The following is a 72,089-nucleotide window of genomic DNA, read 5'->3' on the forward strand; positions in this document are numbered from 1 at the left end:
GTGATGGCCTCCGAGCACGTCCCCTATAGAGTCAGATCAAAGGCCACGTCATAATACCCAAGGGTCGTCCCGTCATGCTCAAGGGAAAGTCTTCATCTAATCATAAATGGCATCCGATGTATAAAGACGAAGTGTTCTTGCAGTCATTGTCAGAAAATTCATGACAAAATAACTCTCTAATGCAAACTAAAAATCATAAATCTATGATGATGGTGATGATATTTAGTTCGTCAGCCATATCATCAGATGATCAAAAGAAGAAAAAATATATGAAAATCAAAGATTCAGGAGACCATGGTGTGAGAAGCACTCCTGGAGGGAGCATGTGGCAGCCTTCCTCTCCATAGTTCACCGATGAATCTCCCTCGCCAACGCTCCACTCGGCCGATTCCCTCGGGTAAGTGAGACGGAAACATCCCTGAATGGCCGTCAAATCAGGTTTGGTCTGGGGAGAAACATTGGTGAGGCCGTAAATGGTCCAGATCGGCGGTCCTCGAGCGGTCACCCGACGTGGCAGGAGACCGACCCAAGACCCCTTTGTGCCACGCTCTTAAAACCCCGGTCTATAGGAGGTCCTCCTGACGTGGCCCACACGTTTATACTGTGTATAGTCTTTGTTCGGTTCTCTTAGCATGGCTCGGGGTCCGCTGCCCACACTGTCTTTCCTCACCCTCCTATCTTGCTCTCTCTCTCTCTCTCTCTCTCTCTCTCTCTCTCTCTCTCTCTCTCTCTCTCTCTCTCTCTCTCTCTCTCTCTCTCTCTCTCTCTCTCTCTCTCTCTCTCTCTCTCTCTCTCTCTCTCTCTCTCTCTCTCTCTCTCTCTCTCTCTGAAGTACTAACTGAAGAGAATGCCCTTGGAGCTTGAAGGTGTGAATAGTAACAATATGAAAATATATTAAAGAGTGTCTATCAGAAAGCAAATGAAAATAGGAAACGAAGGCTGTGTTTTATTGCTAGGAATATCGACTGCGAAACATCGGAAACAATTCTGGGCCATTTTTAACGCTCTGGTAACACCACACCTCGAATATGCAATTCTGGTCCCCGAGCGACAAGACGTATGAGAAAATGGTGGAGCAAGCACAAAGATGGGCGACAAAACTGTATTCCATTTCTGAGAAAATTTTCCGAGACTAAGAGGATTATATATTTTTTTTTTTTTATCTAAAGAGGCGTAAACTTCACGATGACCTAACTGAAGTTTCCAAAATTTTGAATAAATTCGAAAGCATAATTCATGAAATGTGAGAAAGCACAGTCACTAAGTAAAGTGAAATAAAGCCTGAAAGATGCAATACTTACAGTAAAAAGTTTCTTTACAAATCGATACTTCTGAATTATGAAATAACTTACCGTCATACACTGTAAATGCAAAAACCAGTTAAACTTATCATCAGTTCAAGTAACATTTGAATGAACACACAAATTAGACACATGTACTTTCATTACCTTTTCTCATTTCAGATTCTGATGTTGTATATATTGTAGTACAACAATGGGTGGAATAGCGTGGCAAGATTTTATGGTAGGATATTCCATTTCGTTTTATTCTGCTAAGTTCATGCAGGCTTACTTAACAAATGCATGGCATTTCTTCATTTTCTTCTTTTTTCCTCCTGGCTGTTGTTGTCGAGGGATATTGGAAAGCTGGGAGAGAACCTTCCTTCTGTTCTCTCTTTACCTTATGCGCTTTGAACAGAAATAGGAATAGGTAAAGTTCAAGACACGTGATCTAGACGTGGGCCGAGGGCCCCTCGTTTGTCTCTCCTTCCCAGGTACACCCACGCTCTCTCTCTCTCTCTCTCTCTCTCTCTCTCTCTCTCTCTCTCTCTCTCTCTCTCTCTCTCTCTCTCTCTCTCTCTCTCTCTCTCTGACCATTATCCTCATCATACAGCACTGTGAGTACCATACTAACCTGTCTTGCTGTTACATCCTCATTCATAACATGTACCTTCAGTTCGTAGGAGAGAAAGCGAAGTGGATTAAGTCATTGGAGATTACCCCAGAGGCTCTTTCACTGTCAACACAGATGCAGTCACTCTCATCCAAACTATATTTGGTAAGGGATAGCTAGGGGGATACTGTCGTCGTAAACATTCGAAGGGATGGAGCCAAGATGGTAGGTAGTGTGAAGTGCCATTCCCTACCAGATAAATAAAACTAAGGCAAATTTACGGCTGGCATATTGGAGATTCTTAGTAAAGGAGAGGGAATCAAGACCCGAGATCCTTTTGAAGCAGTTAACAGCGAAGTAATTCCGACGCACAGACCGTCGAGGAGATAACCTGCGCAGGTCACGAGAGGAATTACTTCGAGTTCTCCCGTTTAGTTTCAGAGTACGCCACGCAATACGTGATAGTATCTCTAGCGATTCTCCCGGGAAACAAGTCAAGCTCGCTCAAATGGGATTTGAGCTTTACCCAGTAGGATCCCGTCCCACATTCTTGGGATCCTGTGCCCGGTCAATAGGATCATAGACTCGGGATCTATACAAAGCGCTGACCGTGGCGGTTGCTACATTTTTTCTTTTTCTCTCCGTCGTCCTTTGAGCTTCTCTTTCAACCTCCCTCAGCGAGCTGGTATTTGTTTAGGATACGACCTGTGGGCGTCCATTCTTCTCGTGATTTCACTATCACCTCTGTGCTTCCGCATTAAACTCATGCCTCAATAGGATATTGGGAAATCCCTATATCCTGCCTTAGGATCTTCAGCCAGTAAATCCCCCTGGAGAAATCCGTCGCAGCAACACCAGTATCTTTCCCTCTAACTCCCCCAGCTACAGCCCCTTCTATTCCCACCTTTCTCTCGCTCTGGCTCAGGGCTCTGAGACCCTACCGGCCACTCAAGGTACCCAAGCGTGAACCACTGAAGAGATAAAATAAGATAAGAATGTTCCATTTCAAACTACCCATGGGGTAAAATTCGTCCTTTCAAAACCCACGAAGCTCGCGGTAGCTAGTTTGTGTCCATTATGACTTCCCCAGCGAGACTGCTCTCTCTCTCTCTCTCTCTCTCTCTCTCTCTCTCTCTCTCTCTCTCTCTCTCTCTCTCTCTCTCTCTCTCTCTCTCTCTCTCTCTCTCTCTCTCACACACACACACACACACACACACATTACGGTACTACCCGCCTGGGTATCGGGAGGGGTAGTGGGAGCTGTAGGGGTGAGGCCAGCACTTCAGTAGCCGTCAAGTATCATCCCAGTGGCCCAGGTAGATGTCTTTCCAACAGGATAGCTGCTGCAGCCATAGTCAATCTTGCCCTTGAGGTTGACGTAAATATGTATGAAGTTCCATCCACTCATGTGCCCGTCACTGATGTCTCTCTACAGTTTCCTTTCTGATTACTGCAGTTGGAAACGACCACGAGATATGAGACCTAGAATTGTATATACAAACAGCTACTTACACACACACACACACTTACACAAACTCACAAACACACACACACACACACACACACACACACACACACACGTTTATAAAGTTGCATTAATAGTAGACAAGGTTGAAGAGATGAGGCCCCACGAGTTAAAATTTTCCCTTCCCATACAGAATAGATACATAACAAAAAACAGGGAAATGAACAAACACACACGGGCACACAACACGGCTCCGCGATTCTCAAAAGAAGTGAAAAAAAAGGAAAGAATATTTCAAACCTTGTGAGGAAGGTACAGGACCCCCTCGGGCCTGCCTCCGTCAGGTGGGGTCCGTGGTGAGACAATAATGGCCTCATGAATTCTGATCCAGTTCTGCCAACGACTGGAAATGCGGAAGTGAAGACGACTTTCACCTGTACCTGGGGATTATAAGGCCACGTTTTAGTAAGGCTATTTAGGCTAACTCGAGTGTGTGTGTGTGTGTGTGTGTGTGTGTGTGTGTGTGTGTGTGTGTGTGTGATAAAAGAATGTAAATAGCAATCACTGCAGCCGAGACACACACACACACACACACACTACACATGCATACACACTTTGACGCACTTTTCAATATTGTACCCAAACATATGTAGTTACCGAAACATAAAGATGTATTACACAAACACCTTAGCTTACAAGCCTGACCCGGGACCCCATTTCACAGGCACTCCTGCAGCGCTCAGGAAACCAACCACGTCCCCCTGGAAAGACCAAAGGTCAAGAAGGACAGTGATGTTGTGCGGTTGTCTTTGTAAGGTGAATGCAGGGCAGATGAGGGGCAGGTGTTCACTGGCTTCATTGCGAAAGCTGACTTTGAGCCTGATGGAGGTCTTGTGATGTACTGAGTCGGTGTTTGCAATGCTATGGAGACGGTTGTAGTCCAGAACGCAAAGGAAAAGTAATTCTTACATGTCTGGGGAGTGTGATTTCAGATGGGTGTTACCTGGCGGTGGTAACATTCAGGTGTCAATTACGAAAGAAAAAAACAATAAGAATAGACAAGAATCCACAAGCGATGGGCAGTGTGCAGGTAAGTAACCACGTTATGATGGATAAGTATTCTAGCCTGTCACATGCGACTTAGGGACAAGGCTTTTCAACACTACACAGTCACGTCTCTGGGGAATGCTGAACCCCTTTAGATAACCTCTTCAGGACTGCAGTAGCTTTGGTGCTGTTGCACAAGACACATCCTATGAATATTCTCGTCCTATATTGCCTGAAAAGGTCCGCACTATAACCTGAAAATACCTGTACTGGGTTACGTCTTAAAAAATAAAAACTGATGATCGCATGCCATGAATAATGATTTGAATGTTATATTAAGTACTTCATCTAAATGCATGGACGTGAACGCGCGTCCAGGATTGAAATAGGACATTCTGAATATCCCTCAACCTCGTTTAACTAGAAGTTACTGCTGGAAAACACTCCAGCGTTTGAGGTACGTCCGTACTAGTGAACGTAAGGACGTCACCTGAGTAGAAGCCATCGTAAAATACAGCCATATACAGGTGGTGCTGTACGAGGCAGATTGAGGTGGTCGGGAGAGTGAGGTGGGGGCGAGCTGGGATATAAATGCATGCGTGAGGAATTTAATATTCATGTGAGTAACTTAGGGACTGAATGGCTTTCACTACACTTCAGGGCATGGCTGTCCTTGCTCCACTCTCTCTCTCTCTCTCTCTCTCTCTCTCTCTCTCTCTCTCTCTCTCTCTCTCTCTCTCTCTCTCTCTCTCTCTCTCTCTCTCTCTCTCTCTCTCTCACCGGAGATTTTAGCTGGAATACTGCCCTATTTTAACTTTCTTGAAAAACCACAACATTGAAATAAGTATATCTGATGCATGACATCAGATATAAGGCGTGAGCTTCAATTTATTGAATGGGAGTTTTCATACTTGGAAAATGATGTACAAAAACCTTACATTATTCACCACGTGGCATTATTATGCACCTTTTGAAAATTTACAATATAACCACTACAAGACATTATCATATTCCTCGTAATTTACATGATTTACTGTTCGTGTCCCATGTATAGATACTTGTTTACAGTAAGTGTAAGTGCTCGTTAATATACTCTCCAGCCAGCGTCAACTTTCACTCCAATTCCTGTATACACTTGCCTAGACCAATGAGAGTCGGGTTCTTGCATCAGCGTCGGGCCTCTCTATTTCACAGACTCATCTGTGGACAATACCCCAAGGGATGGACAAGAGTCCCAGGTTCGTGGACTTGAACTGCCCACTGCTCGGTTTGGGGATTCGAACACGGGTATGCCTGATTCATGGCTGGCGGACGCTGTTAACCATTGCGCCTGAGAGGCTTACAAACAGAATGCCAAATGAGGACAGATTTTCTCTCCCTGCATTTGCAACTGGTCATGTAAAGTCTAAGGGACGATATTCGAATCACTCACACGACTCTGTAATTCGTGGCGCGATAAATCTTTGGGGGAATAAATCGTTATCGGAAACCTAGAAATTATGCAACGGCCCCAGCCACTGAAAGGTGGACCTGCCTAACACGTGCCCGAACACACACACACACACACACACACACACACACACGCGCGCGCGCACTTGACAGATATTCAGTGCATATACACACAAAAATACTCCTAGACACGCATATATATATATATATATATATATATATATATATATATCTTTTTTCTTTCTTTTAAACTATTCGCCATTTCCCGCGTTAGCGAGGTAGCATTAAGAACAGAGGACTGGGCCTTTGAGGGAATACCCTCACCTGGCCCAATTCTCTGTTCCTTCTTTTGGAAAATTAAAAAAAAAAACGAGAGGGGAGGATTTCCAGCCCCCCGCTCCCTCCCCTTTTAGTCGCCTTCTACGACACGCAGGGAATACGTGGGAAGTATTCTTAATCCCCTATCCCCAGGGATTATATATATATATATATATATATATATATATATATATATATATATATATATATATATATATATATATATATATATATATATATATATATATATATGAGAGAGAGAGAGAGAGAGAGAGAGAGAGAGAGAGAGAGAGAGAGAGAGAGAGAGAGAGAGAGAGAGAGAGAGAAAACTGCAGGAGTCATCAAATCAGATTTCACTTGGTAAGTTTCCTTTCAATAAGCAGGTCGAGCAAATGAAAGAAGGTCAGCCTGTGTGCGGCGAGGGGAGGTGCCCTACTCGGAGACCCTGAACTGGGACGTGAATACCTGGCCTCCAGCTGAAGGATGCTCCACTAGCCCTTGAGTACACCTCTTTTTTTTTTTATGAGTTGCTCTTGAACCCAAAACCTTGTTATGAGACACTTGAGGAGAAACTTGAACCGCGACTAATGATCTCTCTCTCTCTCTCTCTCTCTCTCTCTCTCTCTCTCTCTCTCTCTCTCTCACTGTTCATCTATCTATTTATTCCTCTCCTGAACAACAGTGTTCTGGAATTTCTCCTGGTAAAGTTTGGCGAAAGAATTACCACTTTTCCCCCCAAGAGACACAGAACAAACATATCATATCTACTGGTAAGCAAAGAAGATGGAAAACGAGAAAAATCAGTAACGGTTGACATGTCGTTTTAATGAATGTCTCCCAGATCCAGTTACCAGCGATGCAAAGCACGACGCGGGGCGAATGGGATGCCACCAGATAAAGCAGTGAACCCACAGTGATACTGACATCATTGTGATAAACCGGTTACGTCGGAAGGGCTCGAAAGAAAGGCCTTTGAAGGACGCCTCCCAGACGGACGGATCTGCTGATGCCTGTGTTGTGCGGCTCCTTCGATGTGACGCTTCTCCTTCATGAAGCCGTTGCCCTTGTTCCTGATGCCTAGTTTGCATATCTATTCTCAGTTAAATAACCACATTGTATGTATGTATGTATATATATATATATATATATATATATATATATATATATATATATATATATATATATATATATATATATATATATATATATATATACATATATATATATATATATATATATATATATATATATATATATATATATATATATATATATATAAAGGGAGGGAAATGAAACAACAGGTGACATTTATTTCTCATTTGGGTCGACATCAGCCAGAGTCTGTCAGTATTCACGTCGTTTCATTTGTGCGAGAAGGGAAACCCAGTCTCGTTGTAACGGCACCACCGCCCTGGCAGGGAGCAAATACTTCGCCCCTTGTGTGGTGGCCGACACGAACTGACGAAGGTGACCGCCAGATAGACACAGTAACTTAATCTTGGCCATACAAATTCTATTCACACGGAGAACATAGTTGGAATCTCGGTAGGCATTTCACGTGAGAACAGTGCGTCCCTTCGGCTTTATATTTGATACCGGTATATAATGTTCGTTTTCATCTTGAAACTTTATTTTGTAATGGAATGAACAATTTAATCATTCAGGGGGAAATGGAGGGGGGAAGAAGCGGAATTTCATGTAATCTAGAATGCTTAAGGATGAATTAATCTTCGATTCTCCAAGGAAAAGAGGCCATGTGTGCCCCTGAATTCAGTCTTCTCGTATAACCCAACGTGGGAACGAGACAGGAAGGAACCAGAGGTTTGCCTAAAATGCCGTCCCCTTCACCAGTCAATACAGCACAATTCCTACCCTCCACAACCAGAGAAACAGGGAACAGTTCTGGCTTTGGGAGCTGGGAGAGGACGCCCCACTTCACATTCCTCGCCTGTCCTGTTCGCTATTATTCTAACAGGCACACACGCTCCCCAGCTGCAGCGGCCAACAGACCTTCTTATAACGGTAATTCATATCCAACGGCCATTTCCGTTTAAGTTTACACGACGTATAAGATAAATATAATCCATCATGAAATGCACCGTTCCATCTATTTCACAGGAATTCATGAAATCATATCAGTGAAGTGTCTCTTTTTCTTCTAGATTTGTTTATGGGTCTTGTAAATTGCAAACCTATTCTGTCAATGAATTTACGTATAGTTTGTTATCACTAAGCTGTATAATATTGAATTCACGATGGTATCAATCTTAACATATTATGGTTTTTCTTTAAATAAAATCATTGATACGCTTACCTATGTAGGTCCTGAACAATGCTCTCAATGTAGAAAAAGAAATGCATTCTTCAGAGAATATTTTATCTTCAAATTATATATATATATATATATATATATATATATATATATATATATATATATATATATATATATATAATGAATAAAGTTGTTCCCATAGATCAAGTTCAAGTCTCTTAACAGCAATGATTCCCAAGAGAGAGAGAAAGAGAGAGACGATCCTTTTCCCCTTAAAGGCAAACTGCAGAACATTTACTTATAATTTGCTTACAAATGCACGTACCTCAGCTTGCAAGTTGAGTATTTGGGGAGTATATTCCCAATGTTCAGGTTGGGAACCAGGCATCATGCGAGCCAGTCGAGCAGGACGTATAGTCCAATCAGGCAAGCCCTCCTCGGTAACAGGCAAGAGATCATTCCACCTAAAAGTCATTCTGAAAACATGACCTCTGTAAAAGAAAAAGAAAAAAGTATTGAATACGCCGCGATGAAGGTAGCGTTTGGACACTAACTCCCGTGTTCATTGGTCATCTGGTCGTGCTCAGAGGGCTAATCCATCAAGGCTTTTTATGGCATAGTGTTTTACCTCTTCATTCCCTACATTGTCTGATAAAATCCCCACTTCAATGTTCCAATACCTTCTGTGAAGTTCTCCCGAACTGATTATAGATAACAACTCTTGTTCTGATCACTTGGACATAATCTTGTAGTTAACTATGATACGACAAAGGGTGAGAAAACCAACAATATTCCTCAGAATGAGTGTACAATACATGCTCACGAACTAGGCTCCAAATACGTAAATGATTACTTTTCATTAAGGTACGTGTGGAGAGAAAAAGAGTACGTAATGATTTCTCTGTGTTTGTTTACAATTAATGTGTAAGATACAATCAACCTGTTTACATAGCGCATACAACGCTACAGGATTACGAATAGGCGGTAGACGCGGTCGGCTTTCTGAGCGCTGCCAGTTTCACAAAGATATTCCAAAGTCATGTCAGGTTGCTAGCTCCGGATACTTCAATAGCTACTGATGTTAGCTAAAAGGGAAAAAGAAGTACTATTCCTTTTCAGACTAGTGTGGGTGCTACTACTGCTCTTTAGACTAACTCTGAGGTGTTAATACTACTTTTCAGACTAGGTCCCGTGTGTTACTACTACTTTTCAGACTAGTCCCGTGTGTTACTACTACTTTTCAGACTAGTCCCGTGTGTTACAACTACTTTCCAGGCTAGTCCCGGATGTTAGTTATAAAATGACTGCACTATTTCATTTCATTTTACTTTTCTGCTTCTTTTGACCTCGTTGGAAGATGAAAAAGAAAATAATTCTCTTTTTAAGAGATGTTTATTCGTCAACACGTCCCAAGACTGCCTTCCCCACTCACTCAGTATGCACCGGGTGTCTTATCTCTCTCTCTCTCTCTCTCTCTCTCTCTCTCTCTCTCTCTCTCTCTCTCTCTCTCTCTCTCTCTCTCTCTCTCTCTCTCTCTCTCTTTCAGACGGTAGGCAGCGCGATAATAAACAGCGACTGCATGCACTCTACCGTGCTCCATGATGCGACGCAGCCAGCGCGCTTTCATTAAGATTATCATTTCTGTTTTAAACGCTTGTTGGCGTTAGGCTACAATATTCTTCACTTAGCTTTGTTGAAGATATTACGTAGTGAAGTAGATGGATGATTATATAGATTAAGAATCATATATATCGAATTCCTTGTAATTGCAGTCTTTAGTTCACTAAAATAGAAAATTGATACGGGTTATTTTGGGGAATTTATCTAAATATTTTTACCTTCTTAATCGCTGCTGGAGAAGTGGAGGCGGGGATAAATATATATGTATATATAAAAACAAAAATACAAAACTATTTCCTTTTTTCATCCTTATCTAAAATTCCTATTGAATCTATGAATATGTAGATTGATGAGTAACTTTTGTACTCATAAATTAGCACACATCTAAATATATATCTAAATATATATATATATATATATATATATATATATATATATATATATATATATATATATATATATATATATATATATATATATATATATATATATTATCCAAAAAATATATTTGAATTATAAACCGACAGTTTCGAGTGCAGTAAGATGAACCGACCACTCATACTGAAGCAAAATAATATACTGTGCTGAAACTGGCGATACAAATGCTACAAATTTGATGGAGTTTTTAATCAAATCAAAGCTTTAAAATCTCTCAGATCAGGAAAACGACTTGAAAATAAGTATTGAAATGTTTCGTCGAATACACACACACACACACACACACACACACATACACACACATTCGGACCTCCGCAGTGTAGTGGTATAGCGTAACGTTACTGACCGTCACTCATGCATGAGCCGCCTGGGATCAAACCCGCATAGGGTCGAATTCTAGTTGCGGCAGTCGGTCTACAGTCAACCCAGCTGTTTATTCTCCCTCAAGGGTACCAGGAACAGGCTAGGGTGTGTGTGTGTGTGCGTGTGTGTATATATACATAGGTGTGAAGACTTTGTTGCACATATACAAGGTTAAGAGACGAGGCAACACGAGTGTAAAACTCCCTCCTCGTAAATCACAAATAGTAATCATAAACAAAAGTAACACACACATACAAGGATGTAAATGTGGGGAGACTTTTCCATCTGAGATTGGACGCACGCGTCTGTCTGTCTGTTTACCCGTCTGTCTGTCTTATTTTTTCCTTGTCTATCCATCTCTTGAGTTTGAATTTAAATGCCCACTTACATTAGTGTGTGAAATTGTTATCGTACATGACAAGTCCACCTCTTTTCTTCTTTTGTTTCGTATATCATGATAATCATAACCCACTGGCACAACGCAAGCACACTTGTGTCACGAGAACACACAAACACACCGTGATGCCTAAGAAGCCAAAAAGCTGCATAAAGGACAAACGTCAATATGAAACCACGAAACTCTTCAAGTGCAGAAGTTTCATATCATCATAATGATTCGTTAAATATCTTCGTCCTATCATCACACCAGTAGTTTTAGGTTGTCAGTGTAGCGAACTCATGTTAGTTATCAGACCTTATGACCTCCGGTATTAAGGCAGAGAATGGTTTTTGATTACTACTTGTTTTTGTTTTGCATATTTCCCATCCATCCACTCTCCATCAAGACCTTCATTCATTCTTAATCATCCTCTTCTTTTTTTCACTTGGGTTTCGAATCTGGCATCAATTCTTTCTATCTGGTTTACTTGTGATCTAATATCAAGTGATCCTAGAAACTGCTCGATTAAGTAAATATTACTAACCTTATGTTCATTATTTATCCAAACGAAAATGTAAGTTAATCCTAACATTCTACATGCTTTTTGGGAGACTACCTCCCCTTTCTACCTGAGGAGGCTATGGATATTGAAACTGAACTGAACTGATACCAAGAGCTGCGTCACTCTGATGATTGACAAGTCATATACAGAGACTGCGGCCGGGTAATTAATGATGTCGCACCTATGATGAATATTCATGCGTGATGAATATCATTCATCTCCCGAGTCACCAATGTGTAAAAAGGTAGAAATGTACTCCTCATCTGGGAGAGTCAAGGCAGTAGTAGTAACTGATACACCGTACCATCTAACGCATACCGGGTCAAGATTAACGTCTCCTAAGTTCCAATCAATTAGGACCGTCAGGGATGATGGATGGATGATACTAATCACGTTAAGGAAAGGCCGCTATCTGTGTGGATGATCGACATGGGGGAGCGGGCTCCCGTCCGCCGGCCTCTCATTATCCCGGTAAGGTCTGGAAATTTCTGGGAAAAATGACGACTGTCTGCTTTAAAAGTGATGTCTGATCCAGCCACCAGCTCCATACAGGTTCAAGTGGCAAGATTCTGCTAACTTAAAGCAAATGCTAAAAATCTATATCATATATATATATATATATTGGAAAGGTTCATAATTTTGCGCGTGATCAAGATATTCCTATGAGTCCACGGGGAAAATGAAACACGATAAGTTCGCAAGTGCACTTTCGTGTAATGATCACATCATCAGGGGAGACACAAGAGAGAAATACAACAGTCAGTGATATACATCGACGATATATATATATATATATATATATATATATATATATATATATATATATATATATATATATATATATATATATATATATATATATATATATATATATCATCGTGTGACCGTGTAACTGGATACTTGTGGGTATTTCCACGACTGTTCTTATCAAATCTCTAAAAATCCTTTAAAAAATCATATTGCAGAGAAAAACTACACTGTTTCTCCAAACTCTTTTAATGAGGAACGAATCACTGGTGAAAAATAAAGATAGATCACCGCACGGTCATTCTATTGTTTTTATATTTCATTATCCTCATGCGCATTGTTTTCGAAACATTTGCATTCATGAATACTTCAATGTTATGTGATGTTGCTTTTGTTAGCTGTTCCACTGCCATCCCGGTGACATATTATTATTATCAGACACGCTCTCAAGTGTGTTGTACCAATATACCCGGGCATGCGATTATCATGTTCGAGTGTACATTTCATAAGCCTATATGATTTATTTAACTGAGCGAACATTTCAAATAGCCAGATATACAATTCATCGATTGAAAGGAACAATTTATGTGCCTAAGTATACGATCCTTTTGTCTAGTTGTATAATTCCTATGTCTTACTGCATAATTCTTATAACTAAGTGTTAATCTTAACTTTAATTGTGTTATTATGTCCACATGTGTGATTACAAAGACCAATGGTATAATCCATATTTCTGACGTTTCATTTGTTATTCATAGCAATGATTCATATGTCCATTTGTACGACTCTTTTGTCCATCTGTATGATTCTTTCTAACCATACGATTATTATGCCCAACTGCATAATACTTATGTGCAGGTAATACAGTATCTATGTCCACGGGAAGCAGCCAAGAACGAACACAGAATAGTAAACCAATAAACCAGTTATTTTCCCTTTATCCTAACCCTGGTTTGTCACCCACAACCTCTCTCTCAAAAAAAAAAGATCGCATCGGAACTGCTTCCACCATCGAACAAAGACGCACCATCTTGTATAAATACCCCCCCCCCCCCCAACCCAACAATCCCAGTTCGAGCCCTCCCCTCCGAGAGCGACTGAATCGCGTGTACTGGTAACGAGATCCGCGAGGCTGACGTCGAAGTCGACTGGAGAGTCGTAAGGGATGCCACCTGACTGGCTTCTCTCCCATGACATGGGAAAGACATGACAGCGGGTAAAATCCCACGTCATATCTCCCTCCAGTCTGGTCTGGTGAAGCTGCGGTCAGAGTGACACACTGGACGAAATCTATACATTTACCCCTCAAATATTATAAATTTCATTATGTACACAACTGAAGGACGAACGTTTTCTAAATTTCTTTTTATGCTAAATCACTAACAGAATAACTCTAGTGAAAGTACAGTTTGCCAATAAGTGAAACGTTTTTTTTTTCACCCAGCTGAAACCTTTTTAATAACATAAAGAAACAATTTCGGGCATACTACTTTATGCAAATCAGTAGATAAATCTATGCGCTTCCAGAGCAGATGGCTTAGGGGGAGATTGTCTCGGCGGCTTGTTTTCACTCGGACTAAACACACGGCCGCAGTGTTGGCTGACGAAATATGATTAAGTGGCCCCGTATATCGTATTCCATTGTCAATATACCACGTCAGGGAATGTTCCTTGGTCAGTCTGACAGTCCACAGACAGTTACTATCGAGTCACAAAGAGTGACATATATATATATATATATATATATATATATATATATATATATATATATATATATATATATATATATATATATCATCCCTGGGGATAGGGGAGAAAGAATACATCCCATGTATTCCCTGCGTGTCATACAAGACGACTAAAAGGAGAGGGAGCTGGGGGGGTTGGATATCCTCCCCTCCAGTTTTTTACTTTTCCAAACGAAGGAACAGAGAAGGGGGCCAGGTGAGGATTTACCCGCTTAGGCTCAGTTCTCAGTTCTTAACGCTACCTCGATAACGCGGGAAATGACGATATATATATATATATATATATATATATATATATATATATATATATATATATATATATATATATATATATATGCTTCCATCTAGAAACATAAGAGCAGGACTCTTCCCCGGGAATTTAATCAACAGATGCGCTTTACTATGGAGTAAAAATAAGCTAGATAGAGGCGAGTTATAGCCATAGGTTCCAATCTCACCCTGGTGCAGGCAGTACAGAGGCCGGCAATACTGTGTCGCAAAAGAGAATATTATTGTTGGCTGTGTGTGTGTGTGTGTGTGTGTGTGTGTGTGTGTGTGTGTGTGTGTGTGTGTGAGCGCGCGGGTTAAGAATGTATCCCTTTGTAATGGATGATGTGTATGTTTGGGTACTTTTCTGTGAGTGTGTGTGTGTGTGTGTGTGTGTGTGTGTGTGCGCGCGCGCGCACGTAAGAATATATTCCTTTGTAGTGGATGAGGTGAATGTTTGGGTGAATGTGTTCGTATGCGGCTTTGTGTGTGTTTGTGTGAGCGTTGACCATTATTTCTATCCTCTTGCAGCGTCTATAAAATACGTATCCCATAGATATTTTCCAGTGCGGCATTGTTATCATCTTTTATCAGTTTTGAAATTTCACTTCGGGAAAAAAAAGAGCTAAACCCTACCACTCATATAAGTGTGTTCTATTTCATTTTTTGAATATGTTCGTTAAACTATGTTATGATTCTCAGTAAGGAACTTCCCCTACCTAATCTATTAGAAAATATACACATGATTCACTCACACCCCCTTTATTCATCTACAGCTTTATGTTGTGCTCTCTGGATTTCGAGTGTATACCGGTATCAATCTTGCACTGTAATTTCGCATCATTAAATGCTTGTAAAGTAAAATAATTTCAGTAGTTAGAAAAAAAAAAAAATCCTTTACACGTGAAACTAATCCAGCTATTCGAAGGGATCCGGGTTATCATTCCAGAGATGACATCCAGCCTAAGGTTCAGCATTGTACCGTGAGACCCAATACGCGATCCCGCGAGGCTTTACTTGTTACCCTCTTCCAATACTTCTCAAGAAGTTCTCCACTAATCTTCCCCGCAGCTCCCATGACACTGTCGCAGTGACCCAACTCCAAATCTATCATTAGAGCAAATTTTATCTGCTTGAGTATACACAGAAATATGTTATCCGCGATAGTGTGAATGAAGGACACATAACAAAGGGCAGATTGGGGCAAGCAGAGAGAGCGCAAAGTAGGTTCAATAGCACGGGGTTACTTACTTACCTTGACCTAAGCTCAAGGGTCGGATCAAAGGCCAAACGATCATACCCAAGAGTTAAACCGTCATGCTCAGGGGATTCTAATGTTTCACTATAAACTGCCTCTAACTGGGAACACATCCTAAGTTTCCAATATGGAAAATTATATTACATTGTACTATGTATTACAAATTACATGCCGTATAGATAACAAAAACTTACAAGGTAATGGAATATTGAAAGATAAAGTCAAAAACAAATAAGTAAATACATATTTTCCATAACAAGCGTGATGAATGACCGACCACAACATAGGGTTATATGGTGTTCGGATCTACATCATCGTTTGAGACTTGAACAGGAATTCCAATTTCAATCTTCCTCAACATTGCTGTACTGGAGAAACCCTAAACTGTTCTCGTTTAATTAATATTGGCTACACTTGTATGGCAGCTGACGTGAACCTTGTGTTCAGCTTTGATGGTACATCAAGGGTACGGTCAATGTTGACGTAGATACATTGTTTGACATAGCCTAGCATCGGCTCTCGACCATCACACGCTTGACATCTGCCTCGACATTGGCTATCACCGATTATCATTAATGTATTACAGCCTACCATGTACGTAAAGGATCACAGAATCATTGATATACGGTAAAGGAGCATTACCTAACAACGTGGGTTTGGCAGATGTACAGTGAGAGGATTCCTTAGTTCCACCTTGGTCAGTGTATATATATATATATATATATATATATATATATATATATATATATATATATATATATATATATATATATCATCCCTGGGGATAGGGGAGAAAGAATACATCCCATGTATTCCCTGCGTGTCATACAAGACGACTAAAAGGAGAGGGAGCTGGGGGGGGTTGGATATCCTCCCCTCCAGTTTTTTACTTTTCCAAACGAAGGAACAGAGAAGGGGGCCAGGTGAGGATTTACCCGCTTAGGCTCAGTTCTCAGTTCTTAACGCTACCTCGATAACGCGGGAAATGACGATATATATATATATATATATATATATATATATATATATATATATATATATATATATATATATATATATATATATGCTTCCATCTAGAAACATAAGAGCAGGACTCTTCCCCGGGAATTTAATCAACAGATGCCCTTTACTATGGAGTAAAAATAAGCTAGATAGAGGCGAGTTATAGCCATAGGTTCCAATCTCACCCTGGTGCAGGCAGTACAGAGGCCGGCAATACTGTGTCGCAAAAGAGAATATTATTGTTGGCTGTGTGTGTGTGTGTGTGTGTGTGTGTGTGTGTGTGTGTGTGTGTGTGTGTGAGCGCGCGGGTTAAGAATGTATCCCTTTGTAATGGATGATGTGTATGTTTGGGTACTTTTCTGTGAGTGTGTGTGTGTGTGTGTGTGTGTGTGTGTGTGTGTGTGTGTGTGTGCGCGCGCGCGCGCGCACGTAAGACTATATTCCTTTGTAGTGGATGAGGTGAATGTTTGGGTGAATGTGTTCGTATGCGGCTTTGTGTGTGTTTGTGTGAGCGTTGACCATTATTTCTATCCTCTTGCAGCGTCTATAAAATACGTATCCCATAGATATTTTCCAGTGCGGCATTGTTATCATCTTTTATCAGTTTTGAAATTTCACTTCGGGAAAAAAAAGAGCTAAACCCTACCACTCATATAAGTGTGTTCTATTTCATTTCCTGAATATGTTCGTTAAACTATGTTATGATTCTCAGTAAGGAACTTCCCCTACCTAATCTATTAGAAAATATACACATGATTCACTCACATCCCCTTTATTCATCTACAGCTTTATGTTGTGCTCTCTGGATTTCGAGTGTATACCGGTATCAATCTTGCACTGTAATTTCGCATCATTAAATGCTTGTAAAGTAAAATAATTTCAGTAGTTAGAAAAAAAAAAAAATCCTTTACACGTGACACTAATCCAGCTATTCGAAGGGATCCGGGTTATCATTCTCAGAGATGACATCCAGCCTAAGGTTCAGCATTGTACCGTGAGACCCAATACGCGATCCCGCGAGGCTTTACTTGTTACCCTCTTCCAATACTTCTCAAGAAGTTCTCCACTAATCTTCCCCGCAGCTCCCATGACACTGTCGCAGTGACCCAACTCCAAATCTATCATTAGAGCAAATTTTATCTGCTTGAGTATACACAGAAATATGTTATCCGCGATAGTGTGAATGAAGGACACATAACAAAGGGCAGATTGGGGCAAGCAGAGAGAGCGCAAAGTAGGTTCAATAGCACGGGGTTACTTACTTACCTTGACCTAAGCTCAAGGGTCGGATCAAAGGCCAAACGATCATACCCAAGAGTTAAACCGTTATGCTCAGGGGATTCTAATGTTTCACTATAAACTGCCTCTAACTGGGAACACATCCTAAGTTTCCAATATGTAAAATTATATTACATTGTACTATGTATTACAAATTACATGCCGTATAGATAACAGAAAAACTTACAAGGTAATGGAATATTGAAAGATATTCAAGTCAAAAACAAATAAGTAAATACATATTTTCCATAACAAGCGTGATGAATGACCGACCACAACATAGGGTTATATGGTGTTCGGATCTACATCATCGTTTGAGACTTGAACAGGAATTCCAATTTCAATCTTCCTCAACATTGCTGTACTGGAGAAACCCTAAACTGTTCTCGTTTAATTAATATTGGCTACACTTGTATGGCAGCTGACGTGAACCTTGTGTTCAGCTTTGATGGTACATCAAGGGTACGGTCAATGTTGACGTAGATACATTGTTTGACATAGCCTAGCATCGGCTCTCGACCATCACACGCTTGACATCTGCCTCGACATTGGCTATCACCGATTATCATTAATGTATTACAGCCTACCATGTACGTAAAGGATCACAGAATCATTGATATACGGTAAAGGAGCATTACCTAACAACGTGGGTTTGGCAGATGTACAGTGAGAGGATTCCTTAGTTCCACCTTGGTCAGTGTATATATATATATATATATATATATATATAATCCCATGTATGCCACATCGCCTTTAAATATTAGCGATGTAGACAACAGTTTAGTCAACGTCAACAGTTTACTTGGCATTACATTATCATTTGTTTCCATTTGCAGATTGCAGGAATTCAGCCAAGAAATACCAGGAACAAATAGTCCTGAATTTCAAAGGCAGGACAAATAAAGCGTCGGAACCGCTGTATAACCGTTTTCACTGTCAGGTCCCAGGCACGCGGGGTCGGATTATGTCACTTCCCCCTTTCATTTTTCCGGATGAGAAAAAAACAATAACATTAAGTAGTTCATGTGAATGCTTTTTCTTTGACCCATTTTCTCTATAAGGAGTCTACATTTCCCTGCTAATGGAAATAGCGTAATATTAGGCTTCAGTAGGCTTTAGAAAGGATCTTGGTAACACCAGAACTCTTTCACGGAAAAATGATCCTGGAACAACAATGAAAAAAGTAAAAATAGATTCGTTCTTGTAATACAAGATGTTTTAGTAACTTGTAGTCACGCAGTTTAACTGACCGTTCATTCTTTTACATAATGATACAGGTGCGCTTCTTATACGTAATTCATGCTCTTGAGTGTGACGGAACGACCTTAAGACCCAATGATACGAGCCTTCGATGTGACGACGTGACTTTAACACAAGGGTCTTACTGTTGTGCTCGCAATTACGTTATGGTCAAGAGGTTATAAGAAATTAGTTATGAATACAGGAACTATAACGATCCACAAAAGTAGTCACTTAAGCAGTTCAAAGTAGAAGTTGATACCTGGCTATACGACACAATCAGTCTGCGAGTTGTTGACTTATTACAGTCTTAGATTTGTGTTGGCAGCTGACATGTTCAAGCAGGAGCAGTCAGTCTCTCGATTACGATGCCGTCTAGTGATCACCCGTTCGTTATACGCTCAAATGATATTTTCCAAATGAATCGTGCTAATACCCGTTATATACGACTTCATTCGAAGACCATGTTAAGATCACATGGAAACGGAGAGGAATACAAAAACAAAAAATAATTTCATCCGGGAGCGATGTAAAAATTTCTCTCTCCCATTTTAGGCACAGCATATCAAAGGAAGGTCTATCACAGCTCAAAACGTATTTCAGAGCATTAAAAGGAAACACCTTACCTTAGCAGGAATATAAATGCGCTGCGCTAACTTGAACTAGTTAATTTGTTGAAATTCGAGTTTGATCTAGATGGGTGGCATCAATCTGGATCATTAACCAATGGCTGAAGGAGAAACTCCTGACGTCATCAAGCTGCCAAGAGGCGCCGAACGATCGAGAAAAATGACAGGTTAGAACCACCTCAGCTCGTTAAGATGGCCACAGGTCGGTGGATGAACAAGAGAGGTATCATGGATGGTTAAAGTCAAAGACATAAACGGCGTTAAACTATATGTTGCTAGCAGCTATTGGGTAGCGCAGACATTACGTCATCCTGAGAAGCAGAGTATGAGGACGTAAACGTAAGCAGCAATACCTGATGGGGAAGTGACACAATTATGGTCATTACTGACAATGGCCATCTTTCCATGGACCCACTCAGAGCAGTTAGCCCGATCAACAGGAATCTAGTTACAGAATCAAAAACAAACAAGTAAGATGCTGGGTAAAGCCTCGACTCGCACTTTGCTTGCGCATTCCTATCATCGTTCATGTATATGTTAGTAAATATGCATTAACACAAGAGGCATTGTTCAACGGTTCACTAGTCCTTAAATACTTACCCGGGGCCATGAGATGCAGCAGAATGTGGGTAAAAATTAGCGCACTGGTGATTCAAGACTTACTCGGCAGACACGTCACCAGTTTATGAATCTTCCCGCCAACGCCTAACCGGTACATCTTCAGCCAATTTAAAAACAAAATGATCTTTGAGTGACAACAAAGATAGATTTTTCTTTTTATAAGTACCTGAAATTTAATCTTATATTAAATTCTATATGAACATATATAGATAGATGATTAGTGCGATTAACTTAATAGAAACATTACAATTGAAAAGATCTACTGCTTTACCAGGCGCCATATTTACTACGACCTGGCAGGCAGGCTGGATTGCAGTCACTGTTTATCTTTTTTTAAGTGTTCAGGCAGGAACCCTCGCTACTTACTGCCATACCTATAAGTTTTACTGGTAAGTAGACTCTCGTTTTAATAGGTCAGTTAGAGTTATGGTAGAGGGATACCAGCTGAGAATCTTGAAATGACATGCATATCACATATTTAACGATTTTTTCTGGCATTTGGAAACCGGTTACTATTGATTTCCCATTTATGTGTATTGTTAAGAGCCCTATCGCCACACCATGGCAAACGATTACGATTACCACAACTTATGATAATAACTAATTATAGAAATATAACTAATTCAGCCAGTTCAAACCATCAAGTTACCACCTGACATGTTATCTCATCTTTACTGCTTCTGCCACAAATGTTAATAGCATTGATGTTGATATTAATTCTCCAACTCTAATTAGAGCCACTACAACCGTGTGTGCATGTTTCTGTCCCCGATATTATTGCTACAATTTCCATCACTATTTCTACTACTACTACTGTGGTAAATTCTACCGTCACAACTACCACTACCATAACTTTTGACACTGCTACTAGAACTACGGCAACTTCTACAGTTCCTATCAACCACATTTGCAGTTATCCCTATTTCTACCAGTATTGCTGTTACCACCAAGACTGACCACCATTACCACTACTTTCGCCAGTACCACAAAGTCTCCTTATACAACAGTCATTGCTACTGCTACCATTGCTACAACAATAAGTACCCCGAATCATTACATCTACCTCTGAGACATTTCTTCCCCTACCATAGCAACCATTACCACAACTGCTGCTACCACCACTGCTCTTACGGCAATTTCTGCCTCTGTATTTGCTACTAATAGTGTCAAAACTTTGTTGCTACTAATATAACCAGTTATTTTTGCAAGCAGTACCATTAACGCCATCTGTTATACAAGCTTTGTCTTATTGTTGATAGGCTTACTGTTCAGTCATTCCTCTTACTGCTTGCATTATTATTCTGCTACTGATATTACTGCCATAACTACTACTATTAATACTATTACTGCTGCAGTTATTGCTATTTCTACTAGTACTTGTACTACTACTACAACTAAGACTGCTACTAATGATGATAATGTAGTTATCTACTACCATTACCTCCACTAATACAACCGTGACCACTAATACTATTACTGCTAGTATTACTGTTACTACTATTATTACTACTACTACTACTCCTGCTACTACAGTACAACCACCGCCAATAACATTTTAAGTACTACTACTTCAGCTGATACACTAAATGCACCTGGTGTGGATAGGGAGCTTTTGATTTCGGTGATTTATGTATGACAGCTAGAGAATGGATGTGAACTCTGAATGAATGAATAATGATAAAAAAAAAAAAGTCCCTTCCAAGGAAGGGGTGGGGAGGGGGGGAAAGAGCAAGAGTTGTTAGAAAAAGTGAATTTTAGGAGGAAAAGAGCCAGGGCTCAACCCAGCTTGCATCGGGTTAAGAGGATAGCTAGGACAGATGATGAGTGGAGGGCGTTTTTTTTTTTTTTTTTTTTTTTTTTTTCTAAGGGTATAGGAGGAGGCGGATCGTATCTCTGGCAGACAGACACTGATTTTGCCAAGATGTTTCCTACACGGACTTAGCAGTAATATCTATAGTAGTTTTTAGTTTTTAATATATGGGCACTGGATGTTGTCCAGGTTGAACATTGAACATGTTTTTCTGGGTGATCTATTCCCAGGAGATTATTGAAGTAATCAATCCAGTGAGTATGATGTATTTCAAATCGCTCTACTTGTTTTTCAAACAGTTTCCTCCGATAGATGTTTAGTGGATGCAGTGGCGCTCGTGGAGTTCCGTGTTCCTGATGAACTCGTGCCATTTGGTGTTAAAAACCCATCGTAGAGCTTTATTCTGAATTATTTGGAGCGCACGGATGTTGAATTTGGCTCCGAGTTCAAGAGCTGAAGGGGCGTAGGTGATGAGTGGTCGAATTAATGCTTTATAGAGGTGCATTTTGGTTTTGAATTGCGCCTCTCTAAATCTGTAGAATTTCGCGAGCTCTACTCTCGCAGTAGCCGCTCTAGATTGAATATGATGGTTCATTCGAAGGTGTACATAATTTAGGCCCAGTACAGTGTTGGTATTTGAGATGGGTATGGGTAAATGACGGTGTATACGGGAGTGTAGGTAGACATTACTTATGTTGTATCTCTGACGTACGTTAAAGTAGGATTTGTTGGATTTTGCAGGATTTGACTTAATCCTCCATTTCAATTCCCAAAGCGAAACATGGTCAATTTCCTCTTGGGTTCTACTGTTTAAGTGTGTGAGGGTTATGGCTCTCATCAGTTGAGTAACGTCATCTGCATATTGGAGAGTGATGGAGTCCGGGTGTATAGGATTGGGAAGATCATTGAGTAGAGTGTGTAAAGAGTGGGGGCCAGCATGGAGCCTTGAGTTACACCGGCATTGAAAAGGAAGTAGTTTGAATAAGAGTTTCTGTATTTAATTCAGGTTTTCCTGTTGCTAAGATAATTAGATAGAAGTTTAATGGTAGGTCGTGGGAGTTGAAATTGGGTGCTTGGTTTGTACCTCAAGCCATTGTGCGAAACGGTGTCAAAGGCTTTCTCACATCTTTTATGATGAGGGCCGTCATTTTGTATGTCCACGTGTTGTTTTTTATGTAGTAGGTGATTATGTTGAGTTCATCTTGTGTGGAGTGATGTTGACGAAAGCCAAACTGTTTGTGTGAGAGTAGGTTGTTGTTTGTTAGGTGTTGTCTAAGTCTGTTATTTAAGATTCTTTAGAATGTCTTTCCAATGGACTCAAGTAGGCTGATAGGTCTGTAATTCATTTGGTCTCTGCTTGATTTGTTGGGCTTAGTTATCATGGTGGTTGTTGCAGTTTTGAAAGCCGTGGGGAAATCGCCTGAGGCTAGTGCCGCGTTGAAGAGGGAGGTCATGGCTCTAATAGTGTTGTCAAGGAGGTGGGTAAGTAGTTGGTAACCAATGCCTGAGTTATTTAGGGCTGCTTTGGGCGATTTCAGAAGGAGGAATTTGACCTCGCTCGATCTTATGGGAATTATAAGAAGGTGGTCGCGTGAAAGCGATTGTAGGTGTATGATCTGTTCTGTGTAAAATATGTCCATTCGTGCGCATATGAAGGTGAATGCGTCATTCCGGTAAGCCAGGTACCAGCTCTGCGTATTGTAATGACATAGATAAAAAAGAAGTGAACATTGAAACATTACTTGCTGAAAAAATTCCAGCACTTATAAAAAAAAAAAAAATCGAGGCAATAGGGAAAATACTTAAAGTAGCGGCGCCACGACAATTGAAAATTCAAAACGGGCAGGGAAACATTTGCTTTGTTGTACTGTGATGTTTTGTTAACTGAAATTTGCTAAATTCGTATGAACGGGAAATGTTTCGCTTGAACTAAACAGGGCCACTTGAGTAGCGTCCCCAATTCTTCTGGGGTAGAAAAACAGGCAAATCAATAAATCATGGCAAGCACCATCGGAGAATCCAAATAACGGTTATGTCACATATTATGAAACCGGTTAGAAAGCTTGCTTATCCTAAGCATAGCCAACAGTTAAGATACCTACACAGCTGACTAAAGTTAGCCAGTTCATAACTTAAGGATGAGGTGGGAAGCTGCAAAATGAATACAAGACAAATGAGGAGCTGATGGCTTTCGCTTCCAAGGATCAGGTTGCCCTCGTATTTATATGTAGTTGTCGTACTTGATACCAGAGGGACACTAGGGTACTGGGCACACGATTCAAACCACATTATTGATCGGATAAAATCATTTGCTGATGCCATCGCTCGAAATTGGATGATTGGTTCTAATCACCGCGTACCACTGACAAAACCCAAATGTACCACCAGTGGTAACTTGTATACTACAGGTTGGGTACCCTGCTCTAGACGCAAGAACCTACAGATAAATAGTTTGTCACACTTTCGCAAGGCAATTAAACTTGTACCCTGAAAAAACAAAACGACGAAACAGTTGTCAACTTAAAGGAAAGACGGTAGACAGGAATCGCTTGTAATGAAATTCCCTCGGAATCACCCCCATATATTCTTCCAGCTAGCAACACCTACCTAAGCAGTACCCCGAAATATCCTCCCAGCTGGCAGTAAGTGACCAGATAGTAGCCACAAATATTCCTCAGCCAGCAGCAACTACCCAGAACAGCAAACCAAACTCAAGACAACAGACCTGACCTAGAACACGTCACATCCTGACTTCCGACTCCAGTCGACCAGCCAACACCAATTTTCCTCTGCCTGATCTGATCTCACTGACAGATAATTCAGAAATTTCCTTCGCCTGTGTTCCTTACCGGAGTCTAGAAACTTCGATTTCGAGAGAATAATGCCAGTTAAAATCGCAGTCCTTGATGATAACACATACTCACCACAGATGATAATATCGTATGAATGTCTGTTAAGTAGATCAATGTTAAAGACCAGTTTATTAAATTAGATTAATTTTATTTTAAAAACTCGGCCCCGGATCATCCTGTAAAGCTGTATTGGTGTCCTGTTGTAAGGGTCATCGGTGCTGACTGATGCATTCACGGCTAGCCCGGGGTCAAAGCACATACGTTCGAATCCTGGCCGCGGGAGTTGGTCCTCAGTCATCTTAGCTGTTCCATGTCCCTTAGGGGTTGGTCTATAAACTGGGAACCTGGCTTAGGCTGGAATATACCAGGGTCGACGTGCTGTCAATGGATTGAACCTGGGCATGTGAAGCGTCTGGGGTAAACCATGGAAAGTTTTGTGGGGCCTAGAAGTAGAAAGGGAGCTGTGGTTTCGGTGCATTACACATGACAGCTAGAGACTGAGTGTGAACGAATGTAACATTGTCTTTTTCTAGCGGTACCTCGTGCGCGCGGTGGGGGAGGGGGGTGCCATTTCATGTGAGGCAGGGTGGCGACGGGATGGATGAAGGCAGCAATTCTGAAAATATACATGTGCATATATGTATATGTCTGTGTATGTATATGTATGTATACGTTGAAATGTATAGGTATGTATATGTGCGGGCGTGTATGTATACATAAATGTGCATGTGGGTGGGTTGGGCCATTCTTTCGTCTGTTTCCTTGCGCTACCTCGCTAACGCGGGATACAGCGACAAAGTATGATTACATATGTATATATATATATATATATATATATATATATATATATATATATATAATATACGCACACACGAACAAAGTGCATATGAACGCGCACCTTCATAGAACATATATATATATATATATATATATATATATATATATATATATATATATATATATATATATATATATATATATATATATATATATATATATATGTATATATATATATGTATATATGTATATATATATATGTATATATATATATATATATATATATATATATATATATATATATATATATATATATATATATATATATATATATATATATAATGTGTGCGTGATTACTCAGTAATTGTGTAATTAGTTCTTAGTTGTAGTCAATAATCTCGTGATTAAATTACCTCAAAAATAGGTTGGCCCATCACCCGCAATAACCATTTACGCAATAACCATTACCGAGTGAGACTGCTCCGTAGATGACTTGACACAGCACATTAATGGTCCAGTATTAAGAGATTAACAGAAAGACATAACAGTGAAAGATAATGGAATGACATAAGGGTACCATCATGCTACTCTGGCGATGTCGTGCAGCTTACCATAAGCGTCCTATCCTCTGCTTTTAATGTTAAGATCTTATCATTATGTTCCTGATACATCTTTATAGTTATTGGGATGATTTCCCATGTACCAGAGCACACACTCGTCTGATCAAATGCTGATCATTATTGTGAGTAAATTGTACACACACGCGCACACACACACAAACCCTCCCCATGAACTACAAATAGGTAATTACACACCCATATACTGTGTATTCTCAGCTGAATGGCTGCCTAAATTCAATAAACCGTTATTTATTTACGGGCCTCCGTGGTTTATCCGACTCTAACGGGTGGTGGTAGCATGACTGCCGCGAGTCGCCCAGGGGGATCTCCATCCCTGGGTCAGGCCCGCATGGGTTCAAACCCGCGGTCATGTATCTCCTTCGTAATTCATTCACTACACATATTCGCGGAAAGATACACACCAGTTCCTTACCAGACGCGTTAATGCCTTAAACTGTTACGCTTACGATAAGAATATTTGCATTTTTTTTTTTTTTTTTTCAGTCCGCAAGAAATTCGCTTCACGATGTAGTTCGTTCGTTCCCTATTGACTGTAAAGTGTTGCCTGCTATAACCTGACTAGTCCACCAGGACCTTTCTCCTGCTTGATTTACAGTGATAGGAATCCAATATTTACTGCAGCTGAATTCATTCCGGTTCACGATAGCACATCGCCATCCTGATAACGAATGAAATCGCCCCTGTACTCCCCTTTATCCCATCAACGCCCTTTAAATTAGCAGAACCTTGATAGCAGTCTGTGTGTATATATATATATATATATATATATATATATATATGTTATACCTGTTGGCCATCTCCGGCTTTAGAGAGGTAGCGCCAGGAACAGACGAAGAAATGAAGACATGACACCATTCCCTCACGTTCCACTCAAGCTGTTATGTGTTATGCGCTGAATTCGACTCCTCCCTTCTTTTTTTTTTTTAATTTAGTTAAAAAGAAATAAAACTTAAAAGTTAAAAGTATAGTCTTAAGATACAGTTTAGTTTGTCCATTTCTTCTGAAAAAAAAAAAGGTTTGAACTAGTAAAGGGACTTTCATTCCCTCGCAGGATTAGCTGTGCCGAGGCACCGAGACAGAAAGCAGGCTTTTATCAAATATGTGGTTGACTCGATAAGTCGGGAGTCGAGGTCAATGAGAAAATGAAGATCATTCATCCGTCAAGATCCCAGGGGCCTTTGAACCATTCAGAACTGAAATTGCATTGTGGTTCATTTCTGAACCTAGTAATCGGAATTACCATCTTGGTTTTGTGAACTTATCCTCTGTGAGGTATTGTCCAAAGTGGAGGCACATGCTTAGCTCCACCCCGGCTGCCTGCCTGCCTTTCTTCCAGGCATATGATGTTACACCATTAAAGCGCCTGACGCGGGATTTTTAAGAACATAATCTCCACAAGGTCATTAAAAATTGGAGTGCTTAGTGCTTACTCCATCATTTTTAGATACAGAGTTATTTAGATATTGAAAATCCTCTATGGCTGGCGTTTTGCTACGAGCCATCCGCAGCATGCACGGATACTGCCGGAGTCACAAATCGTAACCAGAGCCACGTAAAGTACATAACGCAAGTCCATATTAGCGTGACACATCCGTACTTGTATTACATCCATGAGCGCGTGAAATGAAGTACGGACCAGACTCACGCACGGTGCAGGAGACCGGTGCTTCCTGGCATTACTACATCCGTAAGTACGTACGTAGGAGTCGTATCCAGAACCACATAAGGCCGGCCCATACTGACGTTACGACCGTCAGCACGGACGCTGAAACCATTTCCCTACTGACATCCAGAGTCTCTGTGATATAATCTGTGAAGGGTCAGACATGCCAGTACGTGGTACCACACTCACAAAACTCATAATAAAGCTCCGTGATAATGGCGTCAGTCGTAAAACCGTTTTCAGTGTAACGTATTCAGTTTTACTGTAGATTGTATTTTTGCATTTGTGTTCGTTCGCGGTAATGCGAAATGATTTTCATTTTGCATTAATGTTGTATACAAAGTCTTTGTTCTGTGGTCAACAGATGTGTACTGAGTATTTTTCAAAATATTTGGATCCAATATTAATATTTATTTTTCCATTAGCTTGTATATTTCACAATATCAAATTTTTTTTTTTCTGTATGTTTTTGATATTTTTGTTTATTATCTGGTGTTCACATGTTTTTACCCCTCCAAAACCATTCTAAAACTCATATTTTCTTTATTTTTTATTGACAATACACATTAAACTAGCGAGAGTTTCATCTCTCGCTCGCTTATGACGCAACCATCGGGCTTAGAGGTAGGCATTCATTTTTGTCTGAATGTGACCAAGAGCAAGACGTTAGTTTTAGAAAAGTCCTGGGTAATCACCTTGTGAAGAACTACGATATTGTGGATCAGTTCAGATATTTAGGAGTAAAGGTCTTTGCCAAGAGAAATACACAAACGTATGAGTCAGCTGATCCGCCGAGAGATCAAATGGGTGTATCTGTGGTCCCGACCGGTGGACGAGGCCAACTTCCTGAGTGTTGTAGTAGCCTCATAAGGGTAGAACGGACATTATATATATATATATATATATATATATATATATATATATATATATATATATATATATATATATATATATATATATTTTTTTTTTTTTTTTTTTTTTTTTTATACTTTGTCGCTGTCTCCCGCGTTTGCGAGGTAGCGCAAGGAAACAGACGAAAGAAATGGCCCAACCCCCCCCCCATACACATGTACATACACACGTCCACACACGCAAATATACATACCTACACAGCTTTCCATGGTTTACCCCAGACGCTTCACATGCCTTGATTCAATCCACTGACAGCACGTCAACCCCTGTATACCACATGACTCCAATTCACTCTATTCCTTGCCCTCCTTTCACCCTCCTGCATGTTCAGGCCCCGATCACACAAAATCTTTTTCACTCCATCTTTCCACCTCCAATTTGGTCTCCCTCTTCTCCTCGTTCCCTCCACCTCCGACACATATATCCTCTTGGTCAATCTTTCCTCACTCATTCTCTCCATGTGCCCAAACCATTTCAAAACACCCTCTTCTGCTCTCTCAACCACGCTCTTTTTATTTCCACACATCTCTCTTACCCTTACGTTACTTACTCGATCAAACCACCTCACACCACACATTGTCCTCAAACATCTCATTTCCAGCACATCCATCCTCCTGCGCACATCTCTATCCATAGCCCACGCCTCGCAACCATACAACATTGTTGGAACCACTATTCCCTCAAACATACCCATTTTTGCTTTCCGAGATAATGTTCTCGACTTCCACACATTTTTCAAGGCTCCCAAAATTTTCGCCCCCTCCCCCACCCTATGATCCACTTCCGCTTCCATGGTTCCATCCGCTGACAGATCCACTCCCAGATATCTAAAACACTTCACTTCCTCCAGTTTTTCTCCATTCAATACATATATTAAACCAGATTAGCTACAGAGGAATAGAGCATTGTTGATTATGCACTCATTCATACGTACATACATACATACAAATATACACTGCCTAGGTCATTCGAACTTTTATTTCTGCCACTGTTATTTAGTTTTTTGGGTTCTGATAATGAAGACACATTCACCAAAAACGTTCGAATGAAGATATTAGCACATTCCTAATGGCCTTATTCGTCATCATCCAGGGGTGGCAAATCTCCCTCCACGGAGTTCTGCGGATTTATGCACGCTCGAATATAACCTTGCGGAAATGGCTGTGAAAATCCTGACTTAGTTTTGTCGGACGGTGAAATGGAACCGTTGAGATTTAGGTCACAGGCAGGCGATGAGGACTAGGTTTCCGGAGTTTAGTTTGAATAGGAACACATTTCTCCCTGCTCTCTCTCTCTCTCTCTCTCTCTCTCTCTCTCTCTCTCTATATATATATATATATATATATATATATATATATATATATATATATATATATATATATATATATATATATATATCTGTCTATATGTCTATTCATCACCCATAGTAAGAGAACCTTTTAGCTGTTATCACACTAAATGTTACTCAGCCTTAATGGGGATATCTGGATGCCTCGCTGTGTCCAGTCATTAGCACCTTACCTCCACCTTTGGTTGTAAATTACTTGCCGTCATTCCAGCTTATATGTAAATCATTTACCGTTGTCCCCACTTGTGTCTTTGACATACCGTCGTCTCCACCTGTGGGTGTAAGTCGTTTACCGTTGTCCTTACCTTTGGGTGTAAATCATTTACCCTCCCACCTGTAGATGTGAATCATTTACATTCACCCTCAATTTTGGGTGTAAATCATTTAGCATTGCCTTCATCAGTGTGTGTAAAGCATTTACTGACTTCACTAGCGTGCGTAACTTATTGATCCCCCTCCCTTCCAGTGAGTGTAAATCATTTACCGTCGTCCTTTACCACGAGGTAAATCATTCTCTCACAATGGAAGTCTTTCAGAATGGGAGTCCCCCAAAGTGTGGTCCTTGAACACATTAAGATACGAGACTGAGAGAGAGTTTGTTTTGCTATGTGATAGAAATGCAGTTTCATATTTTTTTTTTAGTTAAGCCAGAGCTAGCTTTCCAAGATCACTCACCGTTACAGAGCTCGACCCACCATGACTCCTGAGATTATACAAACTTGCCATTTACGTATACGTTGAGTATGCGATAAAGTGTAATTATAAACAGTATGGAAAGCAGCAAGGAACTGGATCTCCCTAAGGAATGTAAACTATCAGCTGGTATTGTAACAAGTAATTGCTCTAAAGTCAGCATGTAATAAGCAAGAATCATGAAGGTCGAAGAATTGGTTACACTCTAAATCAAGCGTGGAATAATAGCACAGGATGTGGTATGGGAGATTGTCTCATGAGACTATGAATAGTTTTTTGTTTTTTTACCTTCATAAAAATTTCATTGATTACATGCGAATGTGAACCGAGAATGCGTATACAACAATAACGAGGCATTAGTAGAGAATGTGATATAAATCTGACACGGCCACGAAGCGCACGTAATCAGTATGAAAGGAAAGACCAAATGAAAGAATAATATCAGTATGTATATTCTAAGCATTAACTTCATCATTCTCTGAGGTAAATGCTAATAAAAACGGTCTTGTAAGGAAAGATAAAGAACGACTTAAGAGCAATATCCAACTATCGAGGGCGGAAATTTTCCCGAGACGCTCTCTTACATCATATTTACCTTGGTCGTACCTTCAGCTCAGTAACGCAATTCCCAGGCTGACTGCAAGGGTACAGAAAGGGAGTAATGCGAGCGGAAGATGGTGCATCTGCCTTTAAGTGCACTACAACATCGTCCCGCAAATCATTTTAGCATGCCTTTACGCCTCAGCGGGTGCTCTATACCGCTAGACTACACCATCTCAAGTTTTTGGTACGTAAATTTCTTATTTCTTTTCTTAAGAGTACTCTTTACTTATGGTCTAAGGGAAGGTATATTTGAAAGACTTCTAAGGCTTTAGTCTGAGGGACTTGGTCGATCAGTGGGTACTGTCTTCATCAAGGGTCGCACAGTTTTGTTCAAGGTCCGTGCCTTCTTACTCAAGGCGTGAGTTAACCATACGTAGTGTATGCCGCAACCATAGTAGATCAGGAGCCAAGTGTGTTCACCACATCAGAAAGGTTTTCGTTTGGAAGGCCACGTTAGAATGAACTCTCTAAGCTCATGTCTTAGAAAGAATTGAAAGATATACTCGAAAAACGCTGCTGCATTGGTCCTGTCCTATCCCTGAAGGTGTTAACATCTATAAGACTTTGTTTAAAGTGCTCGCCCCGGCCCCTGCAGGGAGCAAATGAACTTTAAAACTGGGTTTCCACACCTCCGCTTGGGGAACGCATTTTGGATAAAGGCTAGTAGAGTGGGAACTCTGCTTGAATGGGAACCGTTTTAAAAGAAAAAGCTGCTAGCTAGCCGTCTTGATTTTTTTCTAATCGTGCTGAAATTAGTAGTTATCCTTAGACACTAATCTAATAAAATGGAAAACGTCATCATACACCAGGAGTACGTTAGTAGTAAGACGCTAAGGAGGAAAGAGTAAGGCCTTGTGCAGCAGGATGTCCAGCAGGGGGCGGCGAATCCGTATTGCACCCAGACATCCAGCAAGCAGCCTAGCCATCCAGCCGGATGACCAGAAGGCAGTTGTGTACCCATCGGGCAACAAACAAAATCAGAAAAGAAAGCGCACTTGCCCTGAGTGGTTCTTTAACCACGGCTGGATGGCCCTCTATGGCAACGTGAGGCGTGGATGGCCCTCTACGGCAACGTGAGGCGTGGATGGCCCTCTATGGCAACCGAGGCGTGGAGTAAAGACAAGACCTGCCTTCCAGTTTCAAAAAGCACATCGGCAAATAGGGTCGCGGATTACCCACCTTAGGGCAAAACGTTGTACCAGAGTTAGTCATCGTTCATCGTCAAGCTCAAATAAAGGCAAACCCATAAAGAAATATCCATAAATATCGGCCAAGACTGGCGCCCATCCCTTGTATCTAACGAACCAAATAACAGCCTTCCGCTCTGCAGCTGTGAGTTCGATTAGTTACAAGCTCTTCTAAGCAAACGAGGCGCATTGTCGATCACTGAAGCCGAAACATTGCCAAACAATGGTGGTTGGTGGATGGAGAATAGTGGGTAACCTCCAGCCCAGGGCCGGGGGCAGATTAATGGTGGCTGACCTGGGGCTTAGGGTGGGTAGTGGCCGTAAGGGTGTTGGTGGTCGCTGGGGATGGAGTTGTGGTTGTTGCGTTTGGAGGTGGTTCTTGGGGTGGGTGGTAATGGTTGGGGTTGACGGTACACGATTGTTGGGTTGGGTGGTAGCTTTGGAGGAGGATAGTGGGCAGTTATTGGGTTGGGTGGTGGAGCTGCTAGGTTGTAGATGGTGAAAATAGCTGGATAGGAAGGTACTGGTAGATCTAGTGTTTGTAGTGGTGAGAAGTCATCACTGCGGTGGTGATGATAAACTTAACATACGAGGCAGTTGTTTGGCTCAAAATACCTAAATAAAACTTCATCGTTGTTCCGAAATCCACTAAAAGAGAACATCGTCTTCTAAATAGTCCAGTGGACAAGTTCTGAGGCATTTCCTTGAGACAGTGCATCACGGCATCAACCCCTCTGTCTAGCCAGTGGGACCGGAGCGTCGTGTGATAACCTCCAGACCCATAAAATCATACCATCAGGTTCACACCAATGCTCCTAGAATAACCGAAGTCATAAAATCTGCTCAGGACTAACTTCAGGGCCCCAATAACGTTCTTTGGTAACCACCAGAAGAGAGCAATTTCAGAGTGACGTTCATAACTATAATCCCCAGTAGAACAACCAAGAGAGCTCTCACCACGCCGCGAAAATGCTAGCAGAGCCGTAAACCCCACTAGAACAGCAATGAAAGCCACAACCTTCTTGGAGAACAACTGGCACAGTCACAACATCCATATGGAACAGCCATAAGAGCCACAAAAAGTGATTTCAGAACAGTTTACCGTAAAACACCGCCTAAACACAACTAACAGACATTAACACCATGTGACAACACCACAACACCGTCCAAAAATACTTGGCGTGGTTGTTGTGTCGTCAGGCTCAAACATCGCCCTACAATACAGAATAGGCCGGAACCCTCTGTCGCATTCCAAGTGAGTCAGGAGAGACTATATAGCACCTCTCTTATGTCCCAGAGGCCCTTACCGGTCGAGGGGACGTTACAAGACCCTTCTGTTGATCCTTCCCCCAATCCCTTGACAGTCGTAGTACGAGGCGTTCCCTAGTTATTACCATAGCTGTTGCTGTTCTGGTGTAGGGGGGAGCTGTCGTCCACTCGCTGGCAAGTCACGTACTCTGTGTCCGTCAGTGATTGTGTGTTAGTCTGTCTTGTCTATCTGGGGGTTGTCAGCGACTCATTCTATCTTGTTTTTGGGGAGGCTGTCTTTGTTATTCCCTCTCGTCGTCTAACATCTCAATCGTTTTAAAGGGTGACCTTATTTCATCATAACATTTTATAAGTTTCATCAAAGTTACAGGTCCAACTGCTGCTTGCCGAGTTATCTGCTTGCTTATATACATCATGCTTTCGATACTTATGGATTTCAAGGTGTCTTTGTCGTAAGTAATGCACACTCATCAGATGACAGATCCTGTAGTTTTCACTATAGCAGTTAGTATGGGCTAACAAGTTACCGTATCTCATAGTAGGTATAGATGGAAAAAAAAAACTATCTGCATGCGCCAGAAAATTCATTAACTATCATACATAAAACCAGAAAAATAGGACCGATCCATTGTTGACTTTACTATTAGTTTCAAATCATGTTTTCCTTTGTCCTCTCGATGTTTTTAGGTAAAAGAGCATTTAACCATAAGAGTCGAGGATTTACAGCATTTACATCGAGGAATACAGCATTGTTAGCTTCTGAATAGCAAAGTAACCATAAAGGAACAAGATTTTTGATACAAGTTGATATATAACATCAAAGGCTCAGCTTAATGATAAAAGCCCTCACTCAGGCCAGGTTTTAAAAAAACTACAGGGGACAATATCAAGAAGGAAAAAATCTAGAGAAAAAAAAAAAGTAAGGGAAAAAGTGTGCGAAGACAAGAGGTGAAAAGAAAGGAGGATAAGTGTATGGAAGAAAGATACATTAAGTCTCGCCCGGTAACTTTAGTTTTAATGAGACAGGCAGCAAGGCCAACAATCCTGACAGAGATGTCTCCTCCAGAATTCTGGTGTTCATTCTTTGAATTCACAAAGTTTGTGTTGCCGGAATTCTCAAGGGAAGAAGGACGTCCGCCAGAGATGTTCTGTGGAAAGTGAAAAATTAGAGATAGAGAGAGAGAGAGAGAGAGAGAGAGAGAGAGAGAGAGGAGACATATGATGCACATTACAAATCAAGCAGTCAAGAATAACATCTCACCGGAGGTGGTCTTTTAGCAAAACCGAACGAGACGGGACACTCTCCAAAAATGTTGTCGAAGTGTTAGAAAGAAAAGAAGAGGAGAGAGAGAGAGAGAGAGAGAGAGAGAGAGAGAGAGAGAGAGAAGGGGGTGGGGGGTGGAGAGAGAGAGAGAGGATTTATTACGTTGCTCGCGACAAAATAAATGTGAGCCGACGTGTGTGGGAGTGGCCTACACACTTCACTAGCCCCCATGGCCTCACCACTCTCAAGAGTTGAGGAGACCCGGTGAAACATCCACTCCCGCCTCGTCCTCACACCCTCACCCAGCGCGGTCCGCCGCCTCATCCAGCGACTTCATAACACACGCAAGGATATGGCATTAGCCTCACTCTTCTTATGATGAAGTGTTTATGTTTTATAACTGTACCAGTATTTTGGATTAACTATTATATATATATATATATATATATATATATATATATATATATATATATATATATATATATATATATATATATATATATATATGGTGTGTATATTCTTTCTTTTTTTAAGAAAAAGGTATCGACAGTGTTTCAAGAGAAACATACAAGATGCGGACATGAAAATACGGTATTTTGGTCCTGCAAGAGAGAGAACAGTGGGCAAGGAACTGTAGTTTATTACAAATTGGCTGGACCTGCAGGAGTGTTGCTGCAGAGGCTGGCCAGGCTACCTCCAAGGCTGCTCTCTTTCTTTGTAGGAGGAAAGGAGTGAATGAGCACTGGGAAAGTCTTGGACAAAGAAGAAAGTGGGATGGATCATTAGAAAGAAAAGGAAAGTACAGTATGTTCAAAATGAAATGTGCGAAATGCAGGAACACGCGTACAAGATGCAAAATATATCGCAGGCAGATGTGAAGCGAGTTTTTTTTAGAAAGTATGACAGTATGCTGCTCAGTGTCGGTTATGTTCTAGACTGTGAGGAAGCACTGTGGAACAAGTGGATTAGTAAGGGTAGAGAGAGAATCATTCGTGAGTTTCTGTTTGTTGTTTACTTCTAGGGTGTTACGGGGAGAAAGTTTTACGCTGATGCTGGCCCCGTCTCTTAAAGTATACCATGTCCTCTACTGTTATATGTGTACACATAGGTAGTTATGTAGGTATAAACAGAATTCGACTCGTCTGTTGATAACAGCTGTTGCTATTGTTTGTTGTTGATCTGCCTGCGATTCCTCTCCATTTGTCTGCGTTGCTCTCCCTACGGGATTACTTTGCTAGAATTTATCTAGATTATTTCTAGAACTGTATTTTTTCATTCATGTGAAAAGAAATAAATGTACATTCCTTCAACATTTGTAGGCTTTTCAGCCAGACTAAACGGTGTTAATTCGTTTTTTCTCGAAAAGCGAAAGAATGCCAGATTGTAAACACGTAAGAAAAATATTCATCACGCCTCTGTGATCTCTCTTGTTTTTTCGGGGTTTTGCGAGTTTATGAGTATATTATGGATAAAGTTAGATAATGAAGTAGTGTACTACTTCGTAATGAGGTACTGGAGGAACATTTTCATAACGCGGGGGTAACTTAATGGGATCCATTTCCATGGAAAGAATATCAATGACTTTGTCCGAGTTGAACGTTTTATGTACATATACATATAAAGGAATATACGAAGGCTTGTGAAACAGGAAGACAAGATGATAGTGAGATAGACAGGCTGACAAACAGATAGAAAAGGCAGAGGAACTGCTTCACACACACAAACACACACACAAGGATGAATATATATATATATATATATATATATATATATATATATATATATATATATATATATATATATATATATGTGTGTGTGTGTGTGTGTAAGTTGATAAACTAACACGTGCATGAAGCCTCACGAGGGCGTACCTGCCAGAGGGGCGAACAGGTGCTCGCTCCGTCGAGACCGATCCTTCACCCCATGAAATTTCCCCCCCACTTCCCGGGCTACGCGCTCGTGTACCTTTTTCCTCGTTAAGCTCTGCTGTAAACAGGTTGTGTACCCCATGCATCCCCCAATCCCACCTCTTTATCCTCAAGGCCGACAGGAACAGCTTGGGATTATTTTTTTTTCTAATGCTTGAATAATTTGATTCTTATACAAAAGGTGTTCTTATATCCTGCAAAGGACCATGCTTATAGATTATTTGGACACTATGAGTTTTCCCATGTTAGAAATTCTTGTCTTATTATAAAGTTTATACTTTAAAAATGTATTAATCATTTCGATAATTGGTAGATATAAAAAGACATGGTTGAATTTACATATATTTCAATCTCCCTCTGCAGTGAATGTTTTCATTAAATTTTGTAACAGTATCTAGAAGGTTTAGTTCCTTTTTTGGTTCAGGTGTTTACGCAAACGACTATCGACATTTTGAAATGTGTTAAGGCAATATTTATAAAATGTAGCCTACATTGTCGTGGCGAAGGGATGAAAAGGCTCGGGAATAGTGAATTTGTTTACAAAATCGTTGGATAAGATGGGCTTTAACTACCAAGTATAACTGTTGCCTCACGCGGGTTCGGTGTCATCCAGTAACATCGTTGCCTGGGTGGGAGTTGTCAAGTATGGCGCAATTTTCAGTTTTACAGCTTATCTTTTATTAATCACTTAGCAAGTTTCAGAGGATGTTGCGCTATGTTTTCGCTACAGGTAAAGAATATACCGAATGAAACTTTTGTCCTCTGTATATGACGAATTGATTAGTGAATTGTATTGCACGTTAAAGTTGGTATATTAAACTTCCCACAATAATAGACACATGACATTTCCCTTCGCATCAACGCTAACGCATAAATGTAATGAATTGTAATGTGTTAAATTTGTATCGTTTGTAATGCTCTTTGCTTCCAGACCATGTTGATGATAACGCAGTCAAACAAATTATTAATCTTCATATTTAAACTCCCTTGCTGTTTATTGTCCGAGTTCTAACGATAAACTGTATATATATATATATATATATATATATATATATATATATATATATATATATGCGAGCTGTACAAGATTCCACCTACAAGTAGTAATATCGCGAGCGATATCATCGTCAGCCGACGGAAAAAGATTAATGTCGTCAAGGATCTTTTCGCCCCGGAAGAGGCCACTTTATCCTGCTCACACGCCCGTAGAGCGCTTTCGAAACTGCAAAAGCCTCATAAAAAGCGTAATATATATATATATATATATATATATATATATATATATATATATATATATATATATATATATATATATATATGTGTGTGTGTGTGTGTGTGTACTCTCTGAGAAACACCCCTAGGAAAAGGAAGCACCAGAATCCTGAGTGCTTTCGTGCATTAACACTTCAGAAAAAACTAGTTATATAGAGAGAAAATATATACAATAGAAGTTATGTGTACAGAGCCGAAAGTAGGGTCTGAGAAGCCTCGCCTTAACATTCTCAAGGTTTCCCTCCAAAATCTTGCTCGTCCTCTTTCAGCCCGACGCGTCACTCCGCCCGCCAGATCACTGTCGTCACTGATTGGCTGAAAACATAATCAGCTTTACGCAAAGAAAATGTTTGGATAAAAAATTGGCGGGAACGAAATCTATTGGGTTTGGGCCGTCGGTGCTTACAATAGGTTTATGACGTTAGCTTTTCCCAAGGCCACATGTGACCAGTTTCTCCACTACAGTACGTAATTTTCCAAAATTTTGTATTGTTCAGAATATCTGAAAGAGATGCTAGGAAATCGATTATGCCATTATTTGTTTTGTTTGTTATCTTGAGTTATGTCGTGTAATTTGCCTTTATTGTGGTCGAAGATATTTGTTTAAGGTGCTGAGGTTTTAAAAATGACTTACAAATACTAATGATAATATTAGATATAGTAATTAATTATTATTATCATTATTATTATTATTATTATTATTATTATCATCATCATTGTTATTATTAATAATAATAATAATGATAATAATAATGATTATTATTATTATTATTATTATTATTATTATTATTACTATCGATTTCTAGAGGTTGTTAATCGTAACCGTTAAAAGGGGTAAAACCAGCAAGACGACACTGCTAGCGAACTAGAGTGGGCGTGATGCCTCAAGGTAACTACATTGATTTTGACACGACCCATTCATATGTACCTGTAAAAAAGGAGGGAATGTAGGCACTTAAGTCTGGTTAAAGACTTACTCCACATTGAAGCCAAGGGTACCCTTCCAACACATTCAAACCAAACACTCATTAAGCTTGATAAGGTCAATAAACACATCATCAAAATTTGGTTATGCACTTATGATCCTTTTACACTAAACAAACACTTAATTAGCAGACCATCACGATTGATACGCCCAGCACACACTTAAACAATACACTTGAATTAAGTGGTACACTCTCTCAACACTCTAATCACGCAATATACCGTAACCAGGCAACACAGAATCGCTATGCCCGAACCATGTAACATTTCACACGATTAGCACTGCTAACCGTGGCGCATGTAATGACCCGCCCATGCTCAGTCCAGAATAAGTTCGAATCCAAGTGGTTGCAGACGGTCCGCAGTCAACCCAGATGTTCATCTTTCCTATGGGGTTTGGTTGATGATTTGGGTACATGGCGCACGGTATATATATGGTGTGTGTGTAGTTCAAATCCGATCCGTGGTGTATATGCATTTGGTATTCCATCTCCGTGTGATTGAGGTGACCGTTGTCCAACTCAAAGTTCGAATCCAACCCGTAATTATATATATATATATATATATATATATATATATATATATATATATATATATATATATATATATATGTATGTATATATGTAATGTATATGTACATAGAGATGTGTGTCTCTGTTATGATGGTGCATCAATAGTTATGAAAATGATTGTCAAACTTGCATGCAAAACTTCAACGCACCATTATATACAACATTAGATAACGGGGAAAACTTTGTACATTAATTTCTCTCCTGAGTAACTTCGTGTTTAGGCGAAGAGGAAGTTTATTGCTCGCTCTGGCTGAGTTAAAAATTATTCCTCCACTTAGCGTTTGTGGCAGACAGGCAGACGGACTGCGAGACGCTCCAGTTGTTACCATTTTCTTTAACTAGATATTGCTGTTGTCTGTCACTTCTTATTTTTGTTTTATTTAGAACCCTTATTGTTCTTTGTTTTATATAATTCTACAGTTTCTCGTTTCTTCCTTGAACGAGCCAGTGATTCATCATTTAATCATTTCCATAAGTCAGATATGGTTTTGTTTACCCATAACCGTTACGAGTTTCCTTCTGAAAATATATTTCTGGGACCAGGAACAATTTACTTTGGCTAACAATGCACAACTGATATCCCTGTACGGTAATCAGTATCAAGAATACCCTGTCTTCAAGTAATATGATTTTAACTTCAACACGCACGAAGAAATTTTCAATTATACTTTATCATCTACGAGTGGTGTACAGTATGGAGAGTATTATCCGCTGATGTCAAAGATTTTGAGTATACATTTGTCACAAGTTTCATTGCAATGCATGACACCTTTTCCTGTCATGAGTATATGTTTAATGTCTGCTCTGGATTATTTTCGCTTCCAGAAATACAAAGGTAATCTTGCGAAGTTTCTTTTCATTACACATCTAAGGTAAGGCTGTATTTTTACGAAATGATTTTTGTTCTGTGAAACTCGGTAAGAATATTCTGCGTTTAACGTTTTATGTTTATGTTAGTATAAATTAGTTAGGATAGATTAAGTTAAGCTACGTCTGTTAGGTTACGGAAAAATGTCCTGATCGCTCTAATCGCATAGAACAATATCTGCTGCCTACCTTTTAATGGCACATTCATATACCTTGATATTTAATCGTATGAGGATACACATAAATGGAATCATTACAAAGTCAGCGATGGTATGTCACATGCTAATGTACCATAAAGAGTTAACAATAATGGATAATGATTCATTCATTCGTATTTTGTAGCTACGTCTCTTCGTTGTGTACCAAATGACTTATATTTCTTGTGTCTCCCCTGATGTGATGCGATTATCATACAAAAGTGCACTTGGGAATTTATCGTGTTTCATTTTCCCCGTGGACTCGTAGGAATATACTTGATCACGCGCAAAATTGTGATCCTTTCCAATATATATATATATATATATATATATATATATATATATATATATATATATATATATATATATAAGAATAACCAGAATGCAAGATACATCAAAGTAAAAGGAAGTACAGTCACACATCCTGACGCCAGCAGCTGAATTATACTCTTGCTAAGTCAATATACGGGAAGAAGCCAGACCCATTTGCACCACTAACCCTGAAGTGGTGTTCAGGAACGGGCGGGTAGTGGCCCTCCTCATGGACTTCCCTTGCGGCTGATGTAAGGCTGACATTAGGAAATAAACACACACGGTAATGGTCTTATGACGACCCTCTTCTAGAGCCCACCCGGCGCACCACATCCTCCTTTCTGCCACTGATTAACGAGCGTACGGACAACTTACGAGTTGTAACTCAGAATTATATAATTATACGACAAAGGTCACCAATTTACTAGGATTCCGGGTTTGCTCTTGTTCGTTTAAACGAGGGCTTTACGAGGGCTCTGGCTGAACTAAATGTTTACAAGATCAAAGATATGGGTCGTACTTTACGAATTTGTAGCCTCATAGGTTTTTTCCTTCTCAGGAGAATTTTTGTCCTTTTTTTTCCCCCTGAACCTTCTCCTCCATTTTACTTTATTATTTTATCTTTTATATTTTTATTATGTGGATTTATGTGAAGAGAAGTTTTCTGGTTACACTTTTGAATGTTGGAATATTGGAGTCATGAGAAATTTGGATCTATAAGAAGTTAAGAGATGGATTGAAAATATATATGTGTGGGTCCTCTTTGGACAGCTTTTAAATTTAAGCCCGCGTTCGCTTCTAGATAAAGAATCTTGCGATATATAGAGAACTTTTAGATGTCTGGAGATACGAGTTAGGTTCAGTATATAACATAGGAATATATGTCATTGTGAATGTATTGAAGGGTGACTCTTAACTGCATATCCGCTTATCTTCGGAGAGTTGCTTTGTAGTTTTACTTGGTAATCCACTTGGTCTCTTTAAGTAATTGGTGATACGACTCCATACTCTCTCTCTCTCTCTCTCTCTCTCTCTCTCTCTCTCTCTCTCTCTCTCTCTCTCTCTCTCTCTCTCTCTCTCTCTCATATTAATCCACTAACTTCCAAGTTATGCAGTTTTTTCTTTCATCTCTGTGATACGCACAACATCAAAGGCAGAGTCCGTCCTTTCGCCCTGTGCCCGCACCTTGGCTCAGGACTCGTCCGTGTCCAGTATAAATCATGAGATTCTCATTATTTTCACCAATTGAACAGTTTTCCCCTCCTCATCCCCCCCCCCCCCTTAGGACGCTGAAACTTGATCTGTTTAAAACACCGGACCGTTTTCTCACCGTCCAAGTTTCTGTCCCCCTCATCAAAGTCTCTCTTATTCCTCCAGGTGAAAGTCCGGTAAATCTTTCCATTAGAGGATCATGGAAATGAGACTTCTTTAATCAACCACTTCTTTCGAGAACTCAAACTCATCTGTTAGTAGCGCGCCAGACCTTCCTCCCTCAAGTTTTGATTGGAGTGGAACTGGTACTGAGGTAAGAAGTTATCTGTTCAAACTCGTTTATTGACATTTTAGTCTTCATTACGACCTTACAAGCGTGTGTGTGTGTGTGTCTTATTCTGAGTTTGATGTGTTTTCTGTTATTCTATAAACTTTCGTAAAGACATTTTTATTTTACAAAGGTTTTATGAATATGTGGATCGCGTAAGTATTTTGTTTGGTTCCTTTTCGATCTTAAACAGATAATTGACAATGTGAGAAATTGATTTGCACTATGCTAATAATGTATCTAAGTAGATACTTGACCTCATTTGACCTTGTAATCATCATAAAACCCCACGAGTCCTATCCCGGGGTTCATGGGGATTCAAGGCTGCGCTACAGTCTGTAGCAGGGAAAGAAACGATTCCTGTGAAGTGAAAAGTTCTTCGAAAGAGATTGAACTCCGATGAAGTAGCTTCGCTCGAAGGGGACATCCGATAAAACTGACTCGCTCGAAGGGTGACATCACGCATGGGGGTAGCCAGAAGCAGGTTGAGTCCGGCAACGTCTTATTCCACATTTGAATCTGTTGATGATCTCGAACCTTCCACATGTACCTTGAGTCTTATACGTTACTTTGTTAACATCCATTTGTAATAATTCATGACATGGCTTGTCCCTCGACCTTTTCAGTTTACAATGATTCACTGACCAAGGCATGTAAAGAGGACTGCAGTAAGCAGGATTTAGACGTTCTTCCGTGTGTTTCCTAACGAGTTACCATATGGACAGTAAAACTAACACAGAGGGAGGAAAAGTAATTTGTCTCCGTCCCCACGCGGCAAATGAAAAAGATATATATATATATATATATATATATATATATATATATATATATATATATATATATATATATATATATATATATATATATATCACATCAGGTCTTCTCGTGGCTGCCCATATGTTTCCCGCCACTCCACAAAACTCATTTTTCCCTCCCATTCGCCAACTTTCCCATTTCCCTCATTCCCCACCAGCCTGAACCTCCGCTCCACCCGAGTAATCCCCATCTGGCAACCTGGGAATCTCCCTCCACTATTTTCCTAATCCCTATTCCCACCGATCCCTAGCCTTATCATCAGCGGCAGAAGTTGCCGTCGGGGAGATATTTCTCCTCAGCACGGCAAGAGGGAGTTTACTACGTGCGCTCGGCTCCCAAGTGGAGAAGAAGAAGAAGATCGCCAACGCCTCCTTCACTGAGCACGTTATTATCAGCGCACACAAGGCTTTACGGTGCCTGGATGGCAGTGCTTTGTGTCGTGTTGTGGCCGCTGCTGCTTTTGTGTGTGTGTGTGGAGCTCCTCACGCTCAGCCTCATCTTCCTTCCTCCTCCACTTTCTTCAGCTGGTTCCATCTTATCCTAGCTTTATCCTGATTCCTCCAGTCTTGAGATGGTTTTCCATTTTGCCTGAGTTTGTTATTTTTACAGTTTTACGTGAGCAAAGAGTTTGATATATATATATATATATATATATATATATATATATATATATATATATATATATATATATATATATATATATATATATATATTTTTTTTTTTTTTTTTTTTTTTTTTTTTTTTTTTATATACTTTGTCGCTGTCTCCCGCGTTTGCGAGGTAGCGCAAGGAAACAGACGAAAGAAATGGCCCAACCCCCCCCCCCCCCCCCATACACATGTACATACACACGTCCGCACACGCAAATATACATACCTACACAGCTTTCCATGGTTTACCCCAGACGCTTCACATGCCTTGATTCAATCCACTGACAGCACGTCAAACCCTGTATACCACATCGCTCCAATTCACTCTATTCCTTGCCCTCCTTTCACCCTCCTGCATGTTCAGGCCCCGATCACACAAAATCTTTTTCACTCCATCTTTCCACCTCCAATTTGGTCTCCCTCTTCTCCTCGTTCCCTCCACCTCCGACACATATATCCTCTTGGTCAATCTTTCCTCACTCATTCTCTCCATGTGCCCAAACCATTTCAAAACACCCTCTTCTGCTCTCTCAACCACGCTCTTTTTATTTCCACACATCTCTCTTACCCTTACGTTACTTACTCGATCAAACCACCTCACACCACACATTGTCCTCAAACATCTCATTTCCAGCACATCCATCCTCCTGCGCACAACTCTATCCATAGCCCACGCCTCGCAACCATACAACATTGTTGGAACCACTATTCCTTCAAACATACCCATTTTTGCTTTCCGAGATAATGTTCTCGACTTCCACACATTTTTCAAGGCTATATTTTTCAAGTATATATATATACTTTTTATATTTTGTATATGTTCGCCTTTCCCGTCAAGTGAGATAGCTTCAGGAATGGACGTCTGAGTCTTTAATGAAAGAAAAATAGTTTTTGTTTATTTTTTTCTCTTCCTACTTTCAGGAGGGACGTTTCCAATCTTCGGCCCGCCCCTTCCCTTCTCCCAATCTTCTTATAGTTCTAGGATTGTATTTGAGAAACCTAATCAAACCAGTAAAACGGATGAAGGAGTGGATGCTTGAGAGCACTCAGTCCATCTTACTTTCTGAATGATAAACGTCATCACTGCACAGATCTTCCTAACTGCCAGTATTTACGGATGCAGCAACCCCCAGAAACTACAGTGTAGTAGAGAGAGCACCTCTTGGCATTGCCACTTGTAGGGTAACCATACTGCTGCTTGAAGAAGACTCCACATCCTTAATGTTAAGAAGTCATTAGATTCCCAAGCAGTATGACTAAGGGCCAAGAGTGAGGTTTTGGGTATTACAGGACTTGCTTAACTGATGCAGTGGCTGTGTTGCTGTGAAAGAACTAAAGTGGTGATGAGCAATTTGGTGACTATGTGGCGTGGGTTTACTGAACACGGGAACAAACAGATTGTGGTAAAGAACATACAGAGAAGATTACAAGGAATGAAAATGCTTGCGGGTGGTCAGAGTTAGACAGACAGGGACAGTGGAATTTATGGAAGGATTTAGTTTTGTGGATCGGATGCATACACTTTCAATTAGTGTGCAGACGCCACAACAACAGAATCATGACCTTTGCTAGCAACAGATGCTGGCTTGCAAGCAGTAAGGCTACAGCTGTGTGATACAGAAAATCATCAAGAATAGGCGACAGGACTACGGTGCATGCAGCAAGCAGAGCAACAGTGATTGATGTACCCTACAATCACGATGAAGATCGGATTCCCAATTACCTATCTATCTATATATATATATATATATATATATATATATATATATATATATATATATATATATATATATATATGCATATATGCATATAGTTTGACAGTGATGTAAGTGTTTGGCTTTGGTACAATATTTTTACATTTGATGCAAATTTCCTGGGCATTTTTCAGCCGTAATGGTAAAAGTTTCTTTGCAAGGGAAAAATTATGAATGTTTTGTGTTGGAGTAAGTAATGGAAACTTTTGTGTCCAGATATTACTTTTTTTCCTCCTTTTTTTTCAAGTTGAGCGGAGGAGGAAGAGGAGAATAGTTGTTAGAAAACTTTGCTGTAAGACGAACAGTAAGAATGTTGTATCACGGAATCCTACACTCAAGTCATTACCGGTGACTTAACACGTGGAAGTCGATGGATAGTCGGTATGTCAAGAGAAGCGATGAATGCTATCTGGCGGAGGAGGGATGAGGGACATTTTTACAAGCGCGGTCATAAAGATTTTCATCGAACGCGGCGGTGCAAGATTTATATGTTTGTGTGCCAACAAGGGAGCGCAAGTGCCCCCGAAAAGTCGGCGGTGCATTTCGCAGTCATCCTGCCGGCAGAGGACGGACAGACAGTACCCAAAGCGTCCCGTCACTTTACGACGAAGAGTCCCTTTACAGAGACGCTCTCAGGGGTAAAAGGTTCAACCCATTTGAAAAGGGGGCGTGGAACATGTTCCTGGTCTATCTGGGTGTTTTGCTTAGTTCAAAAACTCACAAACAGTAAGTGGATGGGCATCACCCCTGTGAGAGACGGCCCTAATCTCGTTGCTGTCAAGTAGCCACCCATCGGCACCTGTCTGAGATCACTGTTTTGGGTCAGCCGTGGATGAAGTTGCGTCCTACCGTTCCACAGAATGCCCTCATAGTTATTTTCACACGCATTTATCACATTATCTGCAGCAGTAGTGTCTTCTTGACACATTCCAAGACACACACACACACACACATACGCACACGGTGAACTAAAGCAAATGTACAAAGATGATGGTGAAGGGACAGCGGGATGAGACATGCATTCCTCAGAGATATTATAACACTAGTAATGAGGGATTACTGTTATACAGGGACTAAGTGGGAGAATTTAGATTAATGTTGTAATAGTGAGTCATGGAGACAAGTTCTCAGAGTGTTTACCGGAAAAAATTCTTGTCTCAGCACATCATTGACCACACTAGTATCAGAGGGGTAAACATACCATCACTAGTCAATTTTCAACCCATATATATATATATATATATATATATATATATATATATATATATATATATATATATATATATATATATATATATATACACACATAGTTTTTGCAATTATGTATGCTGTAGTAGTATATAAAGATATCTGAATGGAACACCCGAAAGAAAACATCCAAAAGATTACTCGTCAAACAGAAACTGTTTTCATAAAAGTGAATTAGTCAAGCAGGTAACGGAAGGTCTTGTGAGATGATGATGATGATGGTTGGTAGGGCAGTGTGGCAAATTAATGGTGAAATATATCATCCACCAACACCTGGCTCCAGCGACGTTATGAAAGATTTATATTTCAATTTTGTCTCCGCCGGCACTAAACCTGTCCTCCAGGAGGGGAACACTCTGTGGGTCCTCGACGCTGTCACATGCACTTACTCTTGTCCACACTTGGGAGTTGATCGAACCACTTGAGCACGACGGTACGACCGTTGTGCACGACAGCACTGCAGTCGGGTGGGGAGCTACGTCCCTGCAGCACGATTGTATGACATTCAGGCACGATGACACGACCCGTCAGCACGATGGTACGACTCATGGGTATAAATGGCCTTGCCTTTGTCCCGACCCTTTTAAAGAGTCGTCAAGGATGCGCCAGACGCATACCAGTGAGAAAGATAACCAGAAGTGTCCAGACTAGAATGAGAATGGCGCACTTATTAAGACTATCAGAGATAGGTGAGAAGTTCCTAACTGTGTGTATAAAGTTACGGGAAACTTTATATTCCATACCACCGACGGGCATTAGTGAAGGTGTAGCGTCTACACCTGGGTGGTGAACGGAGTTAAAGTCTCTGTAACGGACATATGATAAAATATATTCTGTATTCCGGATTCAGGACGGTAAATTGGCTTAGAAGTTTGCCTTGTTAGGATAGCGTATGAACGTCATGAAAACTATACCCTGGTGCGTTATATTTTCTTATCGTCTGGGGAACTAAGGCAGGACGAACCGCTGGTTCCCTCTGGGGATATATATATAGACGTCAGTGGCCTCATGAACATGGAGGAGGGGTCCAGCGGCCCGGGTGATCGTATTCTTGGTTATCTACTCGCAACAGGTCGGTGACTGCAGAGTATGTTACGCTGTCTGAGACAAACCCGGATGATTCCTTGTGTCAGATGTGGCAGTTACGGTAATATATATATATATATATATATATATATATATATATATATATATATATATATAGAACAGAAGAGTTCTACCACTAAATGGAAAAAAATGCAAAACTTTGTCTTCTAAAGTCAAGGAAATAGGTTTAGAAATATATTTCATAGGAACGAAGACGTGGAATGAACCAAATGCTGTAGCCACACTGTCAGCAAGAGTTGAGAAACTGTCTTCCATGTAACATTTGTAGTGTAGCCAGCCAGCTGTGTAGTACAATAGTGGAGGAGAGTCTCTCATCCGCTCATGTGCTGTGACACGATTAGTAGAATACCGAGTGTTATTAATGAGCACTGAACATCATTACTGTGTTCACAGACCCTGAAAGACATTTCTTGGTGCATATATATTACTGCTTCTGTTCTGTTGGGGTCATAGTACGAGAAGTGGCTGTGTTTCGTGTGTATAGTTTCAGCCTCTGGTTGCATTTTATTAATCAAGGGTATTATTATTATTATTATTATTATTATTATTATTATTATTATTATTAATATTAATGATATTATTGTTAGCATTATTGTTATTATTATTATTATTATTATTATTATTATTATTATCCATAACATCACAGTGTACCCATGACTGAAATTAAAGACAACTTTGCATCAGAAAATATCCCTAGAGTCTTACTGACAAGTTCAGCTTTCAGATATACTGAAAGATACGAGGGAGCTTTACTGACGAATGTCTCAACATAAGCAGCAGAGGACGCCCTGTTATTAAGATGATTAGTAGGAGCTTAATGAACGTTTCCGGGAGGATAAAGGTTATCAAAACATCATTAAAGCTGAATTGATTATGTTGCAATACTTTCACAAGGCAGGAGTTTGCTGATGAGGCGAATTTTAATAAACTCCTCGGCACCCGTGGGGTTGTGTGTGTGAAGGAGGGACAGAGAAACAGGTATGGAGAGGTACAGAGAGAGCAGGAAAAAGAATAAAGGATATGTTGATGAAATAGACGGATGGATAGATGAATAAAGTAAAAAATGGTGGACATATCCAGAGAGAGAGAGAGAGAGAGAGAGAGAGAAGTAGAAAGAGAAAATGTGATAAGGGGGAAAAATAAGACTAGAATTGAAAAAGGAAAATCTCGAGAGAGATCAATGTTTAAAGTGAAGACAGTAACCAGGACAATCTGAATATTTACGAGGCTAAGCACCAACTTGGATGATCAAATCCCACGCTAATTATGTAGATGTTACCTCCCCCTTGCAGGAAGCCCTTCCAACTATATCACTGTGAAGGGAAGCGCTAAACCCTTTCCACGGATGCTAAGTGCAAAATAATATCTTAGCACGGTAGCTTTTTATGTAAATTCGAAAGACACTTTTCGTAAATACATTTCTTGCATAGCTATGATTTTGCTATACGTATATATTAAAGTTGTTATACTTGTGCCTTTGTGACCATTTCTAACTGGCACTTACAACATCGTTTTTCCACCTCTCAGGAACACCATTTTACACATGTATTCTACACACTGAATTCTCAGCCTTAAGCTCCCCCCTTTTTTTTTCTTCTGGTACACACTAGCTGTTCTTCCTTGTGTATCCATCCACCAGCGACTCGGAAGCGGGACCATACACTTGAAGACCCTCATTACTGTGTTTGACACTTGGTAGCACCTTATTCATCGCAGATATTCAAATTCTCTCTATATTTCTCTGTAGACAAGAGGAAATGGTGGTGATGATGTGTCTACAACAATCCTTAAACAAGGAGGGAGAGTTAGGGTATTTTTTTTTTTTAGCTTTGCACTATATATATATGTACCAATTATAATTTTAAGTTCTCCTCATACATCCTTTCTCCGTCTTTACACAAAAGCACACTTATCTTTTTTCTTTTCTTTTTTTTTTTTACAGAATATTCGTTCCTTTTTTACCTAGACCACGAAAGCTGTTTACTGAAACAAAAAAACATCAACATTGATAACGTAAACGTAAGATTTCAGTACGTAATTCTAATCTTTGCTTTGAAATGACTTGTGCCTCAAGCCGCGACAGTTCATTCCACGTGCGAGTCTACTAAACAGTCGAAGATTAACAGTAAGAATGTCGTGTCCATCTGGCTGGACGACGATAGCATAATCGCTGTCACTTGAAGGATCATGATCTAATTATTTATGTCCTGTTCCTACCTACCGATGATATATTACCTCCTCTCACACGACCGGTTATCAGGTTTCTCTGACGTCAAAGGACCCCCCCTGAATGCGTGCTCTGCTATGCTATGCTGGGTGAGCTGGGCCGTCGCGATCAGTTTGCATAATATAGAGATGAACGAGTAATGACAACAGAGCATGTCTCGAGTGCGTGGGGTCCCACTCCGGGTACCGGGTTGGTGAGGCGGTTGTGCGTAAACAAGTCCACCTGTCATCACTCGGGAACCCGTGGGAGCTATAGTCTCGTCTCACACGGAGGGCTGCACGCCACCTGACTCACTGAGACGCGGACTGTATCAAAGTTTGACTTGCTTGAGCTGTAAATCTGATGCTGTCGTAAAAGGTGATTGCGGGTGGTGGAATAAACATTTTATACTTGAAAGCTTACGCAAAAATTTTATGTTATCGCTGAAAAATTGAACAAACTGTAATAATAATGAAATTATTTCATTATTATCATTATTATACTTTATATTTGAATATCGTCATTTGATTATATATATATATATATATATATATATATATATATATATATATATATATATATATATATATATATTTTAAACTTTTCGCCATTTCCCGCGTGAGCGAGGTAGCGTTAAGAACAGAGGACTGGGCCTTTTTTGGAATATCCTCACCTCGCCCCCTCTGTTCCTTCTTTTGGGAAAAAAAAAAAAATGTAACACGAAAATGTAACACGAAAACTTCCCAAGTGCACTTTCGTGTAATAATCACATCATCAGGGGAGACACAAGAGAGAAATATAAGTCAGTTGATATACATCGAAGAGACGAAGCTAGGTCGCCATTTGGTATATATATATATATATATATATATATATATATATATATATATATATATATAGTATAAATTTGTCTCGCTTTCTCGAAATCTGCCTTCCCTGGCAGCGTAAACTTAACGATGTTCATCAGCCGGAAATTCTAAAGCATGGGCAAATACCAGACGAGCTGATGTGTGGGATGGGAAGGGAAAGGTATTTACTATAAAATGTCTACAAGGAATATGTGTACATATGAAATTTTAAACTGTGAAAAGTTTTTGATATTTACGTGTTCTCGTTATTACGCTTGTTACATCATATATATATATATATATATATATATATATATATATATATATATTATATATATCACTAAGGTAAACTCCCATTTGGTGTTATAGTTTTGCTTAGCGATGTGGCAGGGTGGGTTGACAGGGAAGAGAGACGGGTAACACTGGGCAGGGGCGGGAAACAGGAGTTAGTGAGAGGATAAGTGATGGGTGGGAGGAGACCAAGGGGAGTGGTAGTGGAAGGTAAAGGTATAGAAGGGAAATGTGACGGAATGGAAGAAGACAGACATGTTTAAGGGAAGAATGACGGGTTAAAGGGGCGATGTGATGAGTGGGAGAGGTGACGGTTGAGAGGGGCGTTGTGACGAGTGGGAGAGGTGACGGTTGAGAGGGGTGTTGTGACGGAGTGGGAGAGGCACCGCGATGGGTGGAGGTCCTCGACAACAACGCTGGGAAAGATGATCTGTGGAGTGTGTGCGGTGACGCGGATAATTGGCAACTAGGGGGGCTGTTGCCTTGGAAACTTGATAATCCTTCTGGTATTATTGGGGTTTTCAGGCACAAGACCGACGCCGTGTGACCTGTAACAACCAGGACCTGGGGCTTCTGCTCTGCGACAAGTGGCAACTAGGACCTGGGAACTCTACTGTGTTACCAGATCATGAAGCCTCTGCTCTGTGACCCTTAACCTGCGGCAACCAAAAACTGAGGTCCTTCCTGTAAGACCTGTGACTTGGGACCTCTTCTAGATGACCTGTGATCATCAAGACCTGGAGCCTCTGCTGCGTGACCCGCATCCTGTGACCACCTAGACCTAGGGCCTCTGATGTGTTACCTGTGTCATGCTGTTTGTCCTGTGACCTGTGGCAACCAGGGACTGGAGCCTCTGCTGTGTGACCTGTGACTAATGGAGCGTAGAGAACCTTACTAAGCGACCTGTCACCACCGAGGCTTGAGAGCTCTAACTCGTGTCTCATAACTACGAAGTCCTGAGGGATCTTCTGTGTGATTATTGACCACATCGACATAAAGACTACCATGTGACCCTCCAAGACCCGTCAAATCTGCTGGATCTTCAGGACTTAAGACATAAAGTGTTTGACCCATAAACACTAAGACCCTGAAACCTATATTTGTAGCCTCTGTGTTTAAGACTAATTCTAAGGTGTGACCTGGCTCTAGTACCCTTATGATACTGTACGACCTGGTATAACGCTGACCTGAGGCCTTTGCACTGTCGCCAGGAACTGTCACCTGTGATTCACGAGTACCTGATGATTCTACAGCGTGAATAACCACTAGGATCCGAAGCCTGTGCTGCTTAACCTCTTATCTCCAGAATGAGTACTGTATGATAGCGAGAACCTTTCATCCTGTGACTCATGACTTGGTGCCTCTAGCATCATTGACCACTGTAACTTGAAACTGTGCCGTGTGACCTGTGACCACGTGAACCTAAGGCGTACACGGTGTGACCAGTAACCTCACCACCCACCAGAGGGCATAGGAAAAATATGTGAACCTTGACAAAGGTCAGACTATCACAAAAAAGGAACAAAAATTGATATAAAGTACGTCAGTATACATGCAATTTCCTGAACTACTTTCTGTTGATTCATTCATCCTCCCCATAACTTCCTTGGCCTTCTTTCAGTCGGCTGATTCCATTCGCCAACTAGTACCAAAGACTATATACAGGAGTGTGTCAATGCATCTTTTCTAACTCATCCCTTCCTCAGTTCCCGTTATGTTCTCCAGTTGATCTGCAGTAACTTCGTTACCTCACTCTTCTCCCACATTCACCCTTCCCTCACGGCAGCTCCAGCAGACACTGTTGAAGCATTCACCAACTAATGACAATACCAAACTTGTTTGCAAGTTTTCGTTCCCGGGGTCGGCCCTGACAGATCCGGACTGGTGATTTTTCGTGCAGGCGATGGAAAATATTCTTGGGAAATTTGGCGACGGTTCAACTGTGCACATTCACAGATTCTCTCTCTCTCTCTCTCTCTCTCTCTCTCTCTCTCTCTCTCTCTCTCTCTCTCTCTCTCTCTCTCTCTCTCTTTACAAAATACAGAACTCTGATATTTACAAATGCACTTTATTGACACACACACACACACACACACACACACACTTTCAGATCTCTCGCGATCCCAGAGGTAAGAAAGTTTGGTGTGGAATCAAGAAATGTACCAGGGCTAGTCATTCATATCAAGACCAGCATAGAAGATACTAGAATAAGAGATGAATGGGGAACAATCAGAGAACAGGTGGTTGGATGTGTTTCAGGAAGTAGTGATGAAGGTAAGGTATGAAAGTAACAGTTAGATGGGGAGTTTAACTGAGATGAGAGAGAGAGAGAGAGAGGAACTTAGGGATCTAGGAAATATAGTCGTTTGGTAATTGAAGGGAAGAAGGAAGTACGTAAGGAGGAAGTAAAGTCATCAAAGAGCATATAAGGTCTTTTTTTTTTTTGACCCCTTAGAAGTCCTAAAGGCCGTTCACCTAGAGAAATAAAATGCACAAGGAATCTGTTGACAATAGTGGACAGAGAGAAGCAGTGGGTAGTTGTTCTGTTAGAGGGAAGGACTAAAACACACACAGAATCTGTCAACAACAGAGGGCAGGGAGCAGTTTCGGCAGCTGATTCATCATAGAGGAACATAGACCCCGAAGTCTTACAAACAAAGGTGCTTTGGAAATTAACTGAAGCTGTTCAGAGTCAAGTGTACTGTCAGAGGTGGAATATTCTAGGAAATTTATGGCCCGGATGACGGAAGGATTAGAAAAATAGATCACTCAGAACCTGGGCTTGTTAGGTGACAGAGAGATTTTAAAGTCAGAGACACAGAAGTTGACAATTCGACACCTAAGGATCTATAGCTGAAAAGTGGGTGGAACAAAAATATAGAAAGATTTAGCAAAACATGAGGTCGATAGACGTAAATAAAGTTTTTCACTCGACTCGACCAGTTTCTGACATTGTAGCTTACTGCACATGTTTCTGACTCCCAATTTTCCAGATTTGGAACATCTGACTACAATTTTCTAACAGATGACTGCGCAAATTTCTGAAACCTAACTGTACATTGGTGTAGAAACTTGCCCTGTACCCGACATCACTAGTCCTGATGACATTAGCAACAATTTTGATTCGCAACATACAAAACAAATATCTCTTTGTTACCAAGTATGCTAATCACTAGACGCGTAATCATCTTAATTCATTAACTATCTTTATTTCCTACAGTAAAACTAATCTACGTAAAAGTTACTCTATTTTTAACGGAAAGTTATATCTCCCGAATGGTGCTTGGCAGGTGCCCGTCATGGCGCTCTTCCCTCACGTCAGGTTATGACAAGAACATCAATCTTGTTCACACAATTTGGCCTACCTGGAGCTATTGGCTGGTTCCCCCCCTCGTCCAGGGCACCTGCCCGGCTCCCAGCGTTAGGCACACACGACATACGTACATTGTCAGCACCTGACGACATCCACACTCGATATACAACTGAGTGCTTTCTGGTTCTATCTTTGTTGCCCTCCTCTGGACCTTCTCGACTTGTTCTTTGTGTTTTTTTTTTAGTTGCAGTGACCAAACGTGAGAAGCATGTTCTAGTCTAGGCCTCACTACATAGAATAACAACAGCTTGCTAAATATTTACCGTGTGTCTGTATGTCTGTCTGAAATTGTGTTCAAGTGTGAATGTTTAAAGAAAGGATGGGAGAGAATGGATGGAGAAGAGCGGAGTTTTCAGAATATATCACATGTTGCACGCAAGGACTTGACCGAAGGTAAAAAAAAAAAAAAAAAAAAAAGACATTGGACTAAGGACAGTGAGATGGTCTCATAACACCTGCTGAGCAAGCACATCACGGTAGGGTCAGAACGTTATGATACGGTCATAGTTATCATCGATTAACCAAACACGGGAATTAGTTTCGAATCTACTTGCTTGAACTACTCGATGTTACAACTCTCTCTCTCTCTCTCTCTCTCTCTCTCTCTCTCTCTCTCTCTCTCTCTCTCTCTCTCTCCTCGCAACAGGCCATCAGTGCTACATTAACAGTCGTCGACACAGTCTGTGTATGGTCCATCAGCATTTTATCAGGTGTGAACAATCCATGGAAGGATCCAAGTTCTTTACGAAAGATGTGTTACTCGCATATCAGAAGTCCTTCATCACTTAATTAACAGCACATCAACAACATTCCCTTGACATAGACATTCCATCAGTTATCACGCAACGCTTGGTCTCCGCTCCATTACCATTCATTAGGGGAAACATCCACTGTCTGTCAAAAGTTTAGAGATAGTTTAGAAATATCGCACGAGCAATTTTTTTTTTTTTTTTTTTACCATAGGTCGAGCATATATCCACCAAAGCAACCGTCCACCGACAGTAAAATCATATAATCTTGAACATTCCATGGTTCACACAGGGCCAAACAATCAGTCAGTCAGTTCACCGTCAGAACTCGAATAGTAGTCGGCGGCACAGTTATACCTGCTGTTCATCATCGGACCATCAATATTTTCACGGAAGGCCACCGACGCATCATCAGCAGGCCATCAAAAATCCATCACCATCCCTCCTGCTAACCTCAGACTGTCCCATCAAGAGATAGTGCTGGAATACCACACCGACTCAACCAAGCAAGAGATCCACGTCGCCGAGAAATATCATGTATCAAGTGTCATGTTTAGCTGGGCCAAGGGAATGACACTTGACAGCTACTGAAATGCCGTTGTGCTCACTGCGTAACTCTCGATTGACAAGCGAGTACCATACCTCCTTGGTATATTCACCACCTACTGCCCTCTGGAAAGAGAGAGGCTAGATGTGATATTCAAATAGTATGATGAATACATATTTCCGTGTAGTGCGATAAACCGTAAATAGTCTCACGGTAACTGCAGATATCACTGATACAAATGAAGAAGGTGATATTCAAGAAGAAACGAAATTTGACGCAGGCAGTCGAAAGTCTTAGAGGATTTAAACGTAACGTTTGCATTAACAGCAATATAAACCAAAGACAGATGAAGATACATACAGACATATATAAACATCATGTCTCAAATAGAGAAGACAAAGGGAGACAAACATCGACATCAGAGAAAATGAGATTTAAAGAGACACATTAAGACAGAGTAAGACACACGGACCCAGAGTGAGGAACACTGAGAAAGAAATAGGATCTGAGATGTTTGTTAATATGTCATAAAGTACGTCCCTTCGGTAATACGTGCGACTTCAACTCGTATAGCAAATTAGATGATGATAATGGAGAGGAACTTAAAAAAGGATGATTGACGATAAACATCAAGTAGGTAGAATCACAAAATGAGAGAAAAATACATCAAACACTCGCATATTCATTGTTGTTAAAGACACTACTGCTACATACACTCATCAGAATTTCTAACCGTAACAGTGGACACTACACAGTCTGTAGCGTGACATACACTCATCAGAATTTCCAACCGTAACAGGAGACACTACACAGTCTAGACTGGTCACTAGTCCTACGGTATGTGCGCGAAGGGTTCGTCTCTTCGCCCTAAGGCGAAGGCAACATGTAGTATATCTACACACGCAAAGACCAGATTATCATCGTAACGGGAAAGTGAAAGGGGCTGGGGAAGCCCTCCTTTAAAGGAGTAAATAGATAGAGTCCCGTAAGGGTGAGGATAAATTGACGTGACAAAACATAGATTAGTCTCAGTAGAACGTAGCATTAGCACGTGCTCAATCATCCGGGTGGGTACTACTTTCATCCTTATCGACGTCACGAGCGTTCAGTAAGCGCCACTCGGTGTTAAGCCGCGCCCTCTACTTACTCCCGCCACAGTAGCAATCACCTTTCCGACTGGATGACGAACAGGCGTGCTAAGTTTTATTGTCTATCTGATATAGTGATACGGTGTAAATATCTCCAACGTTGGTACATTTCGTGTTTTTTTCTGCTCTCTCATGCACGAACCAGACTGGTAGACACGACTAGCAGACTTAAGAGACTGGTAGACTTAAATTGGCAGACTCAGAGTGGTAGACTGAGGCTGGCAGTGAATGAGTGCAGTGACTCTTACCTCCACCATCCTCTTGAAAGAAGGTTTTTAACATTTCAGAACAGGTTTTAGAAATGAGTAGACTCTATATAGATCAAAGTGAAACGTATATAAACATGACGCTGGACGATCTCAAACCGATGTTCAGCATTGGTTTCACACTAGTTGGTTGTTTTGGCTGGAGGCCAACTGCCAGAGTTACGAAGACCATCATCGTCAAGCTGCTTCCATCTTCAGGTGTTAATTATTATTCTAAGACTGCATGCACTCTCAGTATAGTATATATGGCCCATGTTATATTACAGCTTCCCTACTGTATTTTGGCTTCTTCCAGTCAATATTGCTGCACGAGAGGTTAAGAATATGTCAGTAACTTTCAGACCACGCCTTGTTCCTCGAATTAAATCCCAGCGGTTAAGTTTTGTACGTTTTATTAGATGATAATTAATCTAGATTTAGATCTATTAGTATTTACCACCCGGCTCGTAAAGTTTTGCAGCTTTCCGAACGATGAATAACTGTTTCTCGATGATCAGTGTGTTCTGTGTATTATTGCAGATAATAATACCTAAAATACGGTGGTTTTTTTTTTTCTAATTCATGGGCTTAAGAAACTACGTCTTTAACACTGATTGCATCAGTTCCCATCTTTTTTTTTTTTTTTTTTTTTTCTTTGATCATCTCAGGAGACGTAGATATATATAATGTCCTCCAGGAACACTGGGAAGACTTACGAGAGGGCGGGAACTTCCGTCAGCCTTGCAGCCCTCCAGCAGGAGATAGTGTTAAGAAAGTTGCGTTTGTTGGTGTGCATCATCATCCTTCTTCATCCTCCTCACCCCATCCCCAGGTGGGTCGTGAGGTCCGTCTTGAGGAGAGCATCTAGACAAACTTCTTCCATTTCTCACGGTTGTCGACCGCGCGCGTCATCAACCTCTCTTTCAATTTACTTTTCACCGGTCGGGGGCGTAATTCAAGCCGGTCATTGTCCAGGCTGTGATTATGTAAGCAGCTGCTAATGGGATGGTTCAGAGTATCTGCGGATTACAGTCATCTAGTGGGAGTTATGAGGAAGGTGTTCATATCACAGCCCGGTTATTATTGTTGAATGTTCTATCACAGTGGTCGAAATAACAGTGTTGTATTTTCCAAAGTTCTCTTCGCATTTTGTGTTAGTATGAGTGCGTTGTTAACAGTCTTGTTATAATGACGTTAGGAAAAAAAAAGTGACGTTAAGTAGTTAAAGTGAGGCACAGAGCAAGCTTTTGTAAGTTGGGATGCTGATGGCAGAAGTGGAAGTGGTGTAGAACTTGTCCACTTGATTTGCCTAATTTGCGCTGCTTATCACACAAGATTTTTCTTGAACATAAATGAATTTCAGGTACACGCAGGACAGTAAATGTGGAAAGTTACTGGACCCCTTTGGATTAAGTAAGTGGAGAGTTGATTAAATGCATTCGCTGATCTCCAGAGGGGAAGGTGTGAAAGGGGGAATGTCTGATTGTATTATGGTAAGCAGCAGAATGTAAACGAGGGAGACATAGATATGAAATACGCATTAAGAAGTAAGATTGTAAGATATAAGGTAATGGGGACTAATATATGTGTGTGTACATATATATATATATATATATATATATATATATATATATATATATATATATATATATATATATATTGACTTTCAGTAAGTGTATCATTATGAAAACTGTGTGTATGAATAAATGATATGAAAAGATTTAGGGTTGCCAGTGTGTGCGTAGGAGATGAAAGGTGTGGGTAAGACAAGAGAGGAATAGGAAACAAAGGAACAGTATGAATGAATTAGGAGGTACAAAGAGCCATTTGGAAAATGATTAAAGCTCTCCACTTGATGCTGCAGCATGAGAGACTTTGTGAGGAGAGGAAAAGAGATTGAAAGAGGGTATCAGAGATAGAGCCAAAATACTGGTGAAAAGCAGTAAGGGGGAGGGGTAGATGAACTAAGATGTAATCTGAGCTGGCAACTAGTTTGATTACTGGAAAGTTTCGGAGAGCACCTCATAAAGCGAGAAAGAAACATCATGTACTTCAGATGAGAATAAAGTGAATATTTCTAAGGGTACGATGAAATTAAATGAGTAGATTCGGGCCCTCCGTGGCCTCGTGTGCTTGATCCTGTGGTGGGCTGGGATATCGCTGACAAGCTGGATGCTGACCTTTGGACTCGAACTTACACCGAACAGACGTTCCGACAACAGCCAGTCGTTGTGTATTGTCGAAGAATGGCGGAGTGGAATTTATCAGTGGTATAACCATTTACCACCGCCATTTCTCCTCTTTATCCTCTCCATATTGCCGGCATAACTTTCCAGCTCAACAATAACACATTTTGCCGAAAATATATCATCTCACCAACCAGCAGGCTCTAACCTGCCATGGAGATGGATAAATCATCGCCAACCTTGTATGAGGGTTAGTCACTGTGCGCTTAGCAACTTCTATGGTGTGTCTAGACAAGACAAGACCGCCTTTTTATTTAGTATAGACAAGGATGTGACAAAAGTATATCAGCAGCGGGTGTCGATTCAGCTAAAAACATCCACGTATCAAGGAGAGCGGAGGGGAGGAAATTAGGGTAAACATACAACGATCGAAATTGAATAAGGTTCCTGGAGTGTGAAGTGATGAAAGAAGAGACTGAATAAGATGGTATGTATGATTACAAAAAAAGGAATAAGGATAACACGTAAATATGAAAATGAATACAAAAAAATAATCATGTTTAGCAAACGAAATTATGATACTTTTATTGCTTAAATTCAGATAAGAGGAACACTTAAACAGGGTGTCCATTTCTTCCTCATGTCGATACCGTTTGGACTAATCATTTTTCCGGTATACAACCTTCACTAAAAGGTATTAGACTTATGACTTCAATACTTTTCATAACTTGGAAGCCGATTATCAAACTTTTCTTTCAACAGATAATGGTATGCAAATTTGCTCCTAAAGTGTTTCGGAGAACTCTTTCCTTGTTATTGTTGGGCAAAATAGATAGCTGAAGTACTGCTGAAATATTATTCACTCGTATAATACCTCATGAATGTAAGCATAGTAACCTTTTCTCTAAAGAATAAGAAATTTTATTAGATCAACTTCTGGAACTGTTTCCCCTCGAAATAGCAGACATATTGAAAAGCATAAAGAAAACAGAGAATGAATGCTTCTCTTGACTTAAGCGATAATGGCAGACTAGAAATTATGAGACCCTTAGCTTTAGACTCGACTAAAACCTTTTCAGATCCCTCTTCTATGTTATCACATGTGTGCTGTTATTGGCGGAAGTCAGTATAGGAGGTGCAGTGATTACGTGTGCATACCGGTAGGTGTCATACGTAGGTCAGTCATTCAGGCTTTGGATTTATTGTTATTTATTCTCTCTTAGCAAGGTAATCTAAGATTACTGATGAGGAAATAGATTTTGAAGATACGTCTATCTCTCCCTCTCTCTCTCTCTCTCTCTCTCTCTCTCTTTGTATACGGTAAATAGAACATCAAATCCTACTCGTCGTTTCTCTTGCCATTAATCACAGCCAACGATACAGCATATCCATTAGGCTCTACATTCGCCCAATTAGTTTTTGCAGTATGGTCGATTAAATGCTGAAGTTAAAAGTTCTGGGAAGCTATTACTTTCATCAGATTGTGCAAGTTAAATGACTTTTCAGAATCCGTAATGAGGTAATGCTGAGCTGGTTTAATCTCCGAAGCGATTATGTACCTTGGGTTTTTTATAAGAGTTTATTCAGCATTTTATCGCCGTTTGAAATATGGCTTTGACGTGTGCGGGTGTGTGTGTGTGTGTCATTATTATTTTTTTATCGCTATTTGTATTCCGAGGAGAGAGTTTTGCGCCCGTGTTGCCTCGTTTCTGAATTTTATCTTCACCTCTTTGAAGTCAAGTCATCTTAACCTTATGTACACATACGTATGATATACACCTCCCCTTACGCCAGGTGCGTGGTGTGTTTGTGTGTAATTAAATATTTGGACGGCACAGGGAGGGAGTTCAACACTCGTGTGAGTTCCCATTTCTTGAACTTACTTTCCTTACTCACAATTTCCCCACTCAATTTATTCTGTTTATCCACAACTCGAATGCTATAAAGGTATAGATTTATATCGTTTCTACGAGCGTCTTGCTTAATTTCATATGACAGTCTTTCTCCCGGCTTGATCAACTCTCCAGCCGATAAAGCCGCCCCCCTTTTCGGTACCTGAGTCTCGTCTGATTTTACTTGGATAAGTCCTCATCTATCCTTCGTCACTCATCTCCTTCCACTGAAACTTTATCCTCTCTGGTATTGTCCTTCTGCTGGGTCATCCAAGTACTTTCCCAGATTCAGGTGGACAAGACGTATGATGCAGATGACAACTACCTCGAGTCCGTCAGGAATGTGCCTCTGAGCTGCTTTAGTTTCGATCCTTGTTTGCTTTTTTTTCATCCTTGTCTCTAAACCCAGACTTTCCCTTATTTAGAAGCATGTCTTGGTGCAGCATATCCCTCAGAAAGGAGACCCCTCAACCTTTCCAGTCATCACCACCATTATGTTTCCCATCCAGACTACTTTGCAGGTACTGGGGTTGAATTTCATCAACCATATTGTTACCTCTTTGTAATTACCTGCTGTGTAGGGAGGGATTATTACACTCGTGGGGCCCCATATCCGAAATATTATTTGCTATTGTACAAGCTTTTAAACTTACGTATGCTGTCCGTAACTACCACATCCTTGTTCAGTTTATTCCACTCATCCACCACTCTTGTTCCACAGAAATACTTCTTATTTTTTTTCATTTCTTGCTTAATTTCACGTAGCTCCATATGTTTGTTTTGTCCCTACATGTTTTGAAGCACAGCTCACTGTCTACATCATCAGTCTCGTCACAAACTTAAAAGATGGTGATCAGATTACCCCTTACCCTTCTCTCTCCCAGGGTGGGCAAATTTCAGGTTTCTAGCCTTTCCCTGTAACTCAGCTCTCTTAATTCCTGTAACATCTTTCTTGCCTTCCTTAGTTTGGGTTACCATTCTTGAAAAGCTTATTCTGATATTTAGCATTATGTAGGGTGGGAACCTCTTGCTGAATATTTCCTTATCCATATACTTGAAAGGTGTTCTGATATATTTTCCAGTAAACAGTATGTTTCCTTCACTATTCTGCTAATGTGGTACTCTAGCGATAGATCAGGGATGATGGTCAACTCTCATGTCCCTCTCGCATGTAGATTCCTGCAGCTTATTTCCTCTTTAGTAATATTCAAACTGAAGTCTTCTCTCTCACCTTGTCCTATTCTCATTACTTCACATTTACTGGCGCTGAATTTCATCAACTTGTATCAGACCGGTCAACTTTGGAGTCTGTCCAAGTTCCTTTGTAAGTTGAAGCAATACTCCATCCTTTATACACCACTCACGACCGTTACATCACCTGCAAACATATTCTGGTAGGAGTGAGTATCTTTCGGCATGTTGTTCACATGATAGATCAAGAAGAGCAATGGTCCAAGAAGGAACCCTGTTTGTTTGTGTATATTTCTCTGTGTGTTTTGGTGTTTGCATAGTATATATATATATATATATATATATATATATATATATATATATATATATATATATATATATATATATATATGTCTGTGTGTGTGTGTAAGTTTTGGTACAACAATAACCTAACAGTATATAGTGTTATGACAGTGTTCCAGCTGTATAGAGTGTGTTTCTGAGACAGACACTGATAACTCGCCTTGATCCTAAGGATATGTGCTCCGCACTCATTTCCTATCCTCGTATAGCTTCTGTGCCCCATTTATCGTGTATCTTTTTATTTCACTCCCTATCCTTTGCCACCCATTCACTTCCTCCGTCGCTCCGTCCCTCCCCGCGACCGACATCCTCTATGGGATTCAAGTTAGGTTGGGTCAAAGGTCAACTCAGAGTCACATAAAGTCCATGTGGCAAATAGAACGCTGGCTCTCTCTAAGCCCGGCTGTGGGGAGGCACGCACGGTAAACACAGAGATGAGAGGCAATTGTTACAGCGTATGTTATTCATTCATACATTTAACCCCCATGAACACGACAGAACGACCGTTGAGCACGAAGGTACGACCCTTGGCTACAATGCCCTGGCCTTTGACCTGACCCTTACTCCCCCCGGGAATACGGGAAGAAGGAATGCTATCCTTGTGGGGAAGGGGGAGCTAGAAATTATCCTTCTCCGTATCATCCATCACCTCCCAAACGTAGGAACGAAGAAGAAACCAAGAGTGGATTAATTTTCCGCAAGGACTCAGTCGTTTTTTCCTGATGTACCTTCGCTAAAGCGATATATATATATATATATATATATATATATATATATATATATATATATATATATATATATATATATATATATATTAGCCTAAGCCAATTAATATCTAGTCTTGCGTGGTGCAGCGTTCAAGTTCGAACACTGCAGTGAGCAACATGTATCAGCAGACGTCATATACTTGGGTCCTAGGAAGAGAGAAGTGTAACATAGGATCCCTCAGATTCGCAGTCCAATTGCCGAGCGAGTCTTCCTGAATATTTGGTTGGCATCCAGCCAACCTGACAATAACAAACCGGGTAATTTATAATCTAATGAGCAATTTACTGGAGCTTAATAGCGCCATCGACTATCCCCAGACTACGTCGCCGAAATATTGTCGCACAAAAGACCAATTAGAAGGGATATGCATTTGTCGGGGCTGGAGAGCTTCTGCGCGGACACAACACCCTCCCTCCTGCGCCGTGACTCAGAGAGTGAACTCGTATTGCCGTAGGTCTTCCCGTCCTCAGACTCATTCATTTTAATTCCTTTACCCCCCTCCCTCATCCCATGTCCCCACCCGGCGCTCTTGCCCCCACCCTGTTTCTCTTGCCCCAGGCCAATTTATCTTCCCTCACCCTATTTCTGTACCTCCACCTCGTCTCTCTAGCCCCCCGCTACCCCCGTTACTCCATATTTCTGACCCTAGGTCCACTTCTCTAGCCCCCGCCGAGTTTCTCTTGCCCCCACCCTATTTTACTCGCCACCCCCCCCCCCCCCACACACACACACACACACACACACACACACACACCATTTTTTAACACCCACTCTCTCCCTCTTCCCACACTTCAGTACACTCTCCCTGTTGTGTTTGGCTTGCGTGGGAAATTTCCAACTTCAGTACAGGAATTCGAATTTTATCTCTTCCACTTGAATTTCTTTTTAGTGAAAAAAAAAATAATTCTGGTTTCTGTTGGTAAAGCAAATGGTTTGCCGAACGTGATGTTTCGTGTTCTTGCATTTGTGAATAAGTACACGGTCGTAGGATGTGACTGAAGGGTTACAGGTGTCAAGGAATTACTGTTATCCTTATTATCATGACACATCTTGGACACCAGCCTGTGGCCTGCCTTGCTCCTGAGTCACTTTAGGGATAAGGTAAGTTGTAACAGTAGTAGTAGTAGTAGTAAAAGTAGTATTAGTAGTAGTTGTAGTGGTATTTTTTTGACTGTGAGGGAGAGGTTCTCCCACAGTTTAGCACTACAAAGGAAAATTATCATTATGAGGATATCCTACAGGGAGGGAAGATAGATAGTTATTTACTGTCTTCATTACTTCAGCTGCTTCGTTATGTGAGGAAAGACGGAAGATGAGTGAGGATGTTTTATTTTCTATATTGAAAAGAGATGTAATACAAATTGTGTTTTTGTCCTAGAATTACAAAATGTACGATTCCTTGAAGTACATTCATTGACTATGTTGATATTGCCTTCTAACAGAGACCAGATCTATTTTATTTAGATTTAGATTTGTCTCTGTTTGGAAGGCATCAAGCTTAGCATCAGCCTGCAAGTGCATCTTTAAAACAAGTACGTTTCGTGGCAGCTCATCTGCATTCCGCCCTTACCCCTTCCCTCCGTAATGCGCTTAAAACCTGCTTAGCTGCTTCCCTGCCGAGGGTTCCTTGCTGGTTCACAGTTGACACAACAGGACTCCATGACGTCGGAGTATCATCCAGTCCCCAGAAGAATCACACCTTCAAGGTTTCTTTCTTTTTTTTTCTTTTCTTACAATGATATTACTCAACGTGAAAGAGATCATAAGCTGGAAGATTCACTCGAGAGGGGTTTTGTATCGTCACACATTTTTCATGCTAGCACATTGATATGATTTCAGGTTACGCTAGAGATATCTTAAAGTCTGACCCACTTAAAAGGCCGAGCTTGAAGTTTGACCCTCTTAAAAGGCCGACCTTAAAGTTTGTAAGCACTGAAAAAGGCCGATAAGATTTTATGCAGCTGAATTCTCTAACGATTCATTTATATTGGGAGCATTCACTTCAAAGGGTTAAGCATTAAGAAGAATCTGACACTAAGGGACTTAACGTTTAGGGCGAGGGTTCTGGATTAACGACCAGCCATTAGTCGACAGTCATTCAGTCCAACATATTTACTTAGAGGGTGTCCTTATATCTCATATATATATATATATATATATATATATATATATATATATATATATATATATATGCTAAGATTGATATATGTGTCTTGTAAGTTGATATTTATCCTTGGCTTTCTGGGTTTTTTCATCTGGTATTTACTGAGATGATACGAAAGTTTCAGTTGTTATATTACGATAATGTAAGATGATACGGAATGGTGCATCGGTTCAGTCAGTGAGAGAACTACAGTAGCCGCTCTGTGGTTGGAGCATAGGACTGAGAACCACAGCCCGCTGGAGGCGCGAGCGATGCTCATCTCGTGGTTGCCGTTACTTAAGGCCGAGCTTCGCGATCGAGGAAACTGCGAGCCACTTGTACAGTACCTTGGAGACGAATAGTAACGATGGCAGACCTGGTTCCTTAAGCTGGCCCTTTCCAGCCCAGGAGACGCATCCGGTTCCCTACCTTCCAACAGCAGCGTCCGTCACGTCCCAGGCACGGCAGGGGGGGTCTGTGACAGCAATTTGTGGGTGAATGTGATCCGTCAAGAGTGAAATGCCAGCGGGAGATGACTGGCTAGTGCTACGCCCTCTTTCCGATGATGATGTTGCTTTTGCATAATGCCTCGTCGATCATGGATATCTGACTGACCTTGAGAGGAAAGTTTTCCATATTAGATGAAAATCAACACCTACGATTGATTGATCAGGAAAAAAAAGAATAAGGTTTTTATGATCGGCATATTTTAAGTTTAACTAAAGCTGAGGTTCTTTCTGTACCCCCCGAACGTTAGCAATAGGCAACGGTGAGCGATCTGTAAAGAGGCTAAGATTTCTTTCTTTTTGAGGGGGAGTGAATCATGCATACAAAATTGTACGTGAATTAGAATTAACGCGTTGCACTCGGCCATGACCGAAGTGCCCCGGCGCCACCCTGCGCCCTGGCAAGCAAGGGAGCGGAGGTAAATAGCTTCATCATGATAGTCTTCCACAGTGCACATGTATCATCACAACCAACACGCACGAGGATTAGAGAAGCTCTTGGTTCATTGACTCACACAGGGCACGGAAGGTGTGGATACGTCAACAGTATAACTTTTGGAGTTAGGTATTGGACAGGCTGATTAGAATGACAGACTTACTTTTCCAAGCCCTATTGAATATGTAGGAACATAAAATTATGTAGATATTACACACACACACACACACACACACACACACAGGTGGCAGCCAGCCATCGATCACGAAGGTACTCCGTCCTAGGTATAGGAAGCTTTAGTGTTGACGATGCGGTAAGTCAGTACTGCAGTAGCTGTTCAGTTCCCCTTCCTATCCTCGTTATTCCTTCTCTTTCTATCTCACACGTTTGTTTTTGGTTTCAGTCAACAAATACCCACGTAACAGCATGTGATTCCCATTACTTTATTCTCAAGTCTGAATTTTCCTGCGGTGAACACTGCCTATTACCCGTAACTGTTAGCAAAATCTCATCTTAGATAAAGAAAATGTAGGAGATGGGGCCCCATGAGAGTAACCCTCTCTCTCCCCATACTGTGCTAATGGATATTTACAAGCAAAAAAAAAGAAAAAATACAGTTGTCTTCCTTCTTTCATGCTCCCCACACCTTTTGCTGTCACTTCCACCCAGCCGTTCATCGTTTTTCCCCATACCTTCTACCCACACTTTTAGTTTCACAATTCCCTTCCACTTCTCACTTCACGTTCCATCGCCTCGTCTGGGGCCATAACATGCTCCCCAAGGACACAAGATACCTCGACCCGGTCGGTCGGTCATGACACCCTCGCCGTCCCCCCAGCTGTGCTCACGTTAAAACCATCCGTAACATAATATATCATTGTCTACGTTTGTTCAAGCGAGCATTCTTAGTCTCTCAAGCTAACACGGACCTTCATCTCACGAGTATGTCCGAGTGTTTCTTCCGTCCATGAATAATATCGAGCAGTATGTACATCATGCGTCGTGCCTGTACGGTTCATTAATCCTCGCATTTCTTTGTGATTATTGATTAATGTAGTATTTATTCCGTGAAGGTCTATACCCACGACATGATTTCCTGATTTCAGGCACATAGAGAATGGACATTGCATCTCACTCATGCATATTACTATTATATATATATATATATATATATATATATATATATATATATATATATATATATATATATATACATATATATATATATATATATATATATATATATATATATATATATATATATATATATATATTTATAGAGACTTAGCTTTTATCCCACGGTTCTTGGTGGCCTCTGTGGTATGATTTAATAACGTTGGAACCCAAGTGGCTCCCGAACGGTGTCGTCAAGAGGCACTGTCGTCATGTATCACGTCACAGTGTGGCACTGCAATAGTCTTAGTGATACATATCGAATGAGATTATTAATGACATTCGTCTAAACTGGTATCAGCTTTTGCAGTTATCTGACTACTTTTTGCTCTTCCCTCAGTCCTCGAGAGCCATACCTACAGTGAGAGCAGTTATGGTCTTAGAATTATCAACACCTAGAAAAAAAAAAGAAAGATTTAATTGGTGCTTATAACTTGACGTTGACGGCCTTAATGACCGTGGGTGTCGATATCCACAACGTCCCAACAGCCAACCTGCCGCCAGTCGTCAGCCGCTTGACTCCCAAGAATTAGATAACAACTGCACTCCTGCAGCTCGTGACGTCAGCGGTGAGGGCCGGGCATACACACCACTGGTGCGGAGGTGAGGTTTCTCTCTCTCTCTCTCTCTCTCTCTCTCTCTCTCTCTCTCTCTCTCTCTCTCTCTCTCTCTCTCTCTCTCTCTCTCGTCCAGCACCGAGTCGTCATCTTACATATATTCACGACGATTATGACCTGGGTAGATATAGAAGTGCATACTTAAAAGACGAAATATTCAATTAGAGGGACATAATATAGTTCTTGTATTGACGTACTTTCGGGAAGTAGGAGCAGAAGAAGAAGGAGCCAAGCGAAGGTTTTTTTTTTTATCCCCCTTGATAGCAAAGTTAGTGATACTGTCTCACTAAACGAGGATCAAACGAGCAGTTAGGGAGAGAGGAAAATAGAGATGGTCTATAAAGAATGACTTGAGTGCGAAGTCTTATCTTTATCATATCGTGATGGTGGACGATGAGAGTGTATCTTTCGATGTTGCAGATTCTTTACGAACCTGTGAACACCCCAGGTTTAAGTCTTCCAGTAAGATTTGGCTCTAAGAACCAAGAGGACACAATAAAATTCACAGGATCAAAGGCGTAGTTTACGGGTCAGCCACAACGCTCTGTCTTTCTCATGGTTGGTATGTAGGTAGGTCGGTAGGTAGGAAGTTAGTAGATGGTAAGCAGCCACCGACGAGGGGAGGAGGCGTCATGTATAACAAAAAATGAATGACTAGATCCCATTTCTTGATAAGATCTTCTTTCACAAAATTAGTCCAAAAAATTTTTTTTCTTTCATCGGTTCAGTTCCGTCATTGCCTCCAGTTCCCAATAAACTTCGCTCGAAGGTTTAATCATACGCGCTGTTCCTCAACTTTCCGCTCACAGATGTTTATTTCTCTACTGTTGTGGAAATCTGGGCCAGGCGACAGCTGAGGAGGAGGAGGAGGCAGAGGGAGAAAGAGAGAGGGGGAGGGGGAGGGAGATGCCAGGGTAAGACAGCTGTTGCATGTGGCACTCAGTGATAGAGGGTGCCAGTCCTCACATCTGGCGCTTGGCGTTGGAGGGTGACAGCATCCATATATGGCCCTTGGTAGTGGATCTAGGATGCCAGCCATCACATGTGGCCCTCGGTGCCAGCCGTCACATATGGCCCTGGGTGACAGAGGTTGCCATCCGTCACCACACAGATGGCCCTCGATGCTAGAGGGTACCAGCTGTCACAAATGGCACTCCGTGCCAGAGGGGACCAACCCTCACCCATGGCCCTTAGTATACCAGAAAGTGCCACCCGTCACAGATGGCCCTGTGTAGCCGGGGAGTCTTACCCCAGCATTACTGTGTAACCTTAGACGACTCTTGATAAAAACATGTAGTTCCTCCCTCCCGTCCTCCTGGTCATTTAATATAATGGTACTTTTTTACGACGGCCTCAGTCGCTGTGACTGTACACCGTGTGGTGTGGTGTCATCAAAACTTCCTCCTCCTTGCTCCTACTGTTGTGCCCTTGTGGGTGATTTCGCAACGATTTACACTAATGGCCTCATCAAACTAAACTGGTAGTTTACACGATGCTTCCCTCCAGAAATTGTTACACCAACGAAGCACATGAAAAAAAATAAAAAAGACTTGGCGAGCGCTGCTTTTATGAATGAATACTTACTTAATCTCTTAAAGAACCTTTGTTTACAATTATTAATTTTCTTAAATTGCAAGATGTCACATTTCGGCATTACTCATCACATTAGGTCTTACGAAATTGTATGATATAACGAAATATTCATTAGGAATAATGTATGAAATGTTTCAGTATAACCTTGGAAATAAATGGCATCGATAGATTTCTGATTGAAAGCGCATTTCAAAAGGACACAGGATAACTTTGTACCCGCTGGCAATGCTCTGTAACTGTACCACGCTACACACGGGCAGGGCTGTGTTACTGTAACAACACGGTACACCCGCAGTGTTACGTAACCGTATACTGGCAGTGTTATGTAATTGTACCACGAGGTACACTGGCGGCGTTATGTAACTGTAACATACAGTACCCTGGCGTTTTATGTAACTGTACCGCACGGTGCATTGGCATTATGTACCTGAATGGTGCATATGACAATTCACGTATAAGCAATTAGTATGAAATGTTACATAATCCTAACACACCGTATCACATAAGCTTCACTAGATCACAGTGGATGATAAAGATATCTCTCCTTTATCTATCTCTATATGTACCCGTAATCTATCCATCATCATTACTCCCTACCAAATTCATGGGTGTGGATCAGGTAGTACAATACAAACTCAAAATCATTCACATACGTCCCCAACCTATACCCAGCTTGTTTAAAGCGAAACATGGACCTCTACACTTATGAAAAGTGCTTCTCACTTATACACTTTACACACTGATACTCCAAGTCAGACCAGTGTCTCAATAGATACCATCTCTACACACAGAATCCCTGCATGACATCCGAGACCCAAGAATTCTTCTAACACCATCTGAAATATCTATCCATGATCCATAACAATCCACTCAGAGCATCTATCCATCTCCTCCGTGGCCTCCCATACCATACCTTCTGTGTCAGCCCGAGATTTTAGCACCATTACCCAAACTAAATGGCTAATATGATTATC

At 40.8% G+C, this 72,089-nt stretch overlaps 1 long non-coding RNA gene across 1 annotated transcript; it reads left to right on the plus strand.

Annotated features, from left to right (window-relative positions):
- The first annotated feature begins 20,868 nt into the window (after positions 1-20,868).
- On the plus strand, positions 20,869-54,229 carry LOC139760896 (uncharacterized). Its single transcript, XR_011715425.1, has 3 exons — positions 20,869-20,984; positions 43,124-43,271; positions 52,732-54,229. It is a non-coding gene; the product is annotated as an uncharacterized lncRNA (long non-coding RNA).
- The last annotated feature ends 17,860 nt before the right edge of the window (positions 54,230-72,089 follow it).

The sequence above is a fragment of the Panulirus ornatus genome, chromosome 38, assembly GCF_036320965.1.
Source record: "Panulirus ornatus isolate Po-2019 chromosome 38, ASM3632096v1, whole genome shotgun sequence".
NCBI classification, from domain to species: domain Eukaryota; kingdom Metazoa; phylum Arthropoda; class Malacostraca; order Decapoda; family Palinuridae; genus Panulirus; species Panulirus ornatus.